The sequence below is a fragment of the Pinus tabuliformis genome, chromosome Q (assembly GCF_031772625.1).
Source record: "Pinus tabuliformis cultivar Carrire ecotype Pingquan chromosome Q, CPIR1, whole genome shotgun sequence".
NCBI lineage: Eukaryota > Viridiplantae > Streptophyta > Pinopsida > Pinales > Pinaceae > Pinus > Pinus tabuliformis.
In genome coordinates, this window is record NC_142296.1 from 645,056,716 (window position 1) to 645,128,804 (window position 72,089).

The following is a 72,089-nucleotide window of genomic DNA, read 5'->3' on the forward strand; positions in this document are numbered from 1 at the left end:
TCTACTGCATCTAGCTTGAACTATAGTGTCCATGGAACTAAGTTTAAGACTAAGGCTCTTCTTTCTTACCTTTATAGATGTTATATGGAATTTGTGACCAGTTCAGGAACTACTTGTAGGGGAGCAATTGAACAGCCCGGAACTTGTTGTCCAAGGTGCTCTTATGCGGTTTAGGACCTCCTCGTCTGGGTAGCAATTATCAAGGATAAAGAGCTATTGTTTCAGCATAGTAAAAAGAAAATGTTGCGAACTTGGCATTCTGTCCACGACTTATTCCGAAGGCTTAATCCATCTGAGCGTCTACCCCATGTGACATGTTATAGGCCCAATAGATCTATGAAAAGTGAACCTAATTTGTTCCATTAAACAACGTTTGTGAATTAGGTTATATTCTCTTTTATTCCTAATTTGTTCCATTAAACAGCGCAATGTACGATAATACAAAGCCTACAGGAAAAACGATGGGTGGGATGTGTACCGGGAAGGAAGTTATTTCTGTGTGTACTTTAACCAATTGACTCATAGATCGATCCTCCTAATGCTGGGCTACAAGATTTTCGTACATTAATCTTGAACAAATGATCATTACATTAATTTGGAACAACTGAACGTCCCTCTGCATGATCTGCATACATACCTGCAAATTGTGAGAGCTGGTCCTGTTAAAAATAACCAAAGATTTTTTTTTTGGCAGAAATCACCCATATATCACCCATGCCATTAAACGAAACATCCATCTTATTTGTAGTGAAATCACTATAAAATAAATAAAAAATAGTCGTGCTCCCTTTAAACCAAAATTGGAAGCAATGTAAATTTAGTACTCAAAATGAATTGATAACCTGTCACATCAACCTTGTTACGACGCACATCCCCTGTCCCACAATGCGATGAAAACGCAGGGCGCACTAGTCGATCGCTTCCTGTAAATCAAAACAAAAACAAATATAAATCCTCTACTGTTTAATTCAATTGAATTGCGAAGCCATCAAATAAATCCTCTAGAGTTCAATTTAATTGCAAAAGCAACAAATAAATCCTCTGAACTTTAATTGAATTAAGCAACCAAAAAAAGACCACAAATTACTTACGATTTGTGAGATTCGTCCTCGGTTGCTCTACCTCCTCGGCTTCTATAAATCCTCTGATGAAACTGACTAAAACGTGAAAATGAAACCATAGAAAATAAGCTTACATGGAGAAATAATAACCGTTTAAGCTTACAGGAAGAAATAATAACAATAATTATGAGTGGATAACAGCAGTATATATGACCAGAAAGAAACCACCAGAAACCAAGCCAAGAATAGGAAGAGATTGTAGATGTTCGGACACCTCAACATCCTGTTAGAGCCATGCCGTGGACACCTCAACATCTTGTTACAGCTTTCCAAAAGGCACGTGGAATACATGCAAACATGTAACATACAAAGATTTGTAAGCATCGCATATAAATCACCACTTTTCTGACTGTCCACTTGTCTGGCGTGTGGGCCGATGATTTTACTGGTTGTCTAACGTTGTGGGCCAACGATGATCCAGGTGGATGTTGGTGGCCACCCACCAGCCCATTTGGACCCCCACAACTGTCTCTTTCAGTCTTTTCAGTTTCCTAAATTGTAGCATAGTTTACTATTTTTAGCAGTTTTTTGAGTCCTGAACTTCCGGAGCCGTTTTGAAGCCCTAAACGACGTTTTTTTGGGATTCTGGGCAACATGGGTCCATGGACCGATGTTGCCTCCCAAAGTGGTAGTACTCTGATAGATCTTTCTAACGATCTATCGTACGCGTCAAACGGAGATTGTATGCCAAAGTTACGACCCCGGGAAATTGATGTACCAATTTACCCAAACGGGGCCCACAATTTGGCGTTTCATCTTCTAGGGTTAGGTTTCGGGATGTGAAGGGTTTTCCATTGTTTCTCAACAATAAATAGGCCTTCGAGCCTCATTGTAATACAGTTCGGAACAGTGCAGAGGCATGTAGTCGCACATCCCTTCTCAGGGATAAGCTACCATCGCCCTAGCTGGTTTATTTCCATTTCTGGTTGTAATCATATTTCAGTATTTTCCATTAATGAAATGAAGCATTATTTTCGCTGCATCTCTGTGTTTATGGTTATTGAATCTCTGTATTTATGGTTATCTCTGTAATCTATTGTGTTCCCATCTAAATCTGGATCAGTGGTATCAGAGCGGTCTGCTTTTTCTCTGTTTTTCTTTGCATGTCCCCAACGAGGTCGGGATATAAGGAGTTAGGGCTTGAACTGGTCGAACCTTTGCAAGACCAGCCTCGCAAATCCCGACGGCCTCCCATGGCGGATTAGAAGAAGGATGAGGGAGCAGGAGATCCTATCAAAATCTTGCTCGAAGAAGCACTCGAGCGGTAAAGGAACGCGATGATGGATAGCTTTGCGCAGATCCTTCAGCGGCTACCCAGAGGCGACGCATTGACTTCCAACAGCGACTCTGGAAATGCCACACCCTTCAAGGTACAAGTTAATTTTGAAATCCCCATATTCGAGGGTCAAATAGACGCAGATGCCGCAGATAAATGGTTAAATCTGCTAGATGGGTATTTTTCTGTTCATGAATTTTCAAGTCGAGAAAAGATTGTTTTCGCTCTTCTCAAAGCAGCCCCCCACGTCAAGGACTGGTGGGAAACCTACTGCGAGCAGAAGGATGAAAGTATAGGCTCACTATTTTCAGCCGCACCCACTTGGAATGACTTTCGGGATGCGATCAAGGACCAGTACTACCCTGTCGGAAGCTATGAGGACAAATACATCAAATGGACCACACTGCGGCAGGGACGAGACCAAGATGTGCCGGAGTTCACAAACATTTTTCATACCCTTCGCACACAGTTGGGTATCAAAGATTCTGAGCTGCATCTGGTACTCAAATACCACAGCTGCCTACACAAATACATCCAGGAAGAGATGGGATTCTTGAACATCCCCTCACTCGGTACAGCATACCGATACGCTGTCAAAATCGAGCAAAAGTTCAAACAGAAGAAGCGAGACTTTGGATCTGCAAATCCGAAGCCCAAAGGACAGAGCCAAGGCGGGGTGACCCAAGACAACCCGTCGAAGCCGCAAGAAAATAACAACACCATGAAGCCGAAGAAGGACACAGGAAAGTGGTGTGAGTTCCACAAGAGTCCCACTCATAACACAAGTGAGTGTCGGACCAAGCAGTCGCTAGTGGCCGAGTTGAAGGCTTCCGAATCAGATGCATGTTCCGAACCTGAGCCAGAACCCGACAAGGGGAATGGCAAAGGGAAGCAGATCATTGATGCAGATCCTAGTGCCACTGTTACCACCGCCAAGATCAAGAAAAATGAGCCCGAAGATCCAGAGGAGGGGGAGCATCTTTTCCACTCACAGATGTGGGTGAAGGGTTCACCGCTGCGATTCATTGTCTACAGTGGTAGCCAAAAGAACCTCATTTCAGCAGAGGTCGTGAAGCGGTTGGGCCTACCGACTACACCACACCCACAGTCGTACAGTATCGGGTGGCTTCATGAAGGACGAGATCTGAAAGTTCGCCAGCAGTGCCGCCTTCCCCACAGCATCAAGCCCTTCACAGACGAGGTATTATGTGATGTTACACCTCTGGATGTTTGCGATGTATTATTAGGCCAACCATACTTGTGGAGGCGACATGCTGTGTATTAGTCAAGGCCTCGTGCTGTCATTATTTCTTTGAATAACTCATTATACAGGATACCGGAGGTAGCCCCACCTACTGCCACATCCTTGATCACTGCTAATAAAGACAGCAAGCTTATCTCACAGACCAGGAAATTCATCTGTCTGGTTCACTCCCAAAGAAAGGGGAAGATCGTTTCTACCTCCATGACCCTTGCAAAGGGTTCCTCCATGCAGCAGTAGCAACAAAGGGATACGGTCATGACAAAACACAGGAACAACTTCTCCTCACCCACATGGGTACCACACAAGTTTCAGGTGGGCAACAAATTCAGGTTGCATCGACAGAAAGAATGCCTTACCAGAACCCATCAGAAGCTCAGACCACTCCGACATGGTTCTTACAGCAGTACCAAGGCTATGGGGAATAATGCTTTGGAGCACATAATTCCTCCATTCCTTCGCTTGCACCAAATGTTCAATGTGGACCATCGTCGAACATGCTTCCCACCATCACTGGACATATCAGAGATTGCAGGAGAAGTTCAGCAGATGGAGGAACTCAACGCAATGGGGACCATTGCTTCCTAAGGGGGGAGGAATGATCCAGGTGGATGTTGGTGGCCACCCACCAGCCCATTTGGACCCCCACAACTATCTCTTTCAGTCTTTTCAGTTTCCTAAATTGTAGCACAATTTACTATTTTTAGCAGTTTTTCGAGTCCTGAACTTCCGGAGCCGTTTTGAGGCCCTAAACGACGTTTTTTTGGGATTCTGGGGCAACATGTGTCCATGGACCCATGTTGCCTCCCAAAGTGGTAGTACTCGGATAGATCTTTCTAACGAGCTATCGTACGCGTTAAACGGAGATCATATGCCAAAGTTACGACCCCGGGAAATTGATGTACCAATTTACCCAAACGGGGCCAACAATTTGGCGTTTCATCTTCTAGGGTTAGGTTTCGGGATGTGAAGGGTTTTCCATTGTTTCTCAACAATAAATAGGCCTTCGAGCCTCATTGTAATACAGTTCGGAACAGTTCAGAGGCATGTAGTCGCACATCCCTTCTCAGGGATAAGCTACCATCGCCCTAGCTGGTTTATTTCCATTTCTGGTTGTAAGCATATTTCAGTATTTTCCGTTAATGAAATGAAGCATTATTTCCGCTGCATCTCTGTGTTTATGGTTATTGCATCTCTGTATTTATGGTTATCTCTGTAATCTATTACGTTCCCATCTAAATCCGGATCAGTGGTATCAGAGCGGTCTGCTTTTTCTCTGTTTTTCTTTGCATGTCCCCAACGCGGTCGGGATATAAGGAGTTAGGGCTTGAACTGGTCGAACCTTTGCAAGACCAGCCTCGCAAATCCCGACGGCCTCCCATGGCGGATCAGAAGAAAGACGAGGGAGCAGGAGATCCTATCAAAATCTTGCTCGAAGAAGCACTCGAGCGGCAAAGGAACGCGATGATGGATAGCTTTGCGCAGATCCTTCAGCGGCTACCCAGAGGCGACGCATCGACTTCCAACAGCGACTCTGGAAATGCCACACCCTTCAAGGTACAAGTTAATTTTGAAATCCCCATATTTGAGGGTCAAATAGACGCAGATGCCGTAGATAAATGGTTAAATCTGCTAGATGGGTATTTTTCTGTTCATGAATTTTCAAGTCGGGAAAAGATTGTTTTCGCTCTTCTCAAAGCAGCCCCCCACGTCAAGGACTGGTGGGAAACCTACTCCGAGCAGAAGGATGAAAGTAGAGGCTCACTATTTTCAGCCACACCCACTTGGAATGACTTTCGGGATGCGATCAAGGAGCAGTACTACCCTGTCGGAAGCTATGAGGACAAATACATCAAATGGAACACACTGCGGCAGGGACGAGACCAAGATGTGCCGGAGTTCACAAACATTTTTCATACCCTTCGCACACAGTTGGGTATCAAAGATTCTGAGCTGCATCTGGTACTCAAATACTGCAGCTGCCTACACAAATACATCCAGGAAGATATGGGATTCTTGAACATCCCCTCACTCGGTACAGCATACCGATACGCTGTCAAAATCGAGCAAAAGTTCAAACAGAAGAAGCGAGACGTTGGATCTGCAAAATCCGAAGCCCAAAGGACAGAGCCAAGGCGGGGTGACCCAAGACAACCCGTCGAAGCCGCAAGAAAAGAACAACACCATGAAGCCGAAGAAGGACACAGGAAAGTGGTGTGAGTTCCACAAGAGTCCCACTCATAACACAAGTGAGTGTCGGACCAAGCAGTCGCTAGTGGCCGAGTTGAAGGCTTCCGAATCAGATGCATGTTCCGACCCTGAGCCAGAACCCGACAAGGGGAATGGCAAAGGGAAGCAGATCATTGATGCAGATCCTAGTGCCACTGTTGCCACCGCCAAGATCAAGAAAAATGAGCCCGAAGATCCAGAGGAGGGAGAGCGTCTTTTCCACTCACAGATGTGGGTGAAGGGTTCACCGCTGCGATTCATTGTCCACAGTGGTAGCCAAAAGAACCTCATTTCAGCAGAGGTCGTGAAGCGGTTGGGCCTACCGACTACACCACACCCACAGTCGTACAGTATCGGGTGGCTTCATGAAGGACGAGATCTGAAAGTTCGCCAGCAGTGCCGCCTTCCCTACAGCATCAAGCCCTTCACAGACGAGGTATTATGTGATGTTACACCTCTGGATGTTTGTGATGTATTATTAGGCCAACCATACTTGTGGAGGCGACATGCTGTGTATGAGTCAAGGCCTCGTGCTGTCATTATTTCTTTGAATAACTCATTATACAAGATACCGGAGGTAGCCCCACCTACTGCCACATCCTTGATCACTGCTAATAAAGGCAGCAAGCTCATCTCACAGACCAGGAAATTCATCTGTCTGGTTCACTCCCAAAGTAAGGGGAAGATCGTTTCTACCTCCATGACCCTTGCAAAGGGTTCCTCCACGCAGCAGCAGCAACAAAGGGATACGGTCATGACAAAACACAGGAACAACTTCTCCTCACCCACATGGGTACCACACAAGTTTCAGGTGGGCAACAAATTCAGGTTGCATCGACAGAAAGAATGCCTTACCAGAACCCATCAGAAGCTTAGACCACTTCGACATGGTTCTTACAGCAGTACCAAGGCTATGGGGAATAATGCTTTGGAGCACATCATTCCTCCATTCCTTCGCTTGCACCAAATGTTCAATGTGGACCATCGTCGACCATGCTTCCCACCATCACTGGACATATCAGAGATTGCAGGAGAAGTTCAGCAGATGGAGGAACTCAACGCAATGGGGACCATTGCTTCCTAAGGGGGGAGGAATGATCCAGGTGGATGTTGGTGGCCACCCACCAGCCCATTTGGACCCTCACAACTATCTCTTTCAGTCTTTTCAGTTTCCTAAATTGTAGCACAATTTACTATTTTTAGCAGTTTTTCGAGTCCTGAACTTCCGGAGCCGTTTTGAGGCCCTAAACGACGTTTTTTTGGGATTCTGGGGCAACATGGGTCCATGGACCCACGTTGCCTCCCAAAGTGGTAGTACTCGGATAGATCTTTCTAACGAGCTATCGTACGCGTCAAACGGAGATCGTATGCCAAAGTTACGACCCCGGGAAATTGATGTACCAATTTACCCAAATGGGGCCCACAATTTGGCGTTTCATCTTCTAGGGTTAGGTTTCGGGATGTGAAGGGTTTTCCATTGTTTCTCAACAATAAATAGGCCTTCGAGCCTCATTGTAATACAGTTCGGAACAGTTCAGAGGCATGTAGTCGCACATCCCTTCTCAGGGATAAGCTACCATCGCCCTAGCTGGTTTATTTCCATTTCTGGTTGTAAGCATATTTCAGTATTTTCCATTAATGAAATGAAGCATTATTTCCGCTGCATCTCTGTGTTTATGGTTATTGCATCTATGTATTTATGGTTATCTCTGTAATCTATTGCGTTCCCATCTAAATCCGGATCAGTGGTATCAGAGCGGTCTGCTTTTTCTCTGTTTTTCTTTGCATGTCCCTAACGAGGTCGGGATATAAGGAGTTAGGGCTTGAACTGGTCGAACCTTTGCAAGACCAGCCTCGCAAATCCCGACGGCCTCCCATGGCGGATCAGAAGAAAGACGAGGGAGTAGGAGATCCTATCAAAATCTTGCTCGAAGAAGCACTCGAGCGGCAAAGGAACGCGATGATGGATAGCTTTGCGCAGATCCTTCAGCGGCTACCCAGAGGCGACGCATCGACTTCCAACAGCGACTCTGGAAATGCCACACCCTTCAAGGTACAAGTTAATTTTGAAATCCATATATTCGAGGGTCAAATAGACGCAGATGCCGTAGATAAATGGTTAAATTTGCTAGATGGGTATTTTTCTGTTCATGAATTTTCAAGTCGGGAAAAGATTGTTTTCGCTCTTCTCAAAGCAGCCCCCCACGTCAAGGACTGGTGGGAAACCTACTGCGAGCAGAAGGATGAAAGTACAGGCTCACTATTTTCAGCCGCACCCACTTGGAATGACTTTCGGGATGCGATCAAGGAGAAGTACTACCCTGTCGGAAGATATGAGGACAAATACATCAAATGGAACACACTGCGGCAGGGACGAAACCAAGATGTGCCGGAGTTCACAAACATTTTTCATACCCTTCGCACACAGTTGGGTATCAAAGATTCTGAGCTGCATCTGGTACTCAAATACCGCGGCTGCCTACAAAAATACATCCAGGAAGAGATGGGATTCTTGAACATCCCCTCACTCGGCACAGCATACCGATACGCTGTCAAAATCGAGCAAAAGTTCAAACAGAAGAAGCGAGACTTTGGATCTGCAAATCCGAAGCCCAAAGGACAGAGCCAAGGCTGGGTGACCCAAGACAACCTGTCAAAGCCGCAAGGAAAGAACAACACCATGAAGCCGAAGAAGGACACAGGAAAGTGGTGTGAGTTCCACAAGAGTCCCACTCATAACACAAGTGAGTGTCGGACCAAGCAGTCACTAGTGGCCGAGTTGAAGGCTTCCGAATCAGATGCATGTTCCGACCCTGAGCCAGAACCCGACAAGGGGAATGGCAAAGGGAAGCAGATCATTGATGCAGATTCTAGTGCCACTGTTGCCACCGCCAAGATCAAGAAAAATGAGCCCGAAGATCCAGAGGAGGGGGAGCGTCTTTTCCACTCACAGATGTGGGTGAAGGGTTCACCGCTGCGATTCATTGTCGACAGTGGTAGCCAAAAGAACCTCATTTCAGCAGAGGTCGTGAAGCGGTTGGGCCTACCGACTACACCACACCCACAGTCGTACAGTATCGGGTGGCTTCATGAAGGATGAGATCTGAAAGTTCGCCAGCAGTGCCGCCTTCCCTACAGCATCAAGCCCTTCACAGACGAGGTATTATGTGATGTTACACCTCTGGATGTTTGCGATGTATTATTAGGCCAACCATACTTGTGGAGGCGACATGCTGTGTATGAGTCAAGGCCTCGTGCTGTCATTATTTCTTTGAATAACTCATTATACAGGATACCGGAGGTAGCCCCACCTACTGCCACATCCTTGATCACTGCTAATAAAGGCAGCAAGCTCATCTCACAGACCAGGAAATTCATCTATCTGGTTCACTCCCAAAGTAAGGGGAAGATCGTTTCTACCTCCATGACCCCTGCAAAGGGTTCCTCCACGCAGCAGCAGCAACAAAGGGATACGGTCATGACAAAACACAGGAACAAATTCTCCTCACCCACATGGGTACCACACAAGTTTCAGGTGGGCAGCAAATTCTGGTTGCATCGACAGAAAGAATGCCTTACCAGAACCCATCAGAAGCTCAGACCACTCCGACATGGTTCTTACAGCAGTACCAAGGCTATGGGGAATAATGCTTTGGAGCACATCATTCCTCCATTCCTTCGCTTGCACCAAACGTTCAATGTGGACCATTGTCGACCATGCTTCCCACCATCACTGGACATATCAGAGATTGCAGGAGAAGTTGAGCAGATGGAGGAACTCAACGCAATGGGGACCATTGCTTCCTAAGGGGGGAGGAATGATCCAGGTGGATGTTGGTGGCCACCCACCAGCCCATTTGGACCCCCACAACTATCTCTTTCAGTCTTTTCAGTTTCCTAAATTGTAGCACAATTTACTATTTTTAGCTGTTTTTCGAGTCCTGAACTTCCGGAGCCGTTTTGAGGCCCTAAACGACGTTTTTTTGGGATTCTGGGGCAACATGGGTCCACAGACCCACGTTGCCTACCAAAGTGGTAGTACTCGGATAGATCTTTCTAACGAGCTATCGTACGCGTCAAATGGAGATCGTATGCCAAAGTTACGACCCCGGGAAATTGATGTACAAATTTACCCAAACGGGGCCCACAATTTGGCGTTTCATCTTCTAGGGTTAGGTTTCGGGATGTGAAGGGTTTTCCATTGTTTCTCAACAATAAATAGGCCTTCGAGCCTCATTGTAATACAGTTCGGAACAGTTCAGAGGCATGTAGTCGCACATCCCTTCTCAGGGATAAGCTACCATCGCCCTAGCTGGTTTATTTCCATTTCTGGTTGTAAGCATATTTCAGTATTTTCCATTAATGAAATGAAGCATTATTTCCGCTGCATCTCTGTGTTTATGGTTATTGCATCTCTGTATTTATGGTTATCTTTGTAATCTATTGCGTTCCCATCTAAATCCGGATCAGTGGTATCAGAGCGGTCTGCTTTTTCTCTGTTTTTCTTTGCATGTCCCCAACGAGGTCGGGATATAAGGAGTTAGGGCTTGAACTGGTCGAACCTTTGCAAGACCAGCCTCGCAAATCCCGACGGCCTCCCATGGCGGATCAGAAGAAAGACGAGGGAGCAGGAGATCCTATCAAAATCTTGCTCGAAGAAGCACTCGAGCGGCAAAGGAACGCGATGATGGATAGCTTTGCGCAGATCCTTCAGCGGCTACCCAGAGGCGACGCATCGACTTCCAACAGCGACTCTGGAAATGCCACACCCTTCAAGGTACAAGTTAATTTTGAAATCCCTATATTCGAGGGTCAAATAGACGCAGATGCCGTAGATAAATGGTTAAATCTGCTAGATGGGTATTTTTCTGTTCATGAATTTTCAAGTCGGGAAAAGATTGTTTTCGCTCTTCTCAAAGCAGCCCCCCACGTCAAGGACTGGTGGGAAACCTACTGCGAGCAGAAGGATGAAAGTACAGGCTCACTATTTTCAGCCGCACCCACTTGGAATGACTTTCGGGATGCGATCAAGGAGCAGTACTACCCTGTCGGAAGCTATGAGGACAAATACATCAAATGGACCACACTGCGGCAGGGAGGAGACCAAGATGTGCCGGAGTTCACAAACATTTTTCATTCCCTTGGCACACAGTTGGGTATCAAATATTCTGAGCTGCATCTGGTACTCAAATACCGCGGCTGCCTACACAAATACATCCAAAAAGAGATGGGATTCTTGAACATCCCCTCACTCGGCACAGCATACCGATACGCTCTCAAAATCGAGCAAAAGTTCAAACAGAAGAAGCGAGACTTTGGATCTGCAAATCCGAAGCCCAAAGGACAGAGCCAAGGCGGGGTGACCCAAGACAACCCGTCGAAGCTGCAAGAAAAGAACAACACCATGAAGCCGAAGAAGGACACAGGAAAGTGGTGTGAGTTCCACAAGAGTCCCACTCATAACACAAGTGAGTGTCGGACCAAGCAGTTGCTAGTGGCCGAGTTGAAGGCTTCCGAATCAGATGCATGTTCCGACCCTGAGCCAGAACCCGACAAGGGGAATGGCAAAGGGAAGCAGATCATTGATGCAGATCCTAGTGCCACTGTTGCCACCGCCAAGATCAAGAAAAATGAGCCCGAAGATCCAGAGGAGGGGGAGCGTCTTTTCCACTCACAGATGTGGGTGAAGGGTTCACCGTTGCGATTCATTGTCCACAGTGGTAGCCAAAAGAACCTCATTTCAGCAGAGGTCGTGAATCGGTTGGGCCTACCGACTACACCACACCCACAGTCGTACAGTATCGGGTGGCTTCATGAAGGACGAGATCTGAAAGTTCGCCAGCAGTGCCGCCTTCCCTACAGCATCAAGCCCTTCACAGACGAGGTATTATGTGATGTTACACCTCTGGATGTTTGCGATGTATTATTAGGCCAACCATACTTGTGGAGGCGACATGCTGTGTATGAGTCAAGGCCTCGTGCTGTCATTATTTCTTTGAATAACTCATTATACAGGATACCGGAGGTAGCCCCACCTACTGCCACATCCTTGATCACTGCTAATAAAGACAGCAAGCTCATCTCACAGACCAGGAAATTCATCTGTCTGGTTCACTCCCAAAGTAAGGGGAAGATCGTTTCTACCTCCATGACCCCTGCAAAGGGTTCCTCCACGCAGCAGCAGCAACAAAGGGATACGGTCATGACAAAACACAGGAACAACTTCTCCTCACCCACATGGGTACCACACAAGTTTCAGGTGGGCAACAAATTCTGGTTGCATCGACAGAAAGAATGCCTTACCAGAACCCATCAGAAGGTCAGACCACTCCGACATGGTTCTTACAACAGTACCAAGGCTATGGGGAATAATTCTTTGCAGCACATCATTCCTCCATTCCTTCGCTTGCACCAAATGTTCAATGTGGACCATCGTCGACCATGCTTCGCACCATCACTGGACATATCAGAGATTGCATGAGAAGTTCAGCAGATGGAGGAACTCAACGCAATGGGGACCATTACTTCCTAAGGGGGGAGGAATGATCCAGGTGGATGTTGGTGGCAACCCACCAGCCCATTTGGACCCCCCCAACTATCTCTTTCAGTATTTTCAGTTTCCTAAATTGTAGCACAGTTTACTATTTTTAGCAGTTTTTCGAGTCCTGAACTTCCGGAACCGTTTTGAGGCCCTAAACGACGTTTTTTTAGTAGTACTCAGATAGATCTTTCTAACGAGCTATTGTACGCGTCAAACGGAGATCGTATGCCAAAGTTACGACCCCGGGAAATTGATGTACCAATTTACCCAAACGGGGCCCACAATTTGGCGTTTCATCTTCTAGGGTTAGGTTTCGGGATGTGAAGGGTTTTCCATTGTTTCTCAACAATAAATAGGCCTTCGAGCCTCATTGTAATACAGTTCGGAACAGTTCAGAGGCATGTAGTCGCACATCCCTTCTCAGGGATAAGCTACCATCGCCCTAGTTGGTTTATTTCCATTTCTGGTTGTAAGCATATTTCAGTATTTTCCATTAATGAAATGAAGCATTATTTCCGCTGCATCTCTGTGTTTATGGTTATTGCATCTATGTATTTATGGTTCCCATCTAAATCCGGATCAAACGATCTTACTTCTTGTCGATTATGCGATAACCTAACATGCACGATGACAACACAAAACAGAAACTCATTAGATTCATGTAACAATAACACATTGTTATATCAATGGTTGACCTCCGCCAAATTTAGTCAATTTTAGTCAACCCTCTTCAACATTGATCAACCTTGTCAACTATCTTCAACCATGGCCAACCTCATCATCCCTCTACAGCCGAGGTCAACCATGGTTCAACCATGGCCAACCTCATCATCCCTCTACAGCCTAGGTCAACCATGGTTAATGAATCCACTCCACACACGTCAGTTGTCAGCATTTTCTAGCCTTGGTCAACCATAATCTTCCCCTTAATCCTTGGTTTAATCACGCTCAACTAACATCAACCATGGGAATTATTGGTAATCATGGTCAACTAAGGTCAACCCCATCATCTCACTTCAACCATTAATGTAATATCAACATTAGCATTAATATTAATGTAATATCAACCATGGTCAGTATGTATTTTTTTAAATTAGGCTAAGCCTAGGCCGGGGTCAGCTTGCTTATTGGTTGGAAGAATACCGATCCACCCATAATGAGATGCTTATCACTAGGATTTTGCAAGGCTCGCTCGTGGGGATTAAACCCCACGCAAGGCAACTGGTCTATGCCTCATGGGTTTCAACCATCGTCAACAATGTTAAGCCATTATCAACCAATGTAACATTAACATTAAGATTAATGTAACATTAATCATTGTTAACCATAGTTGATAATGGCAAGTCAATATCAATGTAACATTGTTAAATCAATGTAATAATAATACAGTTAATCGTTGACCATGTCAATCCTTAGTCAACCCTTTTCAACCATGGTTAATGAATTAACCCCACATACATCCGTGGGTAAACTAACACAACTACATTAATAAATGTGATTGATATTTTCCATATTTTATAAACCAATAAATTTATAAAAATAACTTTAATATATATCAACAACATTCACTGATACAATTATAATAATATATAAATAAAAATCTCCATCAACATGTTTTTATTTTTATTTTAATGAGAGAACAGCCCCACCCCATCTTGGATAGGGTTTTGGTTATGAACAAACGGGGAATCATATAACCTCCCAATAGATATGATATTCCCAATGTTTTGGAAAGCCGAGGATTTGGGCATTGCTACCTCTCGGGGCCTTTGTAGAAGTATCCCTCTTTGTGTTGAGAAAGAATCCCCTAGCTTTGGCGATGACCCAGACCCCCTATTTTGAGGTATATAACTGCCTCTATCACGACGAGGGGTGTTTCCTCTCCATACTTACAACAATATATATTTATTAATTTTTTATTATGATACAATACCACGTGAATAATGTTTTGTAATTTTGAGGGTGAAATAAGGTAGAAAGTAGTCCTTCAAAATTGAGGATTTTGTGGGCATGCTTTTATCAGTTAGGGTAGACTTTTTAAAGGATTCTTACCCTTAAATTTCAAGACCCCTTTCTCAAACAACATTCTTAAGGAATTGATCTACCTTATCAAATGAGGGTTGCTTTCTTCTTTCTCATTTTTATATGTTGAATAGTTATCTTATATGTTGAATACTTATCTGAGTTCTTGTGATTTGGGAAACAATATTTTCTTAGTTATGTGTTTTGGGAGTAGATTGGTTTGTTGTAATTAACTTCTGGAGTTTTTGGTGTTTAGAATCAATTTGCAATAATCTCATCAGTGTGACATTTATAAAATAATTATATTTATTTTAGAAAATAATTTTTGTAAAATTCCAAATTTCTAAACTCATTTTTTTCCCTCTTTTCCATTATATTGATGACTGTACAAGAAATCACTAGAGATAATTATGTCTTAAAAAAACAAATTTAGAAACTCAATTTTTTCCCTCTTTACCATTATATTGATGACTCTGCAAGAAATTGCGAGAGATAATTATATCTAACAAAAAACAGGTTTACAAAAAGCAAGTTTCGCTTGTTTATCACTTTATGGTCTATGCAAGCAATAAGCAGCCTTGCTGGTTTCGTTTGTTTTATTACTTGACCATCTATAAGGTTGCCCCTTATGCTTTGGTCACACCAGATTCACTGCAAAAGGAGTATGAACGTTATGCTTTCCATCGCTCAAAACGAGCGTACCGAAAACATATCCTTTGGTGGCAACCTTGGTTGGTGTAAAAACTACGTCGAAAGATAGCTTCTTGGAAGTTTGAGAGAATTGAAGAATTTGTGGAGAGACCTTCACACTCAGACCCAGAGGTGCACCGATGGTAACCTTGTAAGTGGGTGAGAGATCAGGACTGATGTTTGTGACGCTTCTGCTTACAATTGTGCTCCCATTCACAACATTTAACTTGGAAATGGCTATACTTGGATAGTTCATGTTACTGATCAGATCCACCTTTGCGCCGGACGGACACCTATAGGTTTTATTTGCAGCGATGAGCTTGATATTCTCAGAGTCTATACTGTAATTACATAGAAAGTGGAAGTAATCATCGATTGATGTTTCATATACAAGTCCTGGTTGCAGATCTCCGATTGGATTTACTACTCCCGCTCCAAAATCAAATGGCGTCCCAGCGATATCTGATGCATTAGTCAAAATTTTTCCCATATTGTTCCTTACAATGGCTGCCATATACATTAGAGTGCAGATGTTAGAAAAAGAGGCAGTTGTGAAATAGGAATTTTTGTGACAGAGGACATATATGCTGACATTGAAATAATTAAATACCCATTACCAATAACATTGACTACAATCACTAGTTGTACTAATTCAATACTTGACTTCAAGGATGGCCATAAGTACTTCTTCAAGGATGGCCATAAGTACTCGAAAAAAGTTGGTATAAGGGATTATGAATTTCAAGAATAAAACCTGATCATAAGTACCTGTTGTCATCAGGGCTGATCTAATAACAGAGGGGCTCCAAGTAGGATTCATAGATTTTAAAATTGCAGCAGCTCCGCTAACATGAGGAACTTCTACGGATGTTCCAGACATCATGTTAAATGCGGTAGACATCGTCTCTGAAAGAACTGTGTCTATAAACGTATTGGGAGGATACCATGCAGCAATGATGTTCAGACCTGGTGCGCTGATGTCTGGCTACAAATATCAATTGAAGGATTCAGGTTGTGATGATCTCTCATAATTAGCTTCTGAAAGTTAATTGGCCACTACTTACCTTGAGAATGTTCTGGGTCAGCGCTCCAGGACCTCTTGATGAAAATGATGCAACAACAGGAGCCGGCTTCTCATTTGCAACCACCGTTGATGGAGTAATTGTTGCAACAGGATTTCTATAATGACAAGGCTTGGAAGATTATAAACAACCACACTGTAATTGGATGAGCCAAATGAATCGATATAAACATGTGAAAAGAGCAGGAATTGTAGGCGGACGCACCTGGTTGAGTTTATGTAAGAAAATATCTCTGTTGCAGACGATTTACTTATTGCAGTCCCTGCAAAGGTACCGTACTCAAATGCTTCATATAGCTGTAAGTCGTCCACGACAATCATGCCTACAGCTCCAGTTAGGAACTCGATTTCTGCTATCATGTATCCCTCGATATAGCTCTCTCATTTGCAATACAGACTGCAATCTTTCCTTTCGTTTTGTTTGCATCTAAGCACTCTTGAACACAATTGCTGCACAATACCTTGCTTTGAATTTCCCCTCTTCGTGATAAATATAATTATAAAATTCCTACATTGTATACTTTAATTTACCTTGCCGCTACTGGGTCAAAGGGTCGGTCACAAGACTGGGCAGGTATGCTTCCTCCGTACACAAGCGGGTGCACGACCGATTGGCTGAGATTCGAAAAGGTGATGCCTTTACCCTAAATGCATAGTACAAATCTTTAAAGCCAAATCCCAAAATACTGGATCTACAAATCATGAGAAATGTTAACTAATTTATATGAATTTTACAACAGGTTTGTTCATAGAACTAATCCACATCTATTTCATCATCAGAATTGTTTTGCTATTTCAAGACAAAACTGCATTTTATTGCCCCTTTAGTGGACTTCTTTGTTCGACTATTAGGAACAGGCATGAAATTATCACTATAATGTTGAAATATAATTTCAACTGCAGCTTTGTTTTTATTTGCGATGCGATCCATCGCATATCGCAAATCACAAACTCACCTTGTCACCCTCCGCTTTGTTCACTTGATTTCTCCGATTGCGATGGTGCGATGCAATCCGATCGCATATCGCAGATCGCACCATATGTGTGTGCTCCAATTTTGTGTTCCGACCAAATGGGATTTTGCGATGCGATCTAATTAAAGTCAATGGGTGAAGTATAGGCCAGCATTAAATGAAATTTTACATGAAGTAAAAGTTTTTACTTACCGCCAGTGAATGTCAGTAAAACAGTAAATGCTATTTACTGTGGGTTGGTAAGTTTTGGTGAAGTTTTTAATTTTATTTCAGCGGGAGTATGGGCACAAGCAAAAGCTGGTAAAATCATTTAATTTTATTGTTTTTTATTTTATGGAAGCATGGCGAGTGAAAACGTGAAGTAATTTCCTTTTTGTTGTCACACACACACACATATATATATATATATATATATATGTAATGTTTTTTATGATGAGCGTGAAGAGGGGAGATGCAGCAGCGCCCAAGTAATAGAATTGTAATACACAACAGTGTAATTTGTATTGTAATGCACAACAGTGCGAAGAAGTGAAAATATAGAATGCAGCAGCACGTGAATGAAAAAGAAAGGCATCAGCAGAAAAATAGAATATACAGCAGACACAGTAGTCTGAGTCTTTTGTTTTTTTAAATCCCTCTGAGAGAGAGGAAGAATTTTGTAACAACAGTTTTTATTAATGAATAGAAATATGTGGTGTGTGAAAACTTTGTCAGCTGCAAATAATTTTTTTTTTGGTTTCCACTGTGTTAAAGATCCCGTGGAGGAAACAGAGCATTGTTCTCTGTGTTCTGTGATTTTGTTTTTGGGATTTTGACAGAAAAATCCCCAACAGTGGTATCAGAGCTAGTCTAGGCTCTTTGAAGGTGTCAAAGAAGCTGAAGGAAGGATTCTTATTGCAGCAACTTCTCCAGTAGTGTGAAGACAAGCAAAAGAATCCAAGGTATTTCTCAAGTTTTCTTTGTGTTGCTGTTGAAGACAGTCTGTTATTTTAAATACACAGTGAAGTATTTGAAGCATAGTTAAGAGTGCAAAAATGGCTGGCACCAGCACCAACAATAGCATGGGTATGAAATTCCCATTATTTGATGGTAAAAACTATGACTATTGGGCAATAACAATGAAAGCCTTGTTTGCTTCCCAAGACTTATGGGAAATAGTTGAGGATGGTTTTGAACAACCAGCAGATGAAAATGAGTTTAATGCATTAACTCAGGGAGAGAAGGATCTGTTAAAGAGCCACAAGAAGAAGGACTCAAAAGCCCTCTTCTTCTTGTATCAGGCAGTGCATGGAAGCGTGTTTCCAAGGTTAGCAGCAGCTAAGACATCCAAAGATGCATGGAAAACTCTCAAGACAACCTATCAAGGCATGGAGAAAGTGAAGACAACAAAACTACAGTTGCTGAGGAAAGATTTTGAGAATCTGAACATGAAGGAGTCAGACAATATTGACTCATTCTTCACTCAAGTAATTGGCCTGGTCACACAAATAAGATCTCATGGAGAGATACTTGAAGAAAGGAGGATTGTGGAGAAACTATTGAGGTGCCTACCCTCAAGGTTCCATGTGATTGTCACCACCATAGAAGAGACAAAGGATCTCTCAAACTTTTCAGTTGATGAGCTTCATGCATCACTGATCACACATGAGCAGAGATTGAGTAGAAATGAAAAATCATCTCTAGAGCAAGCCTTCAAGACCCAGATGTCCTTTGGAAGAGGAAGAGGTCAAGGCAGAGAAAATAAGAGAGGAAGAGGCAGAAGCCATAACAGATGCGGAAGGAACAGTCCAGCGAATGCTCAAGGAAGAGGCAGTGATCCAAATCAGGACCAAGGTCAAGGCAGCAGCCAACAAGGAGGACAACATCATGCTCAAGGACAAAGGTATGAAAAATCCAATGTCCAATGTTATTATTGTAAAAAATATGGGCATTATGCCAGTGAATGTAGGAAGAAGCAGCATGATGTGAATAATAGATCTAATGCAAATATTACTAGAGAAAATGTCAGCCAAGATAATGTGTTATTAGCTTGTAACATGGCTGAAACAAACAGTGAAGACTTATGGTTTCTAGACTCCGGTTGCAGCAACCATATGACAGGAAACATAGCTTTGTTTTCTGCTTTAGATCAAAATGTGAAGTCACAAGTCACACTTGGGACTGATAGAAAAATTTCTGTTATGGGTAAAGGAGAAGTTAAAATATTTACAAAACAAGGTGAAAGGAAAACCATAACAAATGTCTATTATGTTCTTGGAATGAGATGTAACCTCTTGAGTATTGAACAACTTGTTCAAAAGGGTTACAATGTTTTCTTTGAGAATGATGTATGCACCATCATGGATATTCCACCCAGCAAGCGATGCATTGCTGAAGTGAGGATGACGAGGAAGAGAATGTTCCCTCTCAGAATAAGGGCAGATTTGAAAAACAAAGATGCAATGGCAGCATTTACCCAAGAGGCTCTCCAAAGTGTGCCAAAGGATGAAAATTGGTTGTGGCATTTGAGATTTGGACACCTCAACTTTGGAGGCCTTAACTTGTTGAGCAGAAAAGGAATGGTAAGAGGATTACCATTGATAAAGAAACCGGACAGCCTTTGTGAAGGCTGCATATTGGGAAAACAACACAAAGAAAGTTTTCCAAGCGGGAAAAGCATAAGGGCAAAGGCACCCTTAGAAATTGTCCACTCATATTTATGTGGACCAATGCAAACCCCATCTTTAGCAGGTAGCCAATATTTTCTAACATTTATTGATGATTTTACAAGAAATACTTGGGTTTATTTCTTGAAGAACAAATCAGAAGTGTTTAAAAAATTCTGAAATTTCAAAGCACTTGTGGAAAATCAAAGTGGGCTGCGCATCAAAGTTTTGAGAACAGACAGAGGAGGTGAGTATATCTCCAAAGAATTTTTATGTTTTTGTAGAGAAAATGGAATACACAAACAGTTTACAGCTAGGTACACCCCACAGCAAAATGGAGTTGCTGAAAGGAAGAACAGAACCATTATGGATATGGCGAGGAGCATGTTGAAGGCAAAGCATTTGCCAAATGATTATTGGGCTGAAGCTGTAAATTGTGATGTATATATCTTGAATAGGTGTCCTACAAAGGTTGTGATGAACAAAGTGTCGGAAGAAGCATGGAGTGGGAGAAAGCAAGGAGTCACCCACATGAAAGTTTTTGGATGTGTGGCTTATGTACACATTCCAGATCAACTAAGGAGGAAGTTGGACAACAAAGGGGAGAAATGTATCTTCATCGGATACAGTGAGGAATCCAAAGCTTACAGGTTGTATATCCCATCCACCAAGAAGTTCTTTGTGAGCCGAGATGTTCAGTTCATTGAGGAGGAAGCTTGGGATAGAAGCATAGAGAAAACAGTGAATGTCAAAAACTGTTTGTCTCATGATGAAGATGATGAAGAGGTGGCTGAAATGCATCCCCAAACAGCAGCGCCAACACAAGGACATCAAGGAACACCCTTGAGGAGAAATGAGAGTGCTTCTCCAAGCACACCACAAGGAGGAAATTCAAGTGCATCCTCAAGCACTTGCACACCGAATGAACGAGGTAAGAAGTTCAGAAATTTAAGTGACATTTATAATGAAGGAATGAATTCCTTATTTGCCTTGTATTGTCATGTTGAGGATCCTATTCATTTCGAAGATGATATTAAAGATAAGAAATGGATAGAAGCTATGGATGAGGAGATTAATGCCATGGAAAGAAACAAGACATGGGATTTGGTTGAGCTACGAAAAGGTAAAGAAGTCATTGGAGTCAAATGGGTCTATAACACCAAGTGCAATGCTGAAGGCAAAATTGAAAGACACAAGGCAAGGCTTGTTGTCAAGGGATACAAGCAGCAGTATGGGAGAGATTATGAGGAGACTTTCGCACCGGTTGCAAGAATGGAAACCGTGAGAGCAGTGTTGTCCATAGCAGCACAAAACAAATGGAAAGTCTACCAAATGGATGTGAAGTCAGCATTCCTAAATGGAGTGTTAAAGGAAGAGGTTTACATTGAACAACCTCTAGGCTATGAGAAGAAAGGCCAAGAGCACAAAGTGTGCAGATTGAAGAAATCTCTTTATGGGCTGAAGCAAGCGCCAAGAGCGTGGTACAGTAGGATAGATTCCTATCTACTGGAAAATGAATTTGAGAAATGTGAGGGAGAACCCACAGTCTACATCAAATAAAATGATGGCAAGATTTTAATTGTTGTCTTGTATGTTGATGATGTTATTTTTACAGGTAATGATGACTACCTCATTGAAAACTTCAAATTAGTCATGAAAGAGGAATTTGAGATGACTGACATGGGTTTGCTGAGATACTTCTTAGGAATAGAAGTAGATCAAAATGAAAATGGAATTTTCATCTCTCAAGCAAGATATGTAAATGAAGTGTTGAACATATTTAATATGCAAGAGTGCAAAGCAGCAATCACTCCCATAGTAATGGGATTAAAACTCAGCAAAGAGGACAGCAGCAAGGATTTTCATCCTAGCTTGTATAAGAGCATAGTTGGCAGCCTTATGTATTTAACTGCAACTAGGCCTGACATAATGTTTGCTGTTAGTTTGATTTCCAGATTCATGGAGAGGCCAAAAGAGGCACATTGGCAGGCAGCAAAAAGAATTTTAAGGTATGTCAAAGGTACCAAGAGGTTTGGAATTTTATATAACGTCTCAGAACATTCAGATTTAATTGGATACACAGATAGCGATTGGGGTGGAAGTGTGTATGATCGGAAAAGCACATCCGGTTACGTTTTTCACATGGGTTCAGGAGCCATTTCATGGGCTTCCAAGAAACAGCCAATCGTGGCGTTGTCTACAGCAGAAGCAAAGTACGTGGCAGCTACAGTAGCATCATGTCAAGCAGTTTGGATGAGAAGAATGTTGAGGAGCTTATGCCAAGAGCAGGCAAAAGAAACAGTTATTTTTTGTGATAATAGCTCAGCTATTGCGTTGTCTAAGAATTCTGTGTTTCACAAACGAACGAAACACATTGATACAATATTTCACTACATCAGAGAATTGGTGAACAATGGAGAAATTGTTCTACAACATTGCAGGACTCAGGAACAGGTAGTAGACATCCTGACAAAGCCACTGGATCCGAAGAGCTTTGAATTTTTTAGGAAATGTTTGGGTATGATAAATAACCCAGCAATTGAAATTAAAGGGGAGTGTTGAAATATAATTTCAACTGCAGATTTATTTTTATTTGCGATGCGATCCATCGCATATCGCAAATCGCAAACTCACCTTGTCACCCTCCGCTTTGTTCACTTGATTTCTCCGATTGCGATGGTGCGATGCAATCCGATCGCATATCACAGATCGCACCAGATGTGTGTGCTCCAATTTTGTGTTCCGACCAAATGGGATTTTGCGATGCGATCTAATTAAAGTCAATGGGTGAAGTATAGGCCAGCATTAAATGAAATTTTACGTGAAGTAAAAGTTTTTACTTACCGCCAGTAAATGTCAGTAAAACAGTAAATGCTATTTACTGTGGGTTGGTAAGTTTTGGTGAAGTTTTTAATTTTATTTCAGCGGGAGTATGGGCACAAGTAAAAGCTGGTAAAATCATTTAATTTTATTGTTTTTTATTTTACGGAAGCATGGCCAGTGAAAACGTGAAGTAATTTCCTTTTTGTTGTCATAGATATATATATATATATATATATATATATATATATATATATATATATATATATATATATATATATATAGATGTATATATATATATATGTAATGTTTTTTATGATGAGCGTGAAGAGGGGAGATGCAGCAGTGCCCAAGTAATAGAATTGTAATACACAGCAGTGTAATTTGTATTGTAATGCACAACAGTGCGAAGAAGTGAACATATAGAACACAGCAGAACGTGAATGAAAAAGAAAGGCATCAGCAGCAAAATAGAATATACAACAGACACAGCAGTCTGAGTCTTTTGTTTTTGTAAATCCCTCTGAGAGAGAGGAAGAATTTTGTAACAACAGTTTTTATTAATGAATAGAAATCTGTGGTGTGTGAAAACTCTGTCAGCTGCAAATAATTTTTTTTTGGTTTCCGCTGTGTTAAAGATCCTGTGGAGGAAACAGAGCATTGTTCTCTGTGTTCTGTGATTTTGTTTTTGGGATTTTGACAGAAAAATCCCCAACATATAAGAACAGGGCATGTTCTTGAATGGCAGAATCTATTAGTAAAGTTGTGAAGAAATGAAATTATTAAATGTTGTGTAGAGTGAAAAAACATTATACTATTGTGTTTGTTTTCCCTCGTTCTCACCTGAATAATCTTACCGTTGCCTAACACAACGTTTGACTGGAAATCCCGGTCGATTGAGGTCGCTCCAACTGTAACAATCCATGGTGCAACATTAACCACTGTTTGGGAATCTGGTCCCTCGTTTCCTACAGAGGATACAACCAGAATTCCTTTCTGAGTAGCATGAAATGCTCCTATAGCAATTGCATCGTTCATAAAATCGGCCTGATTACTGGACGGAAATCCAATTGAGATGGATACAATATCCACCCCATATTTAACTGCATCGTCAAAGGCAGCTAAAATCTGCACACCAGGGCACCCATAGTCCAGCCCACAAACCCTATACATGGCAATTCTGGTAGAGGAACTGGCCGGTCCACCTTTGGCTTTTCCCTTAGCGAGACCATTATAGTTTGCATTGTCCACAAAGCTGCCAGCTGCAGTGGAAGCTGTAAACGTGCCATGGCCCTGATAATCTCTTGCAGTCGCACTTGGTGGCGATATATATTTCGGTTTAATACTTGTCACCAAATCATCGTCCTCTCCACCTGAGTAATATCTTGCCCCAATTATTTTCCTGTTAAAACAATTACATTATTTTAGCTGTACTGAATCACACCAGAGTAGAAACAACGAACTTATTTCAGTTGCATAGGTCACATGTTGCAGTTGGAGACATTGAAACCTTCTCCCTTAACGCACTTTCCCTTCCACCGAGAAGGAACAAGGCCCATACCCTTATCACTGAAGCTGGCTGCTTCCGGCCAAATGCCTTCAAGATAAAATTTTATTTTCTCACAAGTTATATGAATTTGTTTAAAAAAAAATTACAAATCATTATAATAGATTTATTTATTTTCAAATCTACTCAGCTATAAAAAAATAAATTGCACAGGATTTAATGTCTTAAATATCTTTTCACTCTAAAAAAAACATTTAGAAGAAATTTGATGTAAATGATTAATAAATGAAGAACCAATTTTTTATTATTAATTATAATTTAACTATTTATTTTATGTTATTATTTTTTAATTTAATGGAATAAAATCAAAATGTTATATTAATAATTATAATTATTACTTTTTTAAATATTCTTTAATTTCATGTAATTCGATTGAGTCAAAACCTTGAACAGAATATTATATTACATCCCTATCATACTGAAGTAGAGAGTGTTTTTTAGGACAAACTAAACTATAAAGTGTTTCTTAGTACAAACATATTACTCTTAACATATTTCAAAATATCATTTCCTTAAATTTAATTAGATTGGGGATTTTAGAAATTGTTTAAAATATGTTTTCAAATTTGGTTTTCTCAATTGAATGGGGAGACAAACAAGAGGGTGAAAAAAAAGAAAATTGACCCTACACAGATTCCAACCCCAATCACAATTTTCTTTGCTGAATAGGGTAAAAGAAATTAAAAAATTCAGAAATGTAGAGTGTTTGACTCATTTTTATGGTGGAAATAGATTCAGCAACATCAAGAACCCTGAGCAGCCAAAATCCTAAAATTTGACAGCGATAACTCAGATTTTCAAAAAATTATGAGAGATTTTGTCATAGTCTTACCTAAATTTCCATTATTTACCTAAATTTCAATTATTTTCCAAACTAATTTATAGTGTTTTTAAAATACACTTTTCAGAATTGATAAATATAAAATAAGACCATCAATATCTTTATAAATTAATTTTTTATATAAATTTAAAATAAATAAACATTTTCATTATTATACTAATTATAAAATAGTCAAATTTCAAACATTTTCCCCTAACTCTACAATCAAAACTGAACTTAGCCAAATGGAGTTTTAAAAGACTAATATACCTGTATCTAGAAACCCTATTATGACATCAGCTCTAGAAGATTTCGGTTCTTTGTAAGAAGAGCTTGCCATGGCTAAGTCCTTTTCTAAGTAGTCCCATGAGTGTGTTGTATGAAGGTTTAACACTGGATCAGGGAACACTTATAATACTCCTGCTTTCCCTGCTAAATCGTGGGAATTTATATATCAGAATAAGAAAACTCATTAACAACAACACTGGTTAACGAGACGTACCAACTAATGCAATCGCTTGTTCTTTGGATAATACTGCTGCGAATCCATTAAAGGCATAAGTATAGCTACGCACCAGAGATTGCTCTGCGTGTCTCGGACTGCAAAGGTTCAAATACCCCCCAACACAAACATATATATAAGAACAATAAAATCAATTCTGAAATTTGAATATTTATTTCATAATTTGATACCTTTCGAGAACAGACGAAAGAACCTGCAGATGACTGGTTACTAGCTCTTCTTTATTATTGTCGAGTAAACTCCCCATGTACACAATGTGCACCTGCATGCAGATCAGCGAAATTAGCGACATTAAAACTGAGTAATCTTGTAGCGAAAAGAGAATTAATTTGAAGAAATGAAGAGTCTGTACGTTTCCATCGTCAACAATGGCGAGGCCGAACAGCAGAGTAAAGAGAAAAAGCAATGCAAAACAAAGCTTGAACCCCATCACTAATATTTCTCACTACTATCTACTCAATCGTAACGGTCCGTTGTAAGACTTTGGTGGAGGGCGGAGCTTTATTTCATGGAGGGAGAATGAGATAGAGCAGAGTGAGTGGTGTATGTAGTGGATCTAACGATGGCCACTTACGATTTAGATTCGTGCAAATACTTGCAGCGCCAATGTTGAATGAACGAGCTTATCGTGTTAAAAAAAAGTCCCAATTGCATCATAAACTTGAGAATGCACGAAATGATGAGAATAAATTACACAAAAATTGCACGTTCATACTCGGGAACGCGTTTTTCACAGTGGAGTCCAGCTTTCCCGATGGGACAAATTCTCTCTTCCCGCCATTTATTTCTTTTGTGGGTTCTCAATCCTTTGTTCCTCAGCCGCTGGTTTATATTAACGCGCTTACCCTCTCTACCCATGGCTGTGTGTTGTGCCTCTGTTTCGATGTGAAATTTCTGCGCCGCTGGTTTAAATTTGTTCCCATGGCTGTGAACTGTCCCTTTTTTCGGTGTAACAATTTGCGCCTTCCAGCTGCCCTACCCTTTTTTCTAAAGTTTCATCGCTGTGGGCTGTGCCTATTTTTGCTATCATTATAATATCACTTACAATTTTTCCTACATCAAAATTATTTTTAAAAAATTAAAGAAATGTTATCCTTTTATATAATAAAACCTTATGAAATTTACGGATATATGTATTTCTTATTTATTAAAATTACATTTTAGTTATAGACATTGAAAATTAAATAAAATTACATTTTAGCGATGGACATTGAAAATTAGATGTTTTGCTTAAATACTCTTTTTATTCATAAAGATCAAACCATTTTAATTGGAATGAGATTATCAATCTTTGGATTTATGAACATCACATACCAATTTTCTGATATTCTATGTGTAAATTTTCTTCTTACCGACTTTGCTTGTTTTTATTTATTGATATGGAATCTAATAGGAAGGATGATATGGGGTTCATTTGCAAGAAGGTATTCCTAAGACAAAGGAGAGAGTGAATGGTAATTGATGTTGTGTCTATGAGGATATACTTCAAATGCATACATACTCTACCTATTTTTGGATGTGAATCTTCAAATTTTAAGAGGAAACACATGCTTTTAATCATTAGACGAACCCAATGCATACTTATCACAGCGATAGGCATGTCTATTTCAAAATAGGTCTTCCACAATTTTAATTTATTTATGAGTAATTATTGGGTGGATGGTAGGGATTTAACCTCCATGAATATGTTGAAATATTCATAGTAGTAATCATAGATCAAGGGTTAAGATTTATCTCCAAGTTACCTATGATCTTTTAATTAATTTATCTCGAATTAATTAATTAAAAAAATGTCATATCAACACATGTAATATTAGGCATGTGATATTGATAATCCATGTTATTGACCAATGATATTGTAAGAAGAGTTATTTACACATTAAGATTTTTCATGGTAAAGTGGAAGTGAATCTTCGTGGTTAAGAATATTTTTACGTTCTTTATAAAATGTATATATGTTTAACTAATATATTAATTATTTTCTAATTAATAATAACAATATTTAAAATTCCCCTAGGAGTTTGTTATGTTTACCAATGAACATTCTGTCAAGGCGTTTGTGTTGTTGCATAGGTTACATGTTCAATCCTAGATTTACTCGTGCTTGGGGGTGCACGGTTACACCTGAGGGTTATAGTGGCAACTGATGGGTATAAGTGTCACGCGAGTATGAGTACCACTGGTGTCACGCGATTCTTCCAAATACATAAAGTATAAAAAGAATAAAATTTAAAATAAAATTATAATTTAGTTAATTTTTATGTTTTTTTTTTAAATTAATTTGAGCAACATTGTGATGTATAATGCGGTAAGTTATATATGCTTATTATGGATATAATCTATATTCTACTCTAATTATTGCTTCATATCTATTTTAAATAAACAAAGAATCTCTTAACATACACCTTATTTAAAGAATATATATATATATATATATTTCAGAATAATCATTGGGCAAGCCAAATCAAAGAGGCCGACCCAAACTACTCATATGATGGAGCCTAGCCCTAATGGACCCCAAGAGAATTGAATTCATACCTCATGATATATGATACACTTTAATCTTATTTTTATACCCCTCGAAAGCAGGGTTATATTGTTTTTGAATTTTGGTAAAACAAATAAACTTCTATTAAAACCAAAAATTGCTATAAAATTTTAATAATATTTTTGAAAAAAATTATATTAAAACAAATATTTGAAAATAAAATTTTTTATTTTTTATTTTTCGACAAATGAAATTTCTAATTTTTTTTTTTTTTTTACAAATAAAATTTCTAATTTTTGATTGGTTGTTGACAATTTTTATGTGGTTTAAAATACATTTATCATAAAAAAAAAAATTTACACCTCACACAAATTTAACAGTTATCATGTTGGTCGGAACAATTGCCATTTATACGGATAGAATCTCCATCTTAAAAATATCACCACATCAATTTTATTCGGAGGCCGTGAATTTATGCCAGCCATGTGGAGGGGTTGTCGAATTCCCTTCGATGCGTTGTCTGCTTGCAAATGGGAGGAGGCCCAAACATCATGGGACATTTTCTATAGTGTGGGATTCGAATCTCGTGCTTGTCAATAATAACTTGAACAAATGTCATGTTTGTGCCTCCATCATAGTCGGAGGAACATGTGGAAAGAAAATTGCGATCACAGGAGAAGCGGTTAAGAACAAAGTTAACGCATGAGCGTCAGGAGCAGATGGCAAAACATAGAAACATATGATACTGTCGTCATCCATGCCAAAACATAGAAACACACAATACACAAATTATTGTCATACAACATAACATTAAACCCATCAGTTTTACAAAGGTCATCATCAACTCTTTCTAGCCATATGCTTATTATGTCTTTTTTTAGGCATAGTGAAATGGTCATTTTCACAAAAAAAAAAATGTATTTTAAATATAGTAAATTCCAGTGAAAAAGTTTATTTTGTTTATAAGTTAGACTACACCAATTTTTTAAGCTTCACGGTTAAAAACACTTTTACAAAGCTCATCACCAACTATTTTTGGCGATATGATTATTATATCCCTATAATTTTAAGCTCCAAGGTTAAAAAGACTTTTACAAAGCTCATCACCAACTCTTTCTAGCGATATGATTATTATATCCCTATAATTTTAAGCTTCAAGGTTATTGCTTAGTTTTTATGTGATTTAATGGTTGAAATAAGTTGATATTGAAATCTTTAAAACATTATTTTAATTTTATTTTATAATATTTTTATACCAACCAAAAATATTAGTTTTTAATATTATATTAATATATATATATATATATATATATATATATATATATATATATATATATATATATATATATACATATATATTTTGCATAAAAAGCAAGTATTAAGTAGCAGCATTGCATATTACACTTGTTTAATTCAACTCTTTTCATGTCACTTAAAAGTCCCAACCGACTCGCACCACCTATTATTTCAACAATCTGTCCATATATGGATCAAAATGATAGTCTTAAAAAAAATGAATAAAGAGATCCCTGAGCATCGACGATTCTCCGCACTTTTATTTGATACGAATATTCAAATTCCTCGCTCCCCCTTCGTGGCTTCTCATATTTTGATTCTTTGTGGGAGATCTCTCTTCATCCTATTTCTATGAGAAATTAAATTTTATAATTAATCTGCTCTGCTTTTTACTTTAACAGTGAGTAAAGAAACATTCTTCTTTTTTCTATTACTTTATATTAATAAATTGTTATTTATTAAAATATGGGAAAATTTACCAAATAGAAAAAACATCGAACAAATTGAGAAATCTAAATCTTGGATATTTTTATGAGTTTTCATAGGGAGATTTAATGTCACATGGAATAAAGGGTTTATTATTTTTCTAGCTAAAAAGGTGTATATAACTTATTTAAATAGATGAATGACACATTTGAAGTGAGAAACATTATGTTTTCATCCTTTGTGGAGAACATAAGTGATACTAATTTTTCAAAAAGAAAAAACCAACAAACTGTTATTAAAAGTTGTTTATATATGTATAATAGCCAATATATATCCCAAATCTCTTTTCTAAATCATGGAATACCATAAATAAGATAGCAGGGTATGTAGGACTGCCCAATATCCTCATAGGGAGCTTCATAAATGGCCCACCAAATAGGCAATCATTCATTACAAACTGGGTTAGTAGATCCCGTCATAAAACTAAAGAATAAAGGGCCCAAAGCCTGCAAACTAAAAAATTGTAGGAAGATCCTCTTATCAGCTTGGATGTGCGTGGGATACTCTGATAGGCCTCATCATACATATACGAGTAGAAACATAAAAAATACAACCATTAAAATGCTCTAATCAACTTGGATGCACCTGGAGATGCTCTGACAAGCCCCATTATAAGCATATGCACAAAAAACGTCCACTAGGGCTGGAACCCCCAAAAAATCTAGCCCAATAGGGAACGTAGGCTCACCAACGTGTCCCATAGGGAGCACAAAATATGCCCCAAACAACGGACCATAACACATTTAACTACGAATATTAGAACCCCAAAATAGAATTTGAAAATGAAAGGTACAAGGCCCTTAGGCAAAACCCATCAAGGGTTTCAAATGATATAGAGTCAAAACCCTGAGACAGTGCAGACATTGATTTAGAAGCCACAATTGAAACCTGAAAGTGGGAAGCACGTAAAACAGCCACAAACCTTGAAGTAGTCCTATAGAGTCACCGATAACTAGAACCATGAACATGGCGGCAACTGGGGAAACCCAGGGTAGAGAGCAGACCACGACGCCTAGCGAGAAGATGACAGCAACCCCTGACCCTAACGAAACACAATGGAAAACCAAGTCAAATGACTATGACAATAGAAACATAAGAATTCAGAACCCTAATCCCATAAAAACCTTGAAACACCCCACAAAAGCACTACATAGAGAGTACTCACAACAAATAGATACACTCCCCAAGGAGCAGGAAGAAAGCCACTAATTTCATGGATGAGGAGGCATGATCCAAGGGAGCTAGGGCGCCTAGGGTTCCAACTGCCTCGCTAAGATAAATAATATTATTATGTTTTCATTTCATTGCCTTTCAACACATATACAAGAATAATGAATCAACCAATTTATGGTTTGAAGGAAGAGATACTAGTGGATCTTGGAGAATGGTCTAAGAGAATGTTTACATCCATCATTTTATTTTCACTGAAATTTAGTTGCCATAAAAATGAATGTGCCAATGTTTTCCATTAAAATCTATGTGAATGAGTCCATAACCTACTGAATAAAATCACACAATATATGTTGGTCTAGTTCCATGAGAGGAGTCTTCATTACCAAAGAGGCATATGCATCTCCATATCCTACATTTACTGAGCTATATGGTGCAATCTCATTTCATGAACATTGTTTTGTGCCACATAAACTTATGTATTGCTTCTATTTCACTTCCCATTATCGACATGAAAACCCTTGTTTCTTCCTTCGATTCCCTTAAGCTTTAAATGTGAATTCTAAGTTGAATACATCATGGTGCAATATATTTTTTGCAACATTATTTTCACATTGTTTAAGCCTCTATACGAACCCGTTAATCTCCTTAATCTCAAAGAACTCATTGTTTATTACATTAGTGAAAATGTTGCATGTTTACCCATAACTTTGTTGACAAGAATCAACTATTAACTAAATCCCTAACTATATTAAAAAGAGAAAACCATAAAACTAGCGAAAAAATAAAAATAAATAATCTTGCATCACTCTTATCCTTCTCACAAAATTTAATAATAAATTTAAAAAATATTATTAATAAACTTAAAAAAAAAAAGCCTAAAATGATCCTATCCTAAAAAAAAAATAGATGTTATAATCATACTATTTCATATTATCTCATTTGAAAAAAAATACATGTTGCTTCGAGAATAAAAATCATATTCCCCTTATCCTCCTTTCTACTGGTGTCTACGTTAATGTGTTCAATTTCACTGTAAATTTGGGTGGAGAGTTTGCTGGGAGTGAGATCAGAAATTCAACATAAAGTCATCAATCATAGGCTCTTCAACTTTATTATTCGACCATCATTTTGTAGGCTCTTCAATTTTATTATTTGTTATGTTTTTCAAATTCCAATAATTTTTGTGTTTTTTAATATTTAAATTTTAAATTAAAATAAAAAATAAATATTGATTTTAAAAATAAAAAATAATTTTATTTTGAAATTAAAATAATTATATAAATTAAATAAATAATAAATATTAATATACATAATTTGTAATAAAAATTAATAAAATTCAACACTTATTAAATAAAATATACAGTATTGAAAATACACCAAATCCATGAAAAACATCATCCAAATTCTGGAGTATTGAATAAATTTTATTTTAATTAAGAAATGAAATTTCAAATTTTTATAGTGACTGTAATTTTTATTTTCAATGCCATGGGAGAGAGACTACATAATTTACTTCCACTTAACTGTCGAAAGGATATATTATTGGGTTCACAGCAGAGTTACCAAACTTGGCCGAATTAGTGTACGGAATGCATCTGCATCGTTGACGATTGGTCTGACAATTTGTTTCTTCCAACATGTAACTTAAAGTTGGTGGAGTCTATCTCTAAATTACCCAACCTAAATTATTTAAATTATTTTATTAAAAAATAATACAATAAATGGTCAATTTTTTACTCAAATGATTAAACAATGTTAATTATTTTTCAACAAAACTTATAAATATATTTAAAAAGGTTAGAAATACTACATGGTATATTGAACAGGGCCGCATAGCTAGAGTTCTTGCCACTTAATTTAGTTATTGAACTTTGAAAGGTATGAACCAACTGCAACATTTGAACAAGGGCTACATTGCGGATACTCTTGGTTAGTGTATATATAGTTAAATTAAAGTAAAAAACAAAACTTTTATTAGGGGTGATTGAGAAAGATGTAATCATAATAATAGACAAAGTAGAAGTATTAGTTTTAAATTTTATGTGCTCAAAGTATTGAGTTTGATTGTATCAACCTTGAGTTAATCATGTTTTTTAAGTTAGTTGTTTCATAGCTAATATTATTTTCACCAAATCATTTTACAAAATTACAAAGTTTTAGAAATAGAACAATCATAATGTAAAATTATGATGTTGTTAAATTGAATTATTTTCATACTTGTATTTAATGTGGTAAAACCAAGTGTCTTGCACAATCACAAAAATGTCTAAATTAGAACATCTAGATGTTAGTGATGATGTAGAAATACACTCATTAGATTATGTTTCATATAATTTAATTTATATAATTATAAAAAATAATAAAACTTAAATCAATAATTGTTTAAAATTTTTGAATCAAAGTAACTAATTTTTAACGTAAATATCAAGCAATAAAAATTAATTATAAAATATGGAAAATAATAATAAAAAAAATTCAAGAGAATCAAAATTCTTTACATATTTTTAAATTTTTTCAATCAATTAAAAAACAAGAAACTTTTATAAAATAATCAAGTTTTTCACTTAACTAATAATAATTTAAAAAACATCAATAACTAAAAAATTGAGAAATCTTAAATAACTAAAAAAAAATTAATCTTGAAATGATTTAAGAATCAACAACTTCTACTTATAATTAGTTGTTATTGATTTCCCACAACCACACTCCTATCCATTTTATGTTCTTAAAAATCATGATGGTTGAAACCTTTTTTTTCTAAACCATAAAATTAAATTATAAGTATAACAGAAAATTAAGTACCTGTCTATTTCAAATCTTAATAAAATATTTAGCCAAAATCCATGTTGATAATGACACTTTTACAATGTCTTTTGAGAAAAATAATTTGAAACATTGTTTTATTATATACATAATTTAATAACGATAATAAATTTAAATATTAAAAAAAAACTTATTTAAATTAATAATAAGCACAATATTTTAAAAAATAAAAACATCATAATTAAATTTTTAAATTATTTTTAAAAAATTATAAATCAAATCATTATAAAAGAACATTTTTTAAATAACTTTTTCACACTTATCTTCAATTTTTTAAAATATTTTTTTAAACAAAATGCTTGCTATTATTATCTTTATATAAACAATTTTTGAAGAACTTTTCACATACAGAATTATACGTCACTCATAAAAAAACCTCTTACGTGACATATTGAAAGACGCTTCTTTGAAATCGCATCAGATTAACTTGGGTTTTGAGTGGCCCGTTATTTACGTAGCTATAGTATGTGTGAACAAAATCATATTATCTGATTGTTAATAAAATCTTACAAAATATTATGTCTCACCTAATTTTACAAGAATTTTACAAGACTACGTAGCTATAGTGTGTGAACAAAATCATATTATCTGATTGTTAATAAAATCGTACAAAATATTATAGGTGTCACTTAATTTTACAAGACTATATATATAAAGAAAAGTTGACCTTTTGGCTTCCATCTCATCTGAATGATTTAAATGCTCCTCGCGAGCCTATATCCCCATCCATGCCCCTTTTCTAGCCAGCCTCGGACCACGAGACTCCTATTAATACGAATATCCCGGAGCCTATATCCCCTTCTATGCCTCCTTTGGAGCCCGCCTCGGATCATGAGATCCCATGCCAGCGCCCGACTCCGCATCCTCTTAAAATGATCAGTAATGAAAGTCAGTTCATCCAGTCCTCGACTCCCTCTCCAAATAATAAAAATTCTTCAATAGAAAGAGGAAAAGAGATTACTCCTACCCCTGCAAACTCGCCTATATCTTCGCCCACGAATTCGGTAGGCAGCGATTTGGACTTCCTGCTAAATAAAAAATCGCTTCAGCTCAGGGTGCTTACAATTCATAAACCCCTTTCTCAATTGTCCCCTCAAATTAGTCTGAAGTTGGCTAGAAATATCACGGTGAGGAGGAAAACAAAAGGGGGAAGCAGGCACTTCAGGGGGAGAGGTGAGGGCAGAGGGGTCCGAAATTTATCTCTTGTAGAAGTTCCAATCATAGACATGACTGAAGACAGGCCTCTTAGAGCAAGCAAGGCCGGAAATTCTCCAATATGAATTTCATCATCTCCATGAATATAAGAGGCTTGGGGGCAGGACCCAAGTTTTTGGCCTTAAAAAATTATTTTATTTAGTAAGTCCCAAAATTATTTTAATACAGGAAACAATGCATGATTCCTCTGTTGCTATTTCTTACTTCAAGAAGATGTTTCCTTCATGGCACATCTGTTGTGGGGAAAAGTATCCGATGCGGATGACCCTATCCCTACTCTAAAGGTGACAGTCTTTAGCAACAACTGAAAGTAAAGCTTTGATGTTTTCCTTTATGAAAGTACAGAGAGAAGGAAGAAATGATTAACCAACCTGGTGTCCTTCGCTTAGTCGATCTTGATCCTCTCTCTTTGTCTCTTGTTCCCAGTTCCTTGCTCTCTTTGCCGGTCCAGCTACACACAGATCCTGCACAAAACAAGAGAGGAAACTACAAGATACATGTACTCATAACTGATGCATGGATTAGAGTGAATCAAATATACATGTAAATACAATACATCAATGCAATACAAGTATATAGGAGAACATGCAAAACTTTATTGATAGAAGTAACAGGGTTCTGAGAAGGTTACAACCAATGATGGCTCCAATCCAGCAGCACCTCCCCAGCAGCAAGAACTCTCCTCTTCACCTCTAGTAAAACAATCACCCAATAGCTCTAACTGTAAACCAACAGCACCTCCTTGCTTTACACAAAATTCCAGCCTCCTTAGACCTCATAGAAGAGCTCTATATATAGGAGAGAAGAAGAGAGGATGAGTCAGCTTGAGACTGACATGAAGCTGCCTTGTGTCCTCTCCCACTTCAGTTAATCTTCAGTTCTTGAGTCCACTTGGAGATCCTTGGTTACACATGGTGATCAAGTACCTCTTACTCATCACAGGGCGAATCTCATGAACCAAGTGTCAGTTTGGAAGCTTCCTGGGCAGTTGACACCTTGCAGGATGACTGTGCCACTTGGCCAATCTCGCCCAGCGCAGGTAGCCTTCATTAATCTTGACTTCCAGCGCAGGTACAAGGAGGGACAGTTGCATTCCAGCGCAGAAGCTCAGTGGAGCAGCTGACATGATCCAAAATAAGCCTGTTTTGAAGTGTTTTCAGGTGGAGAACTGATTGGAAGTGTTGTTGTTTGATGACCTTGCTCTTTTAGGGGTAAGAACAACATGTTTAGGGACTAAGGATCCCTGTAATTATCGACATTTCATGCTCCATGATGCGAGGCACAAAAATGTCTATAACAGTTGCCCCCTAAAGTATGAGGCCGTTTATCGGGTGAAATGCTTTATCTAGAGGATCCGAAGTTCGTTTTAGTGCTAAGGAGAGTGCCCTGTAATACAATACAATACAATACATTATTTTTCATTCTTTTTTCATGATCTAGCTGAGGCGGGCATTCCCATGCTCAGCTTTTATAAATACATTTTGGTACATATGACAGACGATCGTCTGAAGATAGACTGATAATTTTCTGCTGAAATTATCATCCTTTGAGTAGGATGATCATCTGCTGCAATGATGTACACGACAAATGCTTTTATATTTCCTGAATATATATCGCAGCCCGGATGGATGAAACTAGATCCGGGGTCTTCAAACTCGTTCGATCTTCACTCTAAGTACAAGTCGATCCATGTGAGAATTGCGCTGAAGTCGAACATGGAAAGACATCGCTTGATTACCGGTCAATAATGAAAACCGTTAACAAGCGCGAGAGGAATCACCAATAATGACGATGACCCTCAAGGTACTGCAGTACAATTCACGTGGCGTGAATAAAGGACTTGGCGTCGAACGCCACGCAAAATCTTCTGGTCGAAGGTCATTGATGTATACCTGTCGCCGGAAGTGAGAAACTTGCCATTGAGGCATGCAAGCTTCAAAGTACTGATGGGGGTGTTCCTAGATCAACTTCTTGGATAATGAGCTGAAGTCGACAAGAAGCGATCCGTCAAAGGAGGGCCTTAATGAATCCCACATCAATGACACGGAACGGAGCTAATGACTTTAGTGGAGGTGAAAACAAATTGTGACATATGATTCAGGGTGGCGATCATGAATGGATGAAGGATAATGTATGGCAGTGGATGGGACACGGTTGACACTTTCAGAATGACCCCTTTTGAACATATAACGACACTGATGCGATGGATCGGTAGCATTACCCCAAATGTGGATGGTGTGGCGAGGACCATGGTGATGAGACCGGTGAATGAGACAACCCAACCCGATATGGTACGGAGGAAAAGTGTCATGTTCAAGAGTGACTTGCTACCATTAAACTTTGAATGTTCTCCCAATTTTTCCCCAGTCATTTCTGAGCAGTACCTCTTTATTTTTGTCAAGCTTGAGGAGGATAACATATGCTTGTTCTATAACCTGCCCTTCGGGCAAGCCCATTGCTATGATTTAACGAGCCTAGCGATAGGGAAACTCGTTCTCGTCTAAAGACAAGTTTGTCGCTATTTAATCATTTTAACGAGTCTAACGACAAGGAAAACTCGGTCCTTTTCATTTTTAGAGAGTCTGAAAAGGTACAGAAAGTTAACTCCAAAATTCCTTTTTCGTCAGCTAATCCCTTAAGTCCGAAAAAGTATAAAACAATACAGAAGGGATGGCTGTTCGGTACTTTTAACGAGCCGAACAAGACAAGCGCTCGATCCTTTTGTGCAATAATCCCTTAGGTCCAAAAACATTAAAATTTAGAGGAGGGATAGCGTTCCGGTCATTTAACGAGTTGGAAGGCCAAAACTCGGCAAACTTTTCATATTTTACGAGTCAGTGAAAAGAGCTGAAAGAAGACTCGTCTTTTGAGGAACGAGTGATAAACAGGGATAGCTACAGATTCCAGGTACAGGTTGGAATTTTCCAATCACGGCAGTGTCACAAGGATGGCTAGGTGAAATCACTCTTCGCAGCTGTTTCTCAAAAGAGGTAAACACACAAATGGAAGTGAATGATCGGCCAAATGAACAGTGGAGGTGGTGGATGAAAACACGATCAAGGTTCTTATGGCTGATGAATTTACGATCTCAAAAGGTTATTTACCGGTTCATTTTTTCCATGAGCTTGAACTCTGGGGGAAACTTTTGCTCACACTTTTCTATTTTTTAACGAGCATAAATTCAGTCCTAAAACTGCTCGGATTTGCGTTTATTTTTTAACGAGCATGAACTATATGCTAAAACTGCTCGATATACCAGTCATATGAAGAACGCCTCTCGTAAGGACCAATTTTTATAGAGCTTATGCCTTACCACAGCTATGCTCACTTTTGGCAAATTTTACTTTTGCCCCACAGGATTCTTTCATTTAAGTTTGGAAACGGCTAATCTTAAAACCAGATAAATAACCGCCCCTAGCTTGCACTCCAGAAGGTTTGCATGCCCCCAGGTATAGGATAGAATTTCGAGGCTGCCCCTCCTCTCCTCTACTTCTGTTTTTCTTTGGGTGTTCACATTTACTTGTCATCTTGCCAATCTAATGCTGACGATACTTGTCTTCTCGTTATTTTAAGGGGTCTTACGCAGTACTCAGGCTTCCCGTCGGCCCACTTTTAACAAACAGCTATTTGTGACAATAGAAGAACACTACTCAAAGATAAAACATTGATATTATTGAGGGAGGCTTGCCTCTTTCTTATTATTCCAAAGACGGTTCGATTTGCTGCCGCAAATCAATCTCTTTCTTCGGCGGTGTCTATCATTGGGTTGTCCAAAGATGGTTACCCTCTGTCACAACAATACGGTCTCCTTCTTCGTAGACTGCCCCTGCTTATCCTTCAAAACATATGTTTCGATGGGCGAGGCTTGAATTTAAAGATGGTGACTACTTGTTGTAATAAGGGAATTCCTACTTGGGCATTGCCCACTTTTTTAGACAAAGGTGAATGATTCCCAAACACATAACTTTAACAAAAGATCATTATTCCAGAACAACCCCACTTCCTACGGACGGGGTACGGACTAGTCATGTTCTTCTGCGGAAATTTTGTCTTATACCCGGAGTTTCTTCTGCCCGAAGCAGACCAGGGTGCATGCCCCCTGGGTCCTAGTCTTTCTTTCCGAATCACTCGCGCTCATCGGGAAGGAGGACCGGGGGTGGAGGCGAATCTTGAGTGAACAGACCATTTAGGATTGGTATTTGACTATTTGCGATGCGAGATCCCGGAAATGAAAGTTGGTCTACGAGCTTGACCACCCTTCCTTCGTGTGGAAAACACATTACTCTAAAGAGTGAGGAGACTATCGCTCCCATGCAATAAATATAGTCGCGTCCAAGGAGTAGGTTATAATCCAAGGGTCCTTGAACTACCAACACGTTCATCCTGACGGTCTTCCCTTTCAATGTAACAGGTACATCGGGGAGGATCCCTAATGGTCGACTGGTTCCTTTATCAAAACCTGAGAGATTTCTCAACTCAGGTAAAAGCGCTGGGGAACCCAGTGCTTTCCAAGCAACAGAGGAAAGGATACTCACAGACGCCCCTTCATCAATGATAGTACCAGCCATAATCATTCTATAGATCTGGACAATGATTCTGAATGGTGTACTGGCTGGTAACCGGGGTCTGCCTAGTTGATTCCAATCAAAGGATACAACCAGGTTGCTTGGTGGTGGGACCGAATATACGACCGGATAGGACTCTGATGATGTTCCTTCCTGCGATAAAGGAATGGGCGCATTGCCCTGATGCTCATCGGAGTCGGTGCTGATGAAAAGAACCTGGATGGTGTCATCATTGTTCTCATCAGTGAGGGTGTCGCATGAAGATGACTCTTCGGCGACGGTGTCATTTGAAGACGGGTCTTCAATGATGGAGTCATTGGACGATAGAACCTCTGAAGGAAGAACCGAGCCAACTGCCGTTTCGACCTTTAGACTTTCGTCTGGTGTAGATTCAGTAGTTTCATTCTCAATGACCGACACTTCAGCTGACCACTTGAGTGGTTCAACTGGATTTTCAACTATCGAGGGATTAGGCGCGAGTTTTCGATATCCAGGAGGAAGTTGCAACGGTGACATCGGGCGATCTTCCAAAACTCTCTTGGCCTCATCTAAGAATGGACATTTGTGGATGGCATGATTGCCTTCACACAATAGACAGGGTGATCTTGGTCCCCTTCTTCGTCCTTCACTCTCGCTAGTTGACGGAATGCAATCAACTTGACAACCAGAGGTTGATGCTACCGGATTGTGCAACCTTGGGGACCAGTCCCTTAGTATCCGGGGAATACAAGGACAATCACGATGGAAATGGATCCCTTTGCAAATGACACATGGCGATTTAGGCCCGGTCGGTGCAGTGTGTGGGTTTTTGTCAGCTTTCTTCTACTTGCCCCCAGTCGCCTTCGCCAGAGGCTCCTTCTGCTTCTTTTCTCTCTTCTTCTTTTCCTTCTTCTCCTTGGGAGGCTGACTTTTGCCGGCTCTACCTTGCGAAGATGAAGGATCAGAGGAAGTATCATAAGAAGTGGAAGGCTGGTGGGTAGTTCTAGATTGTTCTGACTGTTGATTCGACTGCTCAGGATTAGTGGCGATCTGGACTACATTAGTTGAAAAGAGCCATACAGGGAGGCCGATTGTCAATCCTGGAAGCGACAATGTAGCCATATGAGGCGCACCAACATCTCCCCAAGAGGAGAAGGGATTTGGACTTCCGCTAAGGTTACTTCCTTGGTTGGTGGGCTCCATACTTTTCAACTGAAAGATCAACGTGGGAATAACAGGTGATTACGTTCCGCTTAAAATAAATTTTATTAACGACGCTTTTAGACACAAACTTGCTTTTTCATGTTTTAAGAGTCGAGAAAAAGCTAAAGATGACTCTAGTCGCCTTCGATGTATTAACGAGCCCGAAGTGACAAATGCTCGGTTGGACTTTTTCAGTTATAGAGTTTGAAAAAGGCCAAAAGAAACTGCTCTGGAGATCTAGGCAGAGGGTGTGCCAAACCTTTCGCGAAACCACAGAATACGTTTTACGGTACGGGTGGTCGATCTTCGTGAATGCTGTGTTCACTGCATCGCGATCAGTAGGGTGGCCGACACGGTTTCCTAAGGATAAAGGATAAAAGCCTATAGGGGTCTCCCAATATACGCAACGGTACGCGGGAGCTCAAGTCCGTGTTAGTGCCACCGACTCTCAGGAGGAATCACCCACCTTCGTAGAGATCGACAGTCACTATGTTTAACGATGCCGGAACACGTCTCTACCTAGACCTCTAGATGTTTGCGTTAAATTCCAAAGCGTTGTTATGTAAATTGAGTTTATTTTAATGTTGATCTTTCTTAACAGTTTGCCTTTCAGGTTCGCCACGAGATGTATATATACAACTTCCTATATGCAATCTAAGAATGAGAAGCAAATCTTTTCAAACTTTCAACTTTGAAAACCTTAATCTACTTGAGGGAAAAGAAAGACACAACTTTTTCCACAGATCAAAGAACACACACTAAAATGCACATTTTCCTAAATCGTCAAGCATACAGTCAAATGCAAAATGCACAATGCATGTATTTCTTTTCGTTATCCTTAATGTTGATGCTAGACAGAAAGGAAACTGTTGTATAATTTTGAATCTAATTTCAAGTAGAAATAAACAAGCTTGTCCACAATCAAAAAGACACCTTATGATAGACTTGTTTAAACACAGGAAATGTATAGATTCAAGCCATAAAAAATGAAGAGCAAACAAACTCAAACAACCATGAACAGTAATAAAACTAGCTCATAAGATCACAAAGACACTTTTACAGTTCAGGATCTAAGAGGCCACAGCTATACTGGTTCGCTTTTCACAATGGGAAACTGTAACTGAAACAAGAAATACTGAAAGAACATTCACAGTTTCATCACACAACTGAGGCGGAATAATGTCAAGGAGAAGTGGTCTACAGCAAGTACAATGACCAGCAAGCAATCAGCTAAAATTCAGTGCAAACAGGGCCAAGACACAAAGCGAAACCTCTGGAAGACAATGGCTAACTGGACCAGCGCAGGTTCTAGTCTGCCAGTTTCACTCTCAGCGCAGTTCCCGAAGGGAGCACCTGCGCTGTAATGCAGACTGCCTATGGACAGCCTGCACTGACTCACGAGAGTTTCGTCTACAAAATTTTCCGGGTCATAAAAAGCTCAAAAATGCACTGTTTTTGCTGAAATAAAAAGCTATAGGTCAAGTACAGGCTAAGGTATGATCAAGAAGATGAAGATCTATCACAAAGAGTAAAGAGTCTTTTGTAGATAAGCTCTTCAAATCTTGAATCTGCTCAGCAAATGAGCAAGAGTAGCAGTCCCTCTACTTCGCTTTTGATATAGTCAAAAGCTTTTCGATTTGGTACTCTTTTCTTCAAGAAATGAATAGCAAAATACTACAAACACCAACAAGATACTAGGATCCCCAGTGGAGTCGCCAGTTTGTTGTGGGGAAAAGTATCCGATGCGGATGACCCTATCCCCACTCTAAAGGTGACAGTCTTTAGCAACAACTGAAAGTAAAGCTTTGATGTTTTCCTTTATGAAAGTACAGAGAGAAGGAAGAAATGATTAACCAACCTGGTGTCCTTCGCTTAGTCGATCTTGATCCTCTCTCTTTGTCTCTTGTTCCCAGCTCCTTGCTCTCTTTGCCGGTCCAGCTACACACAGATCCTGCACAAAACAAGAGAGGAAACTACAAGATACATGTACTCATAACTGATGCATGGATTATAGTGAATCAAATATACATGTAAATACAATACATCAATGCAATACAAGTATATAGGAGAACATGCAAAACTTTATTGATAGAAGTAACAGGGTTCTGAGAAGGTTACAACCAATGATGGCTCCAATCCAGCAGCACCTCCCCAGCAGCAAGAACTCTCCTCTTCACCTCTAGTAAAACAATCACCCAATAGCTCTAACTGTAAACCAACAGCACCTCCTTGCTTTACACAAAATTCCAGCCTCCTTAGACCTCATAGAAGAGCTCTATATATAGGAGAGAAGAAGAGAGGATGAGTCAGCTTGAGACTGACATGAAGCTGCCTTGTGTCCTCTCCCTCTTCAGTTAATCTTCAGTTCTTGAGTCCACTTGGAGATCCTTGGTTACACATGGTGATCAAGTACCTCTTACTCATCACAGGGCGAATCTCATGAACCAAGTGTCAGTTCGGAAGCTTCCTGGGCAGTTGACACCTTGCAGGATGACTGTGCCACTTGGCCAATCTCGCCCAGCGCAGGTAGCCTTCATTAATCTTGACTTCCAGCGCAGGTACAAGGAGGGACAGTTGCATTCTAGCGTAGAAGCTCAGTGGAGCAGCTGACATGATCCAAAATAAGCCTGTTTTGAAGTGTTTTCAGGTGGAGAACTGATTGGAAGTGCTGTTGTTTGATGACCTTGCTCTTTTAGGGGTAAGAACAACATGTTTAGGGACTGAGGATCCCTGTAATTATCGACATTTCATGCTCCATGATGCGAGGCACAAAAATGTCTATAACAACATCTCTGCCATCGAAGCGACCGGTCTCTCGGGAGGGTTAGTAGTCTTATGGGATCCATCCTGGATCAAGGCAAAAACATATAGATGCTTGGCAGGAATTCTGATCACGGCAAAAATGAGAGGACACCATTTTCCTATTAATATCCTCAATATATATGCCCCCTACAAGAACAGAATGCTATTCTGGGAGAATATTTTGGACTCTGAAATTTTTGATGTGGAAAATTTATTGATTGCAGGGGATTTAAACCTCACTTTAAGCATGGACGAGATATGGGGCAGTAAAAGGAAGAAGGATCCTCTTGCCGAAAGGATTAAAAATGAATTACTGAAGAGAAATTTTGTTGACATCCTCCCTCCTCGTATGATCCCGACATGGGAAAATGGCAGAATTGAGAAAGCATATGTTGCTAAAAGGCTGGACAGGTTCCTTATTCATGCTAGTGTGATTGATTGTATGGGTATGCCATTCTCATCAATTGAAAACATCTTCATTTCATATCATAGGCCAATCATTTTAGGCTGGAAGGAAAAAGTTTCAGGAAAGGATACTCATTCAAGTTTAATAGCTCTTTTCTGGAGGATCCAGGCTTTAATGACCTCATCAAAAAAACATGGAACGAGCTGGCAAATAATAATCTTCCACGCTCTTGATGACATTTAGGGACAAAATGGTTTATATGCGTAAGGTGGTGAAAAAAATGGCAATATGAGAAAAGGCAAGCCAACAGAAAAGAGCTCAGGAGCATTCAAAGGGCTTTGGACATGGCATCGGAGGCGATGGCTACTCATCAATTATCTCTTGAGGCGAGATGTCTTATAAAGGAGATGCAAAAAAAAAAAAAAATAGAGCAAGAGGAATCTTTTTGGCGTTTGAAAAGTAGAGCGATATGGATAAAAGAAGGGGATAAGAATACAAAGTTCTTTCACAACTTTGCAAATGCCAGGTGTGAAAAAAATTCCATATGGAAGATAAGAGATGGAAGTGGACAGTTCATTTATTCCCAACAGGATATATCAAATGAGGCAGTAAGTTTTTTTGGTAAACAGTACCAAAGATCTGAAGAATGTAGGTTTCAGGATATTCTATGGGGCATTGAAGTTTTTCCACAGATGTTTGATGAGGTAACTAATGATAAAGTTTTTCAACAAATCTCTGAGGAAGAGCTGCTTGGAATTATGAAATCATTTAAAAGAGATAAATGTCCAGGGCCGGATGGCTGGACAATTGAGTTTTTTACTCATTTCTTCGACCTCTTCAAAATGGATTTGTTAAGGATGATAGAGGGTTCAAGAATGGCGGGTAGTATCAATCCAAAGGTTGCTTCCACCAACATAGCACTCATCCCGAAGAAAGATGAAGCAGAGTCTTTTATGGACTTCCGGCCGATCTCCCTGTGCAATATCTCTTACAAAATTATTGCAAAAATAATTGCAAAGAGAATAAAAGGAACATTATCCAAACACTTAACATCAGAGCAGCATGCTTTTCTTAAAGGGAGGAACATACAGGATGCGGTGGCAAGTACTCAGGAAGGATTATTTGCTATTCAGGCAAGAAAAAGAGATGTAGTCATTCTTAAGATTGACCTCCAAAAGGCATACGACTGCCTCGATTGGGGATTCCTAAGGTGTTTATTGGCAAAGATTGGCTTAAAGGCTGGTATGACAAACTGGATAATGGCATGTGTTGAGATGGTGAATTTTTCGGTGATCATAAATGGGATTCCCTCTCCTTTCTTCTCTGCCTCCAGAGGTCTCCGCCAAGGGTGCCCCTTATCACCACTTTTATTCATTCTGGCGATGAATACTCTCAGCCTTCATATCAATAAGGCTGTAGAGGAATCCAGATGTTTTCCGCTTAAAATATGCAGGAGCATTTCGATTTCCCATAATCTTTTTGTTGATGACATTATAATGTTCGGAATGCTGTGCAGACTTACATGGCTATGTTACTATGAGATTTTAAAAAACTTTCAAAGGGCAAGAGGCCTTCAAATAAATTACGAAAAGTTTGTCCTTTTCCATAATGATTCATGCCAGGATGAGGTTGAATGGTTATCGGCTCTGTTTTGAATCAAAGCTCAATCTATCAGTCTAGGATTAAAATGTTTGGGCTTTCAGTTAAAAGCCGCTGGTTACAAAAAGGCGGACTGAGTATGGATATTAGATAGGTATTACAAGAAGATTTCCGCCTGGCAATACAGGTACCTTTCTCTGGCAGGAAGAGTGATCCTCGCCCAATCGGTTTTAAATCGGATGGTTGTATACTGGGCTCATTTATTCTTCATCCCAGCAAGCATAATTATGGCAATGAACAAGCTTACGGCGAATTTCATATGGGGAGGTCAAGTGGGTAAAAAGAAATTTCATCTCTCAACTTTATCCAATATTTCCAAACCGAAGAGCTGCGGCGGATGGGGGCTTTTAGACTTAAAATCTTTCGGAAGGGCTTTACTTTGTAAAACTTTGTGGAGAGGCATCTTTGAAGATGGTCCGTGGAGTAATATAGTTCGGAACAAATATCTAAGAAGGAAGGATTTGGCATTTTGGCTCAGAAAGAAAAAGTTAGGCTCTTCTAAGGGGTCTCCTGTTTGGTTAAGCCTCTGAAAGATTGGCAAATTTTTTTTGGGAAATTTATCTTGGCACTTTCAAATAGGTAAAAATATACTCATTGGGAAAGACCATTTTATGAGTGGTGCTGAGGCGATTGAGTTTCAGGATTCATTACTAAATTTTCTCCACAGGAAAGGTTTATTTTACTGGGAGAGTCTAATTGCAGGCTGGCAAGGCCCGATTCCTCTTTGGAAGGAAGCTGATTGTATGGGGATGCCGACAGACATAGCTTTTCAATGGGATCAAATCAGAATCCGTCTTAGGAACTGTGGAATCTTTCGCACAAAGAATTAGGACGGTCTCATATGGAGAAGCTCGAAAGCTTTGTCTGCTGTACAGGTAAAAGATGTTTATAGAGACCTGATTGGCCTTAAGCCTTCTCTCCTTAAGCCTACTTTCCCGCCCATCCTCTGGAAATCGGGATGTCCCTCAAAAATGATCCTTTTCTCCTGGTTGTCCTTCCACAATAGAAATCTCTCTTGGGAAAATTTAAGAAAACGCGGATGGCAGGGTCCTGGTGTTTGTCCCATCTGCTGGTCTGAAGAAGAAAGCAACTTCCACCTTTTTCTAGATTGCAAGAAAACTCATCTTCTTTGGAGGACTCTGGAGGAATGCCATGGTATCCAACATATGTCTCATTCCTCTATTTCAGATGCATTTTTATGGAGCAGTCTTCAAAAAAAATCATGGAGATCAATCTTCATCATTACTGTATGGTGTATCTGGAAGTGGCGCAATAAGTTTATTTTCAACAGTAAGGCCTCCCCTTTTCTGGAAATCATCTCCATCATCACTTCCATCTATGAGTCGATTCCGCAGTGTCTATCCAAGCAGCCGGAATAGAATGGAAATGAGGTTCAGCAGGAACTATCTCCTATGCCAAGGGCTTTTTTCGACAGGGCTGAACAGGGTGGTCAATGTGGCTGTGGGGTCATCATCTCGGCAAATGAAAATTGTCATTTTCTCATTTATTGGAACGGGGGGAGAGGATCTAACAACAAGGCGGAAGCGATGGCCCTTGCTGGCCTTCTTCATTTCTGCCTCTTTATCAATCTCCAGGATGTTTCCATTTTTGGTGACTCAAAGGTCATGGTTGATGGTGTTCTTGGTAAGAATACCATTAGGAAGCTGCAGCTCATTGGATGGATTGACAGGATCAAATATTTATGGAACAGATCCAAGGGAGTTTCCATTCATCACATCAAAAGGGCCCTTAACTAGCGCGCAGATGATTTATCAAAAAGGGGTCTTCAGGCGGCTCCAGGCTTATGGTTCATGCAGGTTTCCTATGAGGGCAATATTTTCTCCATTCAGGATTTCTTTCCTCCTGATTTTTAACCTTGCTTTTGCTTCGGTTATGGTTATTTCATCATTTTTTGGTTTTGATTTCTATTAAGTTCAGATGATTCTCTCCGGATGATGAAGGTTGTCATCCTCTAATGTTGCTGTTTCCAGTGAACGCAGGTTCTCCAAGCTTGATGTCTGCAATCTGGCTTTCTTGTTGTGGGGAGCAGTTTGTTATGATCCTTTTTGTTTCTTAGTGGTTAATTTTTGTCTTCTCTTCGATCAGTGAGACTATTTTAGACTCTGCCCTATCATGGCTGTTAGTTTTTTGTTCTCTTGGCATGCACTCTTTGATGCTTTCCAGTTTTGGCTGGGACTTATTTTGGTGTTAATTTCTCCATCCCTATGCATAGTTTCATATATATGAGGAACAGTTGTACTGGTATATAATGTTATATTTATATTTCTGATATAAATACAATTACGCTTTTTTCGACCTGAAAAAGAAAAGTTGACGTTTTGTTTCAAGAGATTGTTCTACACATATGAAGGTACGCTCTTGAATTGAAATGTGACCAAGGTGGCGAACAATATTTCCTCTTACATTTGGGAAATTAGTATTTTATTTTATTTTATTGAGCTATTGAGTTGGTTTGTAATCTATTTACTTTATGTTTACTCAAAATGAAATTTGTTAGAAGGGTTTTAGGTGAATTAATGTGACTAAACCTCATATAAATGGAAGATCACTTCATTGTTATTTCTCATCATCATTTGTTAAAGTTATTTTAACTATTCTTAATAATATAAATTAAAAATATAATTTTTTTTTATTTAAAGAAAAGGAGAAAAAAATAATACTTAAATTTTAAAATGTTAAAATCATTTTTTAAAATTAAAAAAAGATTAAATAACATTTGACACAATTTATTCACGTTACATGATGTACCAAATCTGCTACATAAATGCCTATAATATATAAGTGACGGATGCCATTGAGATCTCTAGGTAATGAGAATGGAAGGGGTAACATTGTTGCTTAAAATATTTCCAAAATTAGAATCCAAGTCCATAATGTAATTTTCTCATTATAAATTTTATGTATCAATCTAGTTGTTAGACCCAAAATACTATCAAATCCTTTTTGCACAGTTGACTGTGGACAATTCTGCTGCGTCAAAGGTTTATGCAAGCATTCAATACTTTCTTTAATACTTTCTGCAATGGTTGTTAGTGCATCCCAATAACAGTATTCACCCCGTGTTCTCTAAATTCCTCATTATAAATTTTATGTATCAATATAGTTGTGTCACCCAAAACACTGTGGACAACTCTGCTACATCAAAGGTTTATGCAAGCATTCAATACTTTCTTTAATGGTTGTTAGTGCATCCCAATAGTAGTATTCACCCCGTGTTCTCTAAAGTCGGTGCATTATGCTTTTATACATTACTTCACTTATAGTGAGGTTAGTTTCTATAATGTCATTTTCATGAACTGTTTTTGAATCGTACACCACAAGATATTGTATTTTGTACATTATTTTTATGCACTATGTAATTTGAAACCATGAAAAAAATATTTAACTGAATTTGAGTAATTTGATTTATAAGACATTTTGAGTTGTCTTAATCTAATGGTTATATGTTTTGGAAATTTTTTGGAGCATATTTTTTGGTTAGCTAAAATTTATAGGAATCATTAATATAATTTGTCAACTCTCGCACATGGCATCTCTGTACTATATGACTATACAAAGATCATTACCAAATAAGAGTGAAGGCCCTTAAACCAATCAACTTTCACATACATAAAATTTTAAAAATTTTAAAAATAAATTAATTTGGTTTGGTAAAGTTAACTTTATACATATTCATTTGATTTTTCATTCAAATATCGATTAATACATATTCAACGTATTATCAATACGTTATCCCTGCAAGTGGAAAGATAATAAATATGAAACTGATAGTATATGATATGAAAAGATTTAAGTTAATTAATCAATTTAAATTAAATTATATAACATAATGTAAGTAGTTAGATGATTATATGCCTACTAACCATATTATTTTAGTGTATCCATAATTGCTACCAACCACAGAGTTAATTGAACCCATGACCTCCCAATAACTTGAACAATTGGGCTAACTCTCAAGGTTACCTACCATCCATCCATTTCTTACTTATTGATAATTAAATTTAAAATTCTTATACATGACAAAAATATGATTAAACAATGTTAACTATTCTTCAACAAAGCTCATAAAAAATATTTTTTAAAAATTAGAAATATGACCATATAATGAATACATATGTCTATTATATACAATTAGCACAATCATATTACTAATTTAATATGGTTGATATACTTAGATTAAGTGTAGTTAGTGTGATCCAGAAGTATGACCATATATTGAATCCATATGTCTATTATATACAATTAGCACAATCATATTACTAATTTAATATGGTTGATATACTTGGATTAAGTGTAGTTAGTGTGATCCACATATTGAATACATATGTCTCTTATATACAATTAGCACAATCATATTACTAATTTAATATGGTTGATATACTTGGATTAAGTGTAGTTAGTGTGATCCACTTGAAGGGATCACTTTGAGTGACACGAAGAGAATTGAACCCATAACCTTCAAATAGAAAAGGTGTTTTAACAACAAGGAATTGACCAATTGAGCTAACCCATAGGGCTAATTAACCACTATTAATATAACATTGACCACATTATAATGTTTTATAAGATTTTTTCTAAAGCATCATTTCTAATTTGAATAGCACTCACTAAATTGCCCTCCTAAACTGTCAAAACTTGGTTTTAAATAAATTATTAATTTTACATTCAATACATTTATATACTTTCTTTAGAAATAAACTAATTAATTTAATATTAAATTTTTAAACTACTTTTTTTTAATTAAAATTGAAACTTAATAACTATACCGTTATTTAGAATTCAAACTTAGTAACTATGGTTCACAGTATGGAAACTTATTTTTTCCCTTCTTGAAATTACCCGAGATAAATATATCTTAACAATAAACCATTATATCTAAAAAAAACAGGTTTACAAAAAGCAGGCTTGTTTTATTACTTTATGGTCTATGCAAGGAATAAGCAGCCTTGCTGGTTTCGTTTTATTTATTACTTGCCCATCTATAAGGTTGTTTCTTATGGTTTGGTCACACCAGATTCACTGAAAAAGGAGTACGGACATTATGCTTTCCATCGCTCCACATTAGTGTACCGAAAACATATCCTTTGGTGGCAACCTTGGTTGCTTTAAAAACTACATCGAAAGATAGCTTCTTGGAAGTTTGACAGAATTGAAGAATTTGTGGAGAGACCTTCACACTCAGACCAGGAGGTGCACCAATGGTAACCTTGTAAGTGGGTGCGAGATCAGGACTAATGTTTGTGACGCTTCTGCTTACAATTGTGCTCCCATTCACAATATTTAACTTGGAAATGGCTATACTTGGATAGTTCATGTTACTGATCAGATCCACCTTTGCACTGGATGGACACCTATAGGTTTTATTTGCAGCGATGAGCTTGATATTCTCAGTGTCCAGACCGTAATTACACAGAAAGTGGAAGTAATCATTGGTTGATGTTTCATATACAAGTCCTGGTTGCAGAGCTCCGATTGGATTTACTACTCTCGCTCCAAAATCAAATGGCGTCCCAGCGATATCTGATGCATTAGTCAATAATTCTCCCATATTGTTCCTTACAATGGCTGCCATTTATATTAGAGTGCAGATGTTAGAAAGAGAGGCAGTTGTGAAACGAGATTTTTTGTGACATATATACATATATATGCTGACATTGAAATAATTAAATATCCATTACCATTAACATTGACTACAATCACTAGTTGAACTAATTCAATACTTGACTTCAAGGATGGCCCTGGACTAACCCTAGGAAAAAAGTTGGTTGAAGGGATTATGCATTTCAAGAATAAAACCTGATCATAAGTACCTGTTTTCATCAGGGCTGATCTGATAACAGAGGGGCTCCAAGTAGGATTCATAGATTTTAAAAATGCAGCAGCTCCGCTAACATGAGGAACTGCTACGGATGTTCCAGACATCATGTAAAATGTGGTAGACATCTTCTCTGGAAGAAATGGGCCTGGGTCTAGATAATCCGGATTGGCATCATCCGATGCAGCAATGATGTTCAGACCTGGTGCGCTGATGTCTGGCTGCAAATATCAATTGAAGGATTGAGGTTGTGATGATCTCTCATAATTAGCTTCTGAAATGTAATTGGACAGCACTTACCTTGAGAATGTTCTGGGTCAGCGCTCCAGGACCTCTTGATGAAAAAGATGCAACAATAGGAGCCGGCTTCTCATTTGCAACCGTCGTTGATGGAGTAATTGTTGCAACATGATTTCTATAATGACAAGGCTTAGAAGATTATAAGCAACCACATTGTAAGATTATAAACAACCACATTGTAACATGTGAAAAGAGAAAGAACTGTAGGCGAACGCACCTGGTTGAGTTTATGTAAGAAAATATCTCTTTTGCAGACGATTTACTTATTGTAGTCCCTGCTAAGGTACCGTAAGCATATGTTTCATATAGCTGTAAGTCGTCCACGACAATCATCCCTACAGCTTCAGTGAAGAACTCGATTTCTGATTCCATGGATCTCGTCGATGTAGCTGTGTCATTTGCAATACAGACTACAATCTTTCCTTTCATTTTGTTTTCATCTAAGCAACCTGGAATACAATTGCTGCACAATACCTTCCTTTGAATTTCCCCTCTTCATGAAAAATATAATTATAAAATTCCAACATTGTGTACTTTAATTTACCTTGCCGCTACTGGGTCAAAGGGTCGTCCGTCACAGGACTCGGCAGGTATGCTTCCTCCGTACACAAGCGGGTGCACGGCCGATTGGCTGAGATTCGAATAGGTGATGCCCTTACCCTAAATGCACAGTACAAATCTTTAAAGCCAAATCCCAAAATACTGGATCTACAAATCATGAGAAATGTTAACTATAAAAACAGGGCATGCTCTTGAATGGCAGAATCTATTAGTAAAGTTGTGAAGAAATGAAATTATTAATTGTTGTGTAAAGTGAAAAAACAGTATACTATTGCCTAACACTTTGTTCTCACCTGAATAATCTTTCCGTTGCCTAACACAACGTTTGACTGGAAATCTCGCTCGATTGAGGTCGCTCTGACTGTAAAAATCCATGGCGCAGAATTAACCACTGTTTTGGAATCTGGTCCATTGTTTCCCGCAGAGGATACAACTAGAATTCCTTTGTGAGTAGCATGAAATGCTCCTATGGCAATTGGATCGTTCACAAAATCGGCCTGATTACTGGAGTCACTTCCAATTGAGATGGATACAATATCCACTCCATCTTTAACTGCATTGTCAAAGGCAGCTAAAATATGCACACCAGGGCACCCATAGCCCACCCCACAAACCCTATACATGGCAATTCTGGTAGAGGAACTGGCCGGTCCACCTCTGGCTGTTCCCTTAGCGAGACCATTATAGTTTGCATTATCCACAAAGCTCCCAGCTGCAGTGGAAGCTCCACCTCTGGCTGTTCCCTTAGCGAGACCATTATAGTTTGCATTATCCACAAAGCTCCCAGTTGCAGTGGAAGCTGTAAACGTGCCATGGCCACTATAATCTCTTGGAGTCATTATTGGTGGGAATACAAATTTCGGTTTAATACTTGTCACCAAATCCAAGTCCACTCCATCTGAGTAATATCTTGCCCCAATTATTTTCCTGTTAAAACAATTACATTATGTTAGCTGTACTGAATCACACCAGAGTAGAAACAACGAACTTATTTCAGTTGCATAGGTCACATGTTGCAGTTAGAGGCATTGAAATCGTCTCCCTCAACGCACTTTCCCTTCCACCGCGAAGGAACAGGGCCCATACCCTTATCACTGAAGCTCGCTGCTTCCGGCCAAATGCCTTCAAGATAAAATTTTATTTTCTCACAAGTTATATGAATTTGTTTAAAAAATAATTACAAATCGTTATAATAGGTTTATTTAATTTCAAATCTACTTAGGTATAAAAAAAATTGCACCGGATTTAATGTCTTAAATTTCTTTGATGTAAATGATTAATAAATGAAGAATCAATTTTTAATTATTAATTATAATTTAACCATTTATTTTATGTTATTATTTTTTAATTTAATGGAATAAAATCAAAACCTTGAACAGAATATTATATTAAATCCCTATCATACTAAAGTAGAGAGTGTGTTTTAGGACCAACTAAACTATAGAGTGTTTTTTAGGACAAGCATATTACTCTTAACATATTTCAAAGTTTCATTTAATTAGATTGAAGATTTTAGAAATTGTTAAAAATATGTTTTCAAATTTGGTTTTCTCAATTGAATGGGGAGAAAAACAAGAGAGTGAACAAAAAAACATTGACCCTACACATATTCCAACTCCAACCACATTTTTCTTTGTTGAATAGGGTAAAAAAAAACTCAAAAAATTAGAATTGTAGAGTGTTTGATTCATTTTTTTACGGTGGAAATGGATTGGGTAACATCAAGAACCTTGGGCAGCCAAAATCCTAAAATTTGACAGCTATAACTCAGATTTTCAAAAAGCTATGACAGATTTTGTCATAATCTTACCTAAATTTCCATTATTCTACAAACTAATTTATAATATTTTTAAAATACACTTTTCAGAATTAATAAATATAAAACAACACCATAAATGTCTTTATAAATTATTTTTTTATATATAAATTTAAAATAAATAAACATTTTCATTATTATACTAATTCTCAAATAGTCAAATTTCAAATATTTTCCCCTAACTCTACAATCAAAACTGAACTTAACCAAATGGAGTTTCAAAAGACTAATATACCTGTATCTAGAAACCCTACTATGACATCAGTGCCAAAAGATTTCGGTTGTCTGTAAGAAGAGCCTGCCATGGCCAAGTCTTTTTCTAAGTAGTCCCATGAGTGCGTTGTATGAAGGTTTAACACTGGATCAGGGAACACTGATAATACTCCAGCTTTCCCTGCTAAATGGTGGGAATTTATATATCAGAATAGGAATACTCATTAACAACAACACTGGTTAACGAGACGTACCAACTAATGCAGTCGCTTGTTCTTTGGATAATACTGTTGCGAATCCATTAAAGGCATAAGTAAAGCTACGCACCAGAGATTGCTCTGCGTGTATCGGACTGCAAAGGTTCAAATACCCCCCAACACACTCATAAATATAAGAACAATAAAATCAATTCTGAAATTTGAATATTTATTTCATAATTTGATACCTTTCGAGAAAAGACGAAAGAACCTGCAGATGACTGGTTACAAGCTCTTCTTTATTATTGTTGAGTAAACTCCCCATGTATACAATGTGCACCTGCATGCAGATCAGTAAAACTAGCGACATTAAAACTGAGTAATCTTGTAGCGAAAAGAGAATTAATTTGAAGAAATTAAGAGTCTGTACCTTTCCATCGTCAGCAATGGCGAGGCCGAACAGCAGAGTGCAGAGAAAAAGCAATGCAAAACAAAGCTTGAACCCCATCACTAATATTTCTCACTACTATCTACTCAATCTGAACGGTCCGTTGTAAGACTTTGGTGGATGGCGGAGCTTTATTTAATGGAGGAAGAATGAGATCTAGCAGAGTGAGTAGTGTCTGTAGTGGATCTGATTTAGATTCGTGAGAGTGAGTGGTGTCTGTAGGGAGAATGAGATCGAGCAGAATGAGTGAAATCCTTGCAGGGCCAATGTTCAACGTGCTTAAAAAAAAGTCGCAATTGCATCATAAATTTGAGAATGCACGAAATGATGATGAGAATAAAATATACACAAAAATTGCACGTTCATACTCAGGAAGGCGTTTTTCACAGTGGAGTCCAGCTCTCCCGATGGGACAAATTCTCTCTTCCCGCCATTCATTTCTTTTAACGCGCTTACCCTTTTTACTGTGTGCTGTGCCTCTTTTTCGATGTGAGAGTGAGTGGTGTCTGTAGTGGATCTGATTTAGATTCGTGGAAATCCTTGCAGCGCCAATGTTGAACGTCCTTAAAAAAAAAGTCGTAATTGCATCATAAATTTGAGAATGCACGAAATGATGAGAATAAATTACACATAAATTCCACGTTCATACTCCGGAAGGCGTTTTTCACATTGGACTCCAGTTCCCCCGATGGGCCAAATTCTCTCTTCCCGCCATTGATATCATTTTTATATAATAAAACCTTATTTCTATGAAATTTGGGTATATATGTATTTCTTATTTATTAAAATTACATTTTAGTGATAGGTATTGAAAATTAAATAAAATTACATTTTAGTGATAGGTATTTCTTGGTAAGAATGCGCATGTATTATAGGAACATGCACATATTTTTAAGAATATCCACATTTCCTTGATAGATTTTTTTATTTATGTGCCAATAGCCCCATTTTTTACTATATGGGGCCCTCATGACATGTTTTTGGGAGATATTGAGAAAATTTGTTGATTACTGAACAATTTTGAGGACCAAATTAATATCATATCTAGTATTTGGAGTCCACCTACTCATTCTAATAGTTTTATTTTTTAGTTTAAAACTGTAAAAGCAAACCCAAATTAATACCCTAAACACAATCATTATATTGAATTGTACGTAAATTGGTTAATATGGAACCTACTTAGAACCCAAACCCGCCATCACCAAACAAAAATTTAGAACATCCAAACCCAAAAGAACTAAGAAATCCAAATGATGAAATTGATGCATCCTTGGCTACATTGAAGTCACTCATTCAAGATCTCGAAAACACGAGAGAGCCCTCATGATTGTCTCTTGCAAGTTTATCAATCTTAATTGTATTATCCATCTCCAGTGTCCAAATCTAGTTAACCAATTCTTTTAATTATAAGGCCAAAATGAATGAACATTATAGAAACTCTCTAAATAAATACCAAATTAGAGACCTCGACATTACTAAACAAGATTTGTTGTCTTTGTTTATTGATCCAAGAGACAACTGACCTTTACCAGTCAACAAAAAATGCATTTGTATGGATTGGTGCACCTACCAAGCATTTCTAGGTAATCAGATGGATAAGTGGTTTATGGTATTTGACAAACTTTCCTATAATAATAAGGAGGTACCTCTATATTTCTTAAAGAAGTTATTGGTGGAGTTTCAACTAGGAATCCATGTCAACTAATTTGACATGGGGGACTTCCAGGGAGTTGGTCATGGGTTTGCACAAGAGAGAAAAAATGTTAGATGCAACCCAACACTAGGTCCTCGTCCACCTAGATGAAGGCTTAAACTACTTCCCGACGTCTTCCAGTATGGATAGCATTGTTGGTGCCTATTGGATAAGATCCACATTGAATTTCATGCCAGTGCAACATGGTAACTTGGTGCATCGTCATGTGAGGAGCCACCAATGGTAACTTGGTGCATGCCTTAGCTCTTGCTTCTTAGCACGTGAGAGTGGTCTGCTTTGTCTTCGAACAACGACGTTCTTGTTCTTGGTGAGTTGTTGTGTTACTTGTGTCAAGGTTCTTTCATCGCAGAGGGAGAGGGTGGAAGTGAGTCTCCAGTCGAAAGGGAAAAGTCCCAGATCTGTCAGAGACACACAACACAACAGGACATGCGCAACTTTCGGTGGATCAGTCCACATGGATGTGGCAGTCACACACACAAGAAGGAATAACATGTACAACACTCAATGGAGTAGTCTGCACGAGTGCGACAGTCGTTATACCAAGTTTATGTGAATGGTTATGTCTAGTGTCCGGCGAGGCAGCCCACATGAGAAAGACAACGTTAACAACTTATACAACACATTTTCATAAACATATGTATTAGAACAACCGAATAGCTCAATTGTCTTAACACAAGTTAAACAAACACGCATTACAAGTATCCAAAGAATAGTCTTACAAACAATTATAATGCATGTGCGAAAATGTGTTGGCCTGTTAATATGCTTCTAAATTAAGAGAAAGTTTCAAGACACATCGGTACACCATAAATCACTAACCCTGTAGTCAGGGCGTTGGAGCCACTTCTCGTTTCTCAAAGAAAATATTACAAACTCTCAAGGCTATACGGCAGGAGCCAAGGTGAAAAGTCATTTTCATGTACAAATGAGGGGTATTTATAGCCAATGGGTGAAACTGGCCCTTATGACTATTCGACTTCCCTCATGACTGTTTAACTTTCATGAATTTTCAACTTTACAAGACTCTTCATATTACATGTGGGTCTCTTCGACTTCCATGTTACATTTCATTGATTTACAACAGTATGACCCATAGTAGTGATGTAGCCAGCATAAATCATGACACGACTCGACACGACAGTGTTGGTATGTTCATGCTGCTGGTGGTGCTCATGTCGAACTACAGTGTTGTTGAGTGATGGATGTGCTCTTGGTGTATCATAGATTCACCTCCGCATGGCAAGGAGTGTGAAGTCTTTGATGGTCTTGGTGTTCGCTTAATGTTGCATAAGCATGTCGTTCCTTCGCTTGTAGTTTGTCATGCTTCATGTGTTTGTCCATTCACAAAAAAATCTCCTCGCGTGAATTCTTCATTCGTTCGTTCACGAAAAATCTCCTTGCATGTGCTCTCCATGCTCATCTCGTTCATCGTCGTGTCATTTCTTATCCATGTCCCTGTATCTAAAATCACTCATGATGAGACGACATAAAGTCCATAAACCTCCTAGTCTACCATGATGCATTATCTTTCGCCTTCGGATGTAGGTGAACGAGAGAGAGGACAAGGCTCTTGAAACTGCGCAAGGAATATTTCAAGTTGGGATGTGGGATCTTCGCACTACCAATGAAAATTTTAGAGAAGTCACTAGGAGACTGAGATGGACAATCTGGATCAACAGTGACTATCTGCGGGATCTGGCTCGGCTGGAGGGAATATCTGCGTAATTTTTTAGGGAAGCACTACAAGCAGCAGAGGGGGCTGGTAGCAAAAACTATGCAATTCCTCCAGGGATGTAGGAGCGGGCTGTGGGAGGCTTGCTGGGAAAAAATGCGCAATTTTTTTAGGGAGCTCGTAGCGGGCTGCGGGAGTCTGTTGGAAACAAACTACACAATTGCTAGGAGGTTGGCATGCTGAACATACCCTTGTAGTTTCTGAACTGAGCGGGATGTTGAACAGCTAGGAGACTTCTCATGAAAACTTCGAAGTTTTCCAGGTTAGCAGCAGGCCAACTGATTGGGTGACTGGCTAGAAAAACTGCACAATGTTTTGAGGGAGACAGTGACACAAACAGGGTGTCTATCTGGCATGTCTGCGTAGTTTCTTTAGTCAGCGGAGCAGGCATGCTTTGCAGCTTTTATGCAATTTTTTGGGGGAGTGAGTCTCTAGCTGGACAAAATCTTTCGCTGACCAGATAGAGGCTTGGTTGATGTGCTTATGGACAACGTAGATTGAAATGGCTTGCTGCGAAACTTTTGCGTTGTTCTGGGTGACAGTCGGCCCGATCGATTCCAGGGTTTGCAGTGCAGGTTGCCTAGGAGACAACCTTAAGCTCTGCACAATTCTAGGCAGCGGTACATGATCCAAAGGTCCAGCTATTGGAGGGTGATCCGGTCATCATCATTTCAGCAAAATGACTAACTGTGTGAGTGAGTGAACTTGTGCATACACAACCTTGCAAACACACTCTCAACATGACTCGATGACAAGACACCTCAAACAATCAAGACAACATATACTCAGTGTGACTGACTCACAATGTGAGTGACAAGTGTGACACTTGTGATAGATTGTTGAATGGTCGTGACGACACTTGCGCGACAGTGCATACAACATTGTGTGTGAGTGTGATAGATTTGTACATAGTGAACACAACTCAAATACGACCTTCATCATCACGAGAATGAGGTCGCAAGCATGACATATCAATCAACATGCTGAAGATGACAATTATTCAAACAAGTGACAATGAAGCAAGACATGTAGAATATACAGATCAGATGAATTTTCGTGTTTGCACACATGCATGTTACTGAGGATAGGATGATAAGACAATGACATGCAATCTTGCAAACTCAAATAAGAGGTGTACTTTGAAAGGTGTTCTTTACTTACCATGCTTACCCTCAAGATGATCATGCATCCGACGGAGTTCACATGCAGTCCTAATATTTTCCATTACTCGGTTCCTTGGTCCTTCTCCTCAACTCCTTGGAAGCACTTTCAGCATGTCACCTTTTCCCGTAGTCACTGAGAGGTGGATCAACGCAATTTTAGCAGATAATGACTATTGTCAAAATGAGGCCTTAGGAGGCGCATCTGCACAATTTTTGCATGCAAGACAAACAAGACAACTTGGGCAACAGTACATGGCTTTGAGGCTTAGGGCACTACTGCGGGGTAAGGGTCTTGGGAGGAAACCTCTGTGCACTTTTTGAGTGTAGTGCAGCTGGACTTCTTTATGCATTTCTAGAGAGCAGTGCTCGCTGGGGTCTCTGCGGGCTACATGGTTTCAGCAGACAAGGGAGGTTGGTGTCTCTGCACATTACGGGGTTTCAACAAGCAAGGGAGGAATCTTAATGGTTGCAGAAGAAAGGTGCACAGTTCTAGGAAGCTGAATGAGGCTCGGTTTCTTGGGAAAATGGCTAAGTGTGAGATCAATGAAACATATGTAAACATTGATAGGACTCAACTGTGATCGCACACAAACACTTAGTGATACAATGTAGACCATCCAGAATACATAAGAGATACTTTACTTGATGTAACAACCTTCGTGACATGAGTGTGTGAGGTGAGTGTGAAACATGTCTATGTGAAGACAACCACTCATACACACACAATTCCCTTGAAGCAAGACAACATTCCCTTTGCACGACAAACAACAACACCTATGCCCAAATATGACACATGCTACATGAAGATGAAAACACAGAAAACTCTTAGGATCAAGGAGGGAAGCTTGAAATCATTAGCTTACCAATAAGTGACCAAATATGGTCAATCACATGATCCAAGGTAGGCTCTGAAATTTGCATGCAAGCCAGAATTTTGGAGGGTGGCTATAGCCGCCACAACAATGTACTACATATTTAGGTATGATGAATTAAAACTATCCTTCAATATAAAAAAAAATCATATATTTTTATTCTATAATATAGATTCTTTTAGTTTAAGTATAATTTTAGTGTTCATTTAATGTTTTTATAAATTACAGTGACACCAGGGGAGGATCCAGAACCACCTAGGGTGAACATATGTTCCCCCTCCCAGGCATCATGTGTAAAATTATATTTTCTTTAAATTTTTATTTCATTATCTTATTTTGGTCTTCTATTTGAAATATTATAAATGTCTATGAAATTTCCTCCATTTTCTCAATTATCTTCTCTTACCCCTTCACCTCATTCACCACCATCCACTATTCAACCACCAATTGTCCACCTATTGATGGTGTTGAACCACCAACATTTAAGGAATCTCCCTGATATGAAGTCCCAATTAGACCTCACATTGGTTGGCATAGGTGTCTCATTTGATATAGAGGCTTGGGTTTTGAATCATTAAATATTTCCCTTGGCTCTAATTGTTAGTAAGAGAGAGGGATGCAATGGTGCCTTCAAAAAGCAAGAAGGTGTTCTTGGTGAGTGTTCATTTGTAAATGTGTCAAGGTTCTTTTACCGTGGATAGGGGAGAAAAGTGATACTCTAAGGGGGAGGTAGTATTACCACCTAAGAAAAGACACACATGAACCAAAATTATTCATCTAACATCCAACAAAATAGTCCATAGAGGATGCAACAGTTGTTACAAGAAACAAATGAAGAAATGCTTGTCTAATATCCTATCGAATAGTCCATAAATTTGGGACAACAATAACAACCATTACAACATATTCTCAATAAGATAAGTACTAAAACAACTAAAATAGTTCAACTATCTTAGCACATGTGAAAGAAAACATGAAGTACAAACATCCACAGAATAATATTACAAACATTCATAATCCATGCATGAAGAACATGATGGCCTTGAAGGCTTATGTTATTAAGTAAAATTTCCAAGACACATGTTTACAATGTACATCACTAGCTCTAGTAGTGGAGCATTGGAGCCACTCCTTACTCCCTAAAGAACTAGCTTATCTCTCTAATGCTTTTCGGGAGAAGCCAAGGTGAAATTTCCTTTGCTCATAGAATGAGGGAGTATATATAACCAAGGGGTGATGCTTTCCCTTCGTTGTGACTCTTCGACTACCCTCATGATTGTTTGAATTTCTATGACTTTTCAACTTTACATGACTCTTCGTATTCCACACATGTCCTTTGGACTTTCAATTTACAATAAATTTCTGAAACATATGTAACATTATTAGCCAAAAGATGTGGCATGTGACTACTAATGACATGACATGAAATGACACTACTAACATGGACTGCATGATGATGTGGCAATGTCAAGCTACTACTGTTGCTGAGTGTTGAGTGTCTGCTTCTTCTTTTCACCTCTGTATGACTTGGTGACAAGGAATCTTCAATGATCTTAAGTCTTGAGTTGCGATCAAAAATTGATGTCCCTTTTTCTTTTCTTAATTGATTAGCTTGTGTGTTCAACTATAATTGTGTCTTTCAGCAAGCCTCCCTCCTTCATCCTTCTTCATCATCTTTACATGCTGTCGTGGAGTAACCATATCTGCAATTCACTCATGACAAGACAACATTACTTTGAAAACCTCCTTGTCTAAGATAATGCATTTTGATCTATTAACTGACTCAAAACTAGGTGATAGGTCAGGAGAGAGGGATCAATGACTACACAGTGAATAGTTCCAACAAACAGGGGTTAGGCATGAGCTCTAAGAATACACAATGCATAGTTTAGGCAAGACTAAAGGACAAGACATGCCTAGTTTTGAGAGCCAGTGGGACAAGATGAGGGGATGAGCTTGAAAGGACACATTGCATAGTTCTCGAAGGCACAAGAGGCATGGATACTATGCAATTGCGCAGTTCAAAGGCTCAGTGGATGAGCTTGATGCTTGTGATTGCATAATGCACAATGAAAGTCGGGCTGGGAGTAATGATTGCACAATTCTAGAGACCAAGGCCAGAGACTAAGCATAGGAAATGTGCAGTGCAGCAGTCCTGGGAGACAAGAATTATGTTTTGCATAGTACCAATGGGAAAGGTATTAGCTAGAGGTTTGGAACTATGTAGTGTGCAATTCAAAGAGGCTGGATGATGCCAAGTTTCTTAGTCAAGAAGCCTTCTTAAAAATGGCTAAGTGTAAGACCAATTAGACTAATCTGAACGGTGATAAGATTTTGAATGTGATCTCACACTTAGAATACTTGATGACAGAAGAACATAGATCACCCAAGACACAAGAAAAATGTATTTCCCTCTGTGTGACCACTTTATGACCATTTACGACATATACGACACTTAAGATAGACTTTGGGATGAGCGCGAGGACACTTGTGCAACAGTGCTCAAAACTTTGTGAATGAGTGTAATAGATGTTTACATACTTAGAAAAACTCATATACACACAAATATGCCCTTAAAACAATCATAATATGCTTCTACACATTGTGTGACCACCAATCATGCTGAAAGTCGACGATTAACCGAACTTGAACAAGGCAGCGAAATAATTCAAGAAATCTCATGAAATGATTTTCAGTGTTTGCGATGACAATATGCAAGACCAAGGAAGGCTTCACAATTGAATGTAAGCCAAAATTTTGGAGGGCATTGTAGTAGTTACAACACTTGGCGACACACTGGTAGAATTCTAGGTTCTCTATCTTGGTTAACTTCTTCTATGTAGGGAATTGGTTATTCAAGGAGTATTGGTTCATCGTGCATATTACTTTGGTATTTCCACTTATCCCATGAATACACATGGTCCCATTTATGCCTTCTCGGTTGAACACAACATAAGATTTATCGATATCACAATGTTTCGAGTTGTGAAGCGTAGTGTAGCTCGCGAGCTTGAGATTTTTAGAGTATAATTTTTCATCTTTGGTGTTGCTCTGTTGCCTGCAGGCTTGGAAAATACCCCATTGGAGTCACACAAGAACACAAACATTGCTCCGCTTCCAGCGAGCATAGACAGTACCCTGACGTAGTTGCTTCTTCACCTCTTTTCTCAGGAAGCCTTTCTCTTCCTTTGCCTTTATTTATTTATTTGAAAGAGGATTATGCACCAACACATTTATTTTGCTGTAGAAGAGGGATCTCGACTTATTAAGAGTAGAAGAGGTTGTTCCTGCAGAGAAGCATATAGAGACCTCTGATTTAGGTTTTCTTATTTTGATTTTTTCCCTTTCTCCTCTTCTACTGATTGGATAATCATGAAAACATTGAAACACAAAACCAATTATGGGCACAAGGTTTCTTGAGTAGACACAGGTTCACAGTTGGACCAAAACTCTCCTTAGGACAGATCGTATTTTCCCTTGGAACTTCATCGACCAAAAGATATAAGCAACATAAGGAATATGGATATAATTAGCCAAATGTTGTAGTGTCACAAGACTCTTTAGAGTTCGGCGACACACATACTAAGTAGCCATAATCTGTTCATGCAAAGCACTTATTCACATGACGAAAACAAAACAAATTTCAAACAAACAAGAAAGAACAAACTATGTATACAGTGAAGGGAACAACCTCAGATCTTCATTGGAAGTAGTGTTGTAAGTCTTGGCCATTGACTGGGAGAGAGTCAATATTCCCGTCAAGTGATTGAAGATGATAAGTGTGCTGGCCAAGATTTTCGTGGATAGTGAATGGCCCAATGCATAGGGACTAAAACTTAGTGTTGCTTCCTTTGTCCTCGTGGGATTTTTCCCACTTCAAGACTAAGTCACCCATTATAGTGACCAATCCAGGGTACTAGATTAGACTAAATTTAGTGTCAACCAAGGTAGGTAAACTTAGAGGCACGTGTATAAAGTTTATAGACCTAAAAGGATCTCATCTATCTAAATAAGTGTCTATTGTGACAAGCTACAACACTCTTTTACAAGATATTGAGATATGTCTCCTTTCACAATTCAAACACTTATATCACCTAATTTAATAAACTGTTCTAAGAAAACAAAGTGTTACTAGTCTGAGTTTTCAGTCCTCTTACAAGAATATCATTCACAAAAACTTTGTCTCAGATAACACACTAAGCATACTAAAAATCAAATTCATGAAAATCGAGTCCATAGAAATATCTTGAATTCAACGTTCAATTAAACCTTTTACAAAGTCTGATTCAATAATTTCGCAATTGAATTTCCAAGCTACCACTATGAATCATTCAATAACAATCGTAAGAACTTCTAGTTGAATTGATAAACTCACAAGCGATGAAATGATATAAAACACTATTCAGATCTGAAGACTAGATTCTATGAAACATAAATGAAAGTATATCAATCTTCACGTAGGGCCCGTCCACACATTGATGGCACACTTAGAACAACTTCAGATGATAAAAACGTTAACACATAAACACCATAATTGATGAAACACTGCCTGTGATTAAGTTCTGAGAATTGATTACATGCAAAACAGAGTTCTAGAATACGCAGTCTTAAGTCTGCTCTTGTCTAACCTCTTCTTCACTAGCATTCCTCCTAGTTATTACAATTTTCATCCAAACGTACATGCATTATCGCTTCAGATGTTTCTGCTTTTACAATAAAAAAGGCTAGGTTCGTTTTTTCTAATCCTAACTGATTTCTAAAACAAAATGAAATTAGTTTAGGTAACTTCAGATTTTTGTTGCTTTTACAACCAAAAAAGCTGGGTTTGACGAGCATTGACCATGTATTCAAGAGCTCCAAGTTCGATGCTAAATAGATTTTCCACCATGTATGTACATCCTAGATCACGTCCTTATCTTCTGTTCTGATTTTCCTGCCATGCCATGTGTCACAACATAAACCAATTACAGGAAGTCATGACATCCCGTAATTTTGTTGAAAATTTCCGATTTTTAACATAAAAATCCATAAATTAAATTTAATGTAAAATAACAATTATAATGCTTCATTAATCAATTTCAATGGACTATGAGGGGTTTATGGAGGAAAATGATAGATAAATGATGGATTTTTAGAAGAAATGAATGGCAATAAAATGGTACCAACATCTCCCCCAAACTCAATGATTTAGCATGTCCTCATGCTAATCCTGATGTGCTCCCTTTATATTTTCTTCCTGCTTGTGCCTCTGCCGCTTGTAGAAATACATCTATATTCTTCTGAACTTGGGCATTCTTCTGAACTTGGAACTCATGTTTCATATTCTTATATTTTTCTTTGAAAACTTTTTTCTGAGTGTACCATTTTGTCGCCCATTTGCATGTTTCAGTTTGATCAATTCAAAGTTCTTTGATTTTCTGCTTTAGTTTCTCATTTTTCTGCTGAATCTTCTTGCTCTGAGCTCTCAACATTTCATTTTCCTTCTTTATGACCTTCTATAACATGTTTGCTTCTATCAATTCCTCTTTTAGCTCTTCAATCTATTTCTCTAACCTTCTCTGTTTCTTGTTTGTAGTTGTTGGCTCTTTCCTTTCTCCCTTGTTACTCTCAATTTCCATTTCTGCTTTCTGTTCTGGCTGTTAATTAGTACTGCTTTCAATTTCCATTGGTGCATTTGCATTTGGCTCTGGTTGATCATCTTGTGTTTGATTCCTTTTATTCTCTTTGATCTTCTCTTATAAGTAGTGATGATTCTATCTTTTTCAATTTTCTTGGCAGTTTCTTGCCTCATCCTTCTTGTCCTTAAACCATTGCTAGGTTGAGGAACATTGCTTGACTTATGCTCAGGGATTTCCTCATGAATATCAATCATAAACTCTGTGCGTTCTTGTTGTTCCTGTTCATCTTCTCTAATTTTAATTTGATTTTCAAACAAAAACTCTTTCCATGTTTTTCCTCTCCTCTGCAACTCAAATTCAATTAGAATTTTGTTCAACCCAAAATGATACAAACTCCTATCTTCATTACCTTTTTGTTTCTGAATGGTCTTTGAAATTTTAGTCAAACTCTGTAAGAGGAAGTAAGGAAAACTGATAGTGCATTGACCTTTTAAGTGCAACAAAAGTTTTATGTGATATAGGTATACTATACTGTAACGTTCTTCACATGTAACAAATTTCTGAATAATGTATACCATTTCATCCCAAGGGTGAATTAACCAACTTCTGGGAACACCCTTTTTCCAATTGACAAAGGAAACCCTTGACCTAGACATAAACTGAGTCCATGATTTTTCCCTAAATTGTTTTGTTTTGAAATACTTTTCCCCTTCTGGATTGATTCCCAATGTTTGTGCTATGGTATCCTCTGAAATTCTAAAATAGAAATTTCCTATTAAAGCTTTCTCTCTATTGAAGGAAAATGCAAATTGCTTCGTAACTTCTTCATTGTTTCCATTGAATTTCTCTAGAAAAGAAAACCAATGTTTTTTCCTTAAAATCATGACACAATCTTCATGATATTGTGAACTATCAAATTTTTTGGGCTCTGCTCTATTAGTCATTTTGTTAAAAATCTCTGTTCTAACCCCTTTTTTATGCTAATAAATTCAATCATGGTTTTCAATTTGTTACCTCTTTTCTTGCGTTTCACTGAGCTGACCTGGTAACGTCCTCGATTCGCAGGGTTTCCTTCTTCAATTGCTTGAGCTAACCTAGTTAACGTCCTCAAATTATGGGCGTAACTAAAAAAACTCGTGGTAAGCCTGTCTGCTATTCTCTCCCTTTGTAGCACCTACTATCTCGGCCCTCTTTGAGAAACTCAGAGTCTGAACACTAACATGGTAACACACTTTATGAAATCAGAGTTTTATAAAATGAAAGCTCAACAGTCGACCTTCATCCAATTGCTATGATGATAATGCAGAGTTTGAAGGCGCATTCATATAATGAATACAAAGGAGTAGTACTGATTTGCAGAGGTATAATCATGATAACTCACTATGAAAATCGTGTGATGATAACAGATATATTTCATATTAATAAGAGTTTGGTCAGAAGCTTGTTTTTATAACTCCAGCAGTCAAAAGGAATGATATCATTTGAGGAACAGTGTGACAAGTCTTTCCATTGACCGGCCTTTTGCATTGGTGCCCATTGCTTGTTAGTACTTTATTGATAGAGGTCGGATTAAAAATGATGGGTTTATGTTATGAAAAGGTTTGAAGAGCGTAGTAAAGGTGTGATAGGGGATGATAAGGAGAGTGATAATGAGGTGAGGATTTAGGAATATGACGAAGGTTATGGGGATAAGGATTTTTGAAATTGATAACAAGTAATAACAATCATGATTTTTAACACTAAAATAATTTAAGAATTTTAAATGTTAAAAATAAAATTTTCAACTATACATTACACTTGTTGGTTGACAAAATGTTGATTTGGCATGCACAGGTATGATTGATCTGTTTGCACAAGTATGACTGATCCTCATTTTCTAAAACAGGTCCCTTTGAAATGAAATTGCATATAACAAGTCCCTTTAAAATTTGAAGAACTCTGAAGAACCATGTTTGTGAAGCTTCTTTTATCCTTGGTGTTGATGTAGTCTTGATTATAATTCTAATGATAAGCAACCTTTGAAAACTTTGTTGAAGTAGCTTGATTTATCTTGAATGTAGTCTTTAACAGGTCCCTTTGATATCGGTGATGTTGACAACAGGTCCCTCTGATATTGGTCATGTTGACATAGTCTTTGTTATGAAACCAGCTCAAGAAAAGATAGAAAAGATAGATCAACGCCTTAGAATTCAGCCTCTTCGAGGGGGCAACCTCCTTTACATTACATAAATGAACAATTCTTTGATGATTCAAATGACAAAACCTCCTTTCTATATATAGGAGTCTAAGGAGTCACAATATAATCCAGCCGACCTAACAATAATAATATAAAGCCACAAAAATAACAATAGAGGGATTCTATGGGGCACAAAAATAACAATATGGGGGTAATAGGGGCACAACAATATAAATAAGGGGTATAACTATAATAGTAATGGGGTAATCACTAGTATTATAGGGACCCAACATGCTCCTCTCCTTCAAAAAAGTGTTGTCCTCAACGCTTGAGTAATTCTGGATACTTCTGCATAAAATTCTCATCCTCCCATGTGGAATCTTCAGCGGATAAGTTCTTCCACTTGATAAGATACTCTGAAATTGATCGATTTCGTAGCTGTCGAGTTCTTGTTTCTGTGACTGCTTCCGGTTCCAATATAATTTTTCCTTCCTCGTCAAGTTCTGGCAATATTGTTTGAATTGGGAGCTTGTCGCCTATAACCTTCTTTAAACATGAAACATGGAAAACTGGGTGCAATCGAGAAGCTGCAGGAAGCTCCAATTTGTATGCCATAGTACCAATCTTTTGCAACACCTTGTACGGACCATAATACTTTGGTGATAATTTATTATCCTTCTTAGCTTGCTTTAGGGACATTTTCTTATATGGTTGTAGCCGTAGGAATACCCAATCACCTACATCAAAACTTCTTTCACTGCGATGTTGATCTGCCTGTTGTTTCATTCTATTTTGTGCCAACACGAGGTTATCCTTTAAGAGTTGGAGGACTTGTTGTTGATGTTCGATGTGATGTTCCACTGCCTGAACCTTAGAATTTTCTCTTAAATATGATGTGATGGATGGTGGTTGATACCCATAAAGTGCCATAAATGGGGTCATTTTTGTTGCTGTATGGAAGGAAGTGTTATACCACCATTCAGCCAGAGGCAACCATTTGACCCATTGTGTCTGTTTATCAGATACAAAGCAACGAAGATATCCTTCCAAACATTTGTTTACTATCTCAGTTTGCCCATCAGATTGAGGATGATAAGATGAGCTATGAGCTAACTGAGTACCAAGACAAGAAAATAATTCTGTCCAAAAATTTCCAGTGAAAATGGGATCTCTGTCACTTACAATAATCTTTGGGTTTCCATGTAGCTTTTGAACTGTTTCCATAAATGCAGTAGAAACTGTACTGGCTTTAAATGGATGTGATAATGCACAAAAGTGTGCATACTTGGTAAGTCTGTCAACTACCACCATGATGACACTCTTTCCCTCAGACTTGGGTAAACCTGTGATAAAATCCATTGAAACCTCCTCCCAACGTTGGCTTGGAATGGATAAAGGTTGTAATAGACCCGGTGTCTTAATTGTTTCAACTTTATTTTGTTGGCAAACCAAACATTCCGCCACAAACTTTTGAATATCTGATTTAAGGCCATCCCAAAAAAATTCCTTCTTAACCCTGTGGTAAGTTTTTAAAAATCCTGAGTGCCCTCCTAAGGGAGAAGTGTGCAATTCCATAAGAATCTTTTGTTTTAGCTGGGAATTCTTACAGAGGTATAAGCGATCTTTGTACCATAACGAATCATTTTGCCAGCTAAATGTATCAGAAGTACTGGAATCTTGTTGTAGCTTTCGAATAAGTGCCCACACTTCTTCGTCATTCTTCCATTCCTCCCTTGCTTCGTTTATCCAATCTGGTTGGATAATAGAAATGGCACACAACAATGCTTCCACATCCTCATCCTTTCTTGAGAGTGCATCTGCCACCACATTTTGCTTCCCTTTTTTGTAGATGATTTCAAAGTCATAACCCAACATCTTTGTGACCCACTTTTGTTGCTCTTCAGAGGATAATCTTTGTTCTAAAAAGTATTTAAGGCTATCATGATCCGTTTTTACCTTGAAGTGTCTTCCCATTAGGTAGGGTCGCCATTTCTTAAGTGCATGGAGTATTGCCAACATTTCCTTCTCATAAATAGCTTTGCTTAAAAACTTTCCCTTGATTGGACGACTTTCAAAAGCAATGGGTCTTTCATCTTGCATTAGAACAGCACCAATTCCATTTCCTGAAGCATCACATTCCACAATAAAGGTTTTTGTGAAGTCCGGTGTAGCTAAGACCGGTGCTTGGCACATTGCCTCTTTAAGATGTTCAAAGGCCTTTGTTGCTTCCGGAGTCCATGAAAATGAATCTTTCTTCAATAATGTTGTTAGAGGTGCTGCTATTCTCCCATAATTCTTAACAAACTTGCGATAATACCCTGTCAACCCAAGAAATCCTCGCAGATGCTTTATGGATGTGGGGATTTTCCATTCCTTAATGGCTTTAATTTTGCTAGGGTCTACCTTAACTCCTTCATGAGATACAATATGACCCAAATATTCCACCTCCTGGACTCCAAAGAAACATTTGGATCTTTTTGCATATAATTGTTTCTCCTCCAATAGTTGTAGCACCCTGTCAACATGTTCAACATGATCCTTCCAAGACTTGTTGTAGATTAGTATATCATCAAAAAATACTAACACAAATTTTCTAAGGAATGGTTTGAAAATTGAATTCATCAAACCTTGAAATGTTGAAGGTGCATTGGTAAGGCCAAAAGGCATGACCAAAAATTCATAATGACCCTCATGAGTTCTAAATGCCGTTTTCGGAATGTCTTCAATCTTCATTCTGATTTGATGATATCCCGAACGAAGATCCAACTTGGTGAAGTAAATTGATCCATGCAATTCATCCAGTAATTCATCAATGACAGGAATGGGGAACTTATCTTTAATAGTGAGCTTGTTGAGCTCCCTATAATCCGGACACATGCGCCATGATCCATCCTTCTTGTGCACCAATACTACTGGAGCTGAGAAAGAACTTTGACTCGGTTGAATTATACCAGCCTCTAGCATTTCTGCAACCATACGTTCAATTTCACTTTTTTGGACATAGGGATATCTGTACGGCCTGATGTTTGGAGGAACACTTCCTGGAATCAGATGAATAGCATGATCATGATCACGCATAGGTGGGAGACCTTTGGGAGTCTCAAATACCTTGGAATGATTGTCCAGGACTTTTTGGAGATCTGGAGAAATAGATGATTCCAATGTGGAAACATCTAGCGAACATAATTGTGCAATTACACCTCTTTGCTCCTTTTTTAGAAGCTTTGTCATGCCATTAGAGCTGATTATCTTTCCTGGTTTCCCTGCAATACCCCTTAATTCAACTTCCTTTCCTTCCGTAGAAAATTTGATGAAAAGTTCTTGAAAATTAAAAGCTATTGTACCCAAGGATTGTAGCCATTGGACTCCTAGTACAACATCAGCACCTCCCATTGGAATGGAAAGCATTGGGCTAGTCAATACATATTCTCCCATGGATAGCTTGATATTATGGCACTTTCCAGAGCAATTTATTGTTCCTCCATTTGCAATCATCACTTGACACTCTGGTGCTGGATATAGGAAGCAATTCAATTCTTTTGCTACCCTACAATGAATAAAATTGTGGGTGCTTCCTGAATCAATCAACACTATTACCTTTTTCTTCTTGATTTGTCCTTCTATCTTGATGGTTTGAGGAGTGGTAATTCCCGCCAATGCATTACAAGATATGGTCGGATTTATTTTTTCTTCATCTAGGCTTTGTTCCTGGAATATATCCTCTTCTTTTGACCTTTCTTGCTCCTTTTCTTCTTCCTCTTCACAATCTATGTAGAAT

The 72,089-nt window shown here is 38.6% G+C and overlaps 1 protein-coding gene, 1 long non-coding RNA gene and 1 pseudogene across 2 annotated transcripts; all 3 read right to left on the bottom strand.

Annotated features, from left to right (window-relative positions):
* Nucleotides 1-481: 481 nt before the first annotated feature.
* Nucleotides 482-1,269, bottom strand: LOC149221138 (uncharacterized). Its single transcript, XR_016248807.1, has 3 exons — nt 1,092-1,269; nt 843-923; nt 482-625 (listed from the first exon to the last, which is right to left on the bottom strand). It is a non-coding gene; the product is annotated as an uncharacterized LOC149221138 (long non-coding RNA).
* Nucleotides 1,270-15,087: 13,818 nt separating this feature from the next.
* LOC149221139 (CO(2)-response secreted protease-like) lies at nt 15,088-26,000 on the bottom strand (annotated as a pseudogene).
* A 24,537-nt stretch (nt 26,001-50,537) lies between these two features.
* Nucleotides 50,538-55,171, bottom strand: LOC149221140 (CO(2)-response secreted protease-like). Its single transcript, XM_089385013.1, has 12 exons — nt 55,019-55,171; nt 54,837-54,928; nt 54,646-54,743; nt 54,414-54,572; nt 53,373-53,484; nt 53,093-53,289; nt 52,656-53,017; nt 52,346-52,461; nt 52,019-52,264; nt 51,802-51,916; nt 51,497-51,722; nt 50,538-51,251 (listed from the first exon to the last, which is right to left on the bottom strand). The coding sequence occupies exons 1-12, from the start codon at nt 55,094-55,096 to the stop codon at nt 50,692-50,694; spliced, it is 2,361 nt and encodes a 786-aa protein (XP_089241139.1). The 5' UTR covers nt 55,097-55,171; the 3' UTR covers nt 50,538-50,691.
* Nucleotides 55,172-72,089: the final 16,918 nt, after the last annotated feature.

Coding starts and splice junctions, on each gene's coding strand:
- LOC149221140 (XM_089385013.1), bottom strand. CDS start 55,096: ATGGGGTTCAAGCTTTGTTTTGCATTGCTTTTTCTCTGCACTCTGCTG. Junction 53,290..53,372: donor AATGCCTCTAACTGCAACAT/GTGACCTATGCA, acceptor TTGTTTTAACAG/GAAAATAATTGGGGCAAGAT. Junction 52,265..52,345: donor TTTGACCCAGTAGCGGCAAG/GTAAATTAAAGT, acceptor GGTATTGTGCAG/CAATTGTATTCCAGGTTGCT.